A 72,089-nucleotide genomic window follows, 5' to 3' on the forward strand; every position below is an offset into this window, starting at 1 on the left:
TTCTAAATATCGATACACCCGATATGATGGTAGGAGCGTATTGGGCGATATTGATATTGTTTTTTTACTTTTTTTATTTTTTTAAAACCGGTTCAGGGGAGGTTGAAGGCTCCTCCACCCCCTAAACCGGTCAGAACCCTGATTACCCTCTATAGGGGCATATTGGGGAGCTTTCGAAATGATATGTATCGGCCGATACAGGCTGATATGTGTCGGTACTTTGAATCTTGGTATTTTGAGCTTGGCTGTAAGGTTAGGATAGAACTTGGAAGTCTATCTAGTAAAAGGTCTTGTTGGCACTCATAAGTCCAATTGTTGTAAAGGTCTTGCTAGCACTTGCATGTTCAATTGGTGTAAATGTTTTGCTAACACCCAAAAGTCTAGTTGGTATAATTCAAATTCTTAGGTGGTGTGCCTTTTGATTTTTGGTGTTTATTCTTGACATTTCTTGTTGATATTCTTGTTTAATCTTGATACTTTTGTTTACTTTGCATTCCACATATTTATTTTAGTTATACTCTATTGCATTTAAGTTAAAAAAACTCATTAGTTGGGAAGAACCTTGTAAAACCCAATTCACCCCCTCTTGGATTAGGTTATCTAATCCATATAGTATAGGACTACGGGGTGGGGGGTCTTTGTAATTTACCCTTTATTTTTTGTCATCCTTAAGGCTGTATTTGGTTTGAAAGAAAAAGGTAGTGAAAATTTTCTTCCAAAGCAAACACAACCTAACATGTCAAGTTTTTTTTTCCTTTTAAGTAACTTTCCCTTTTCTTCTCGTTGTCGAAAAGTGAGTTTTTTCCTTGCTCTCTAAGTTCTAGTTTGTATTGATTTGGGATGCAACTTGGGTGGGCCCAACTCAAGACTGGATCAACTCAACTTGTAATTTTACACATGTTGGGCTTAAATTTTCAGTCCTTGGTTAGGGCTTGGGCCCAAAAGTTTAGGCTTTTAATTTTTTTTTTGGGCTTTGTCCTAGCCCTTAGGAAGCCTGACTCCAATCTAAGGCGACCCAACCTTATCTTAGCCCAAGCTCGGCCCAATTATATACATGTATATGTGCATATATAAACACATATTTGTATGCATGCATTTATACATGCATATTTTTCTTTTAATAAACCATACAAATGTATACATGTAGATACACATGTACATCATTTTTTAGTGTGGATTAATTGACCAACTTGAATCCAGCCCAAACTTGGCCCTGGGCCTAGGGCCAAGCCCAACCCAAATGCATTAAATTTTAGTGCTTGCTAAGCTTAGGCTGAATAATTTGGTCTTAACCTTGGGCTTGGTCTTTTAAGTCCAATTCAGAGGGTTGGGCATGGTTTGAGCTAAAACTTGGCTCAACCCGCCAACTTCATCCCTAGTGTTGATTTTTCTACTATGTGTGCTCTCGTGGAAGTCAATTCACAAGTGTTTGTTTGTTGAAGTAAATAGGAAAAATTCTGGATTAATACCTTGTACTTTGGGCCTAGTGCCACTTTGGTCATTGAACTTTAAAATGTGACAATTCAATATTTGAACTTTCAAAACGTGCCAATCTAGTACCTGCCATTAACCAACCACCAATTATATGTATTACATGATGACATGTGCGATTTAAATTTTTTGAAAATGTCAAACTTACCCTTCAAAACATTGTCATCTTTCTTCTTAGGAATTAAGATTGAATCAATGCAATGGTGAACAACTCCAAACCTGCTGGGGTTTCATTAGCTAGGGATTTGATGGGAGTCATTTGGTTTTTATAGGAGTTAGATCATTACCATTCCCTTGCAAAATTGCACAAAAAATTTATATCTCTGTTTCATCTTCTTAAAGAAGAAGATGATGAACAATGTTTTAGTTTTAAGGACATTTGGATGGTTGATAAAGAAAATTAGATGATACCCAAATGACATTTGTTTATTTTCACATGTCATTGGCAGTTATTGGATTGAGACATTTTAAAATAAAATTAGAGGATAAAAGTGGCATTTGCCCAAAGTACAGGGTACTTTTTAAATTCCCAAGTAAATAAAAAGTAATATTTTTACTTTTATAAATATATAATAAATGGACAAAAAATTGTTGACTAACGTCTAACGGTCTCAAAAACTCCTGCTTGCTCCTCCCAAATATATTTTCTGCACTTCTGATTTTCAATATTTTTCTTTTTATTTATTTCTTTCACTCGTCTCTGTGCTAACTTACAGTTTAACTGACACCGCTCCGATCGGTTATGGTAAGCTAAATCCCATTCCCTACTTTTTTATCCTTTTTTTTTTTTCGTAAATATTCATTCAAAAATTAACATGAAGAAAGCCCTAATTGATCCCCTGCAACTGGAATGACGTGGAAATTGTCTGTACTGAGGAATCAAGAAATCCTGTCTCAATTCTCAAATGTTAAATCTTAGGCCTTGGGTTCTTGATCATTGCGTTGCTGGTTTCATTTGGATTTGACTCAAGAAAGTTGGAAAGTTTTCAGTATGGATTCGTAAGGGTCCAGTTTTCTGTTGCAGGATCGTAATCTGTGAACAGGGTTTTGGTTTTAGCTGTCGAAGATTTCATAATTCAAATCCTGAAGGTTTAGTAACAACGGGGTTGTAATATCTGCACATGCAACTTGATAGACGAGGGAATAATTGGTTATAGCTAATAGGGTTGATTTCGAGTGTGCCTCACAATGAAGACCAGTGATCGTCTTGCAAATTTGGCTCTAGCAGGTATTGCTTTTCTCTTCATCTGAAGAACAAGTATTTAGCTATGTTTCGGTTCAGTGTGGGAGATGAGAGTTTATTCATTTGTTCACCATTTACTTTCTGCTTCAAGTTATTTTTTTGATCAGTAAATAGTTTCTGCTTGAATCTAAGGTGACACTATATTGGATTCCGGGCTTAACTCTTGTGGTTCCAATCATTTGACAAATTTTCTGTCTTGCATTTTTTTTTCTTGTGCGATTAGATTTCCACTTCGTCAACAAATGCTTTTCTTGAAAGCAATACTGCTATCTGCAAATGACTTGCTGTACGGTTTTGGAATGTCAGTTTCCGCTGCAGTATTGACAGTTTTGGAATGCCCTTTTCCGCTGCTAAATATTGACAAGCATGTTTTTGATCGTTTAGATTTTTTGCAACCATTCCTGTGCAACTTACGATGCTTCCCCTAGGTTGCGTTCACTGTGTTGCATGTGTGGAAAATAGGAATCAGGGAAACTCTGTTCTTTATTGCCATTTAAGGAAGCGTTGATAAAAATTACCATGTAAGAAAATTGAGTAAAGCAATTTGGACGTCCTTTTCTCTTGGTTAATTTTAATTGAATTTCAAGTTCTTTTAATTGGTTAATCCATATGGTTACTAAGAAAAATTCTGGATAAATGAAGAGTTGGCTTGTTCTGGAGTCCACTTATTCTTTTCTGCAGCAAATGATCAACAATGTCAATCTGGCAGCAGGAGCAATAGGAATTTTGGAGGCTTTTGTTTGAGAGATGCCAGTAGAGTCACATTCTGGAAATGGTTCTTTGTTTTTTACAAAGAATTCTATTGGCAATTATCATGTGGGGTTTTCATGATTGTTATGTTTTGAGGCACTGCCTGGTCCATAGATTGATTGTTCCTTCAGAAAGACAGAAAGTAAGGTTTTTGTAGTGGTTGAAGTGGGTAACCTAAAATGCTTGGCTTGGATACAAGTTCTTCTAGTTTGAATCTAGATATGTAGGACAGATCTTTGGTGATTTGGAATCTGATGGTGGCGACATTTGAAAGAAAGCTTGCTACATGGAAAGCAGTTTACTTTCCCAAGGCTGGTAGACTTACTTTATGAAATTGCATATTTTCAATCCTTCTGAATTACATCCTATCTTTCTTCTATTTTATTGTTTGGAAACAGCCTCTCTCTATACAGGGTTAAGATTGCGTACATCTCTATCTATCCCTCCCCAGACCCTGCATTGGCGGGAGCCTCGTGCACTAGGCTCTGTTTGGAAAAATAGCAATACTCTTTACTAATAACATTAGGTTCTGTTTGGATAAGCTTTTGCTTTTGAACTTAAGTCTGTAGAAAACAAAAATGAGCCAAAAAGTATTTTGGACATTTGGTTAAGAATTGCTTTTAAAAACATAACAATAGAGCCAAAACACTTTTGAGCCCTGAAGCACAAAGTCTAAAATTGAGGCTTTGTGTTGTGAAGCCTATCCTAACACTATCTTAACTTTCCTCTCAAAACATGTTAGATCATCATCTAAAAGAATATATCATTTAAAATCTATTATTTTCAATATTTTAAACACAAAAGTTTAATAGAGCAATTGCATGTCAAACAATTATTAGCATCTAATGAATTGGGGGAGTCTTTAAGGGATGAATATGGAACAATTTTAGCTTTGTTTTCTGGCCCTATAGGTATTGGAACCTCTGTCAATGCTGAACTGACTGCATCCTTGCAAGGTTTGGAATTGGTAAGAACACTAAATTGGAGCAATGTGCTACTGGAAAGTGACTCAAGAGTGGTAATGAGCTGGATGAAGCAGTAGGACAAGAACAATGCCAGTCAATAGACATTTAGAGGAAATCAAGAGATTAAAAAGGGGAGAGGGCTTTAATTTCAATTGGGAACTAATGTGAGTGGGGTAAGGAATGGAGAGTTTTGAGTGTCATAAGGCTGAATGGAGGACTGTTTTTGTTCATGTTTCATGGTAGAAAGGAGGTGGAGTGGGTTCTGGAGTCTGAAGCCAAGTTAAATAGGGGTTGTGACTTACATTTAAGCTGGTTGTTTCCAGCAGCAGGACTTATTGAAGAAGGTAAGAGGAGAAAGACGAATCTTTCAGAGTGATTGGGGATGCCTGCGGTAAATTCTTGAACGCTGATGAAAGCAATGGGACATGGGAGAAAATTAACATTGTGAGAATCTTGGTGGAGGTTGAGGAGGTCTTTTCCATTTCAAACTATTTAGTTCTGGCTTTTACAGGTGAAGAGTATGGTCTAAGGATTTTTATTGAGGGAGAGGACCATTGTTTTTAGAGTGTTTGACGAGAGGAGAGAAGGAAGGATGAGAAGATGAAGTTGGAGTTTCAAGTTGAAGAGGGGACGATGAAGCATCGTTTGAATGAGGAAGACGATGGAAGGGAAGATTCAATAGGCAAAGTGGTAATTTTGGATGGGTATGAGGATTTAAATGAGAGGCATGTAGATGAAGTTGGTAAGGAGAGTATGAAAAGGTGCATCTTAGAGGGGTGGAAGTTTAAGTGAGTCACTTGAAGTGTGTAGGTGCAAAAATTAAAGGCTCACAAAGAAATAAGCGCCAAGGTTATGCTATTTAAGAGGAGGAGAAAGATTTTCACAAGCTTTAAACCGGCAAGGCAGAGGAATGGGTCTGGCTCATTGTAAATTTGACGGGTTTGGAAGAAAAAGTTTGAGCCTAAAGAATGAGGAGAGTCGAGTTGATGAGGAGCATCAACGTCTTGCGTGCAATGAGGCTAAGTTCGATAACGTTGGGAGTTTGGAGAGGGAGCAAACATAGCTTAACCAGCTAAAAGGTAAGTTTATTTGTTTTGGTTCTTTTGTGGTTGAGATCCCTGCTGATCCACCTCAAGTGGGGTGGCTGGTTTCATCTGACTGGAAAGCTGCTAGTTTTGAGGGAGATGGGGGAAGAAAGGAGGCTAGATCAGAGGAAGGTGAGGAAGGAGTAAGGGGGGAAGAAGGAAAGGAGGGAGGGAGCTTGGAGGAGGTGAAACTAAGAGGTTGGAAGCAAGTAGTCACTTTGAGGAAGCAAGAACAAAAGAAGAGAGTGGTGAACTAGAAGCTCAAGAAGAGTGTTTCTGATATGAAGTCCCAATTGGAAAATTTGGATTAGATTTAGGCCGAAGTAGGATCTTTGAGATCAAGGGATGAGTTAGCACTAGAGACAGTGAAGAAAGCAAAAGAATCAAGCAAATTCCATCTTGTTCATGTGTCAAAAGTGTTATCATCTTTGAAAGATGGATTAGTTGGTGCTGGTACTACTGATAAATTTAAGAAAGTCTATGAGAAAAGAGGTCCAAAGGGTAAAGGTTCGAAGATGAATAGTGCTGAGATCCGGGGAACCAAAGGTCAAGGGTCAGTAGGGGTTGAGTTATAGTGGATATTGGCTTCTGAAGAAGATTTGGAGCCGAGGTCAGAGTTTGAGGAAAAGGAGCAAGGGGGTGTTTAGGATAGTTAGAAGAACTTATTTGTGTCATCATGAACTGGTGCGAGTGAAAGAGGGGGGGGGGCAGGTGGAGATTGAATTTTTGGTTGATAGGGATGTAAAGGTGGGCAAGAGCTTAGGTCTGTTTTTTGGGGCAGAGAGTGGTTTGCTAGAAGGGCTTTTGAAGCACTTGAAACAAACAAGAAGGAAAAGAGCTTGAAGATACTTGAGAGGCCGTGTTTTAACTTTTAACCTATTTTTTGGATCAATAACTGAATTAATTTCATTAAAGAAAATTAGGGAAGTACAAAGAAAGGGAGATATAAACTCTCTTAACTCACCCAAGCAAAAAACAAAATTACAACATAGCCCAAAATACATGATTTCTTCCCACCCCTTGTTTGGCCAGTCTGTCAGCAAAGCAATTAGCATCTCTTTTTACTCAATTCAGATTAACTTCCATTCCTTGTGTCAGCCACTTAAAACTTTTTTTTTCTCATTAATGTAGTCCCACCACCCCATCTCCTCTTTCTGAAGCCAGCGTATAACCAACTTAGAATCCCCTTCAATTTTCAGTTTTGAGATGTTCAATTCCTTGGCTTTATGAACTCCTTCCATAACAGTTAAAATTTCAGCCCTCAAAGAATCTCCTGCACCTATAGGACTAGAATATAAAACAATTATTTTGCATTCCTCATTTCTGAAAACTCCTCCTATGCTTTGGGGACCTGGATTTCCTTCACTACTACCATTAACATTCAACTTAATAAATCCACTGACTGGGGGAGACCAAGAAGGCTTAATGACGGCCTTCAAAGGAGCAGAATCCGCCACTTCCAGATTCTCATCAGATCTGCAGTAGAAACACCCTCAAATAATTTTAAGGTTTTCATCTAGCCAGTGGACCACTCTAATGGTGATGGCTTCAATTCGGGCTTCTCAACTCCTCTCTTTTTCTGCAAATGTTCTCTGGTTCCTCTCTTCCCACATTGGCCAACAAACTGTTGCTCTCATACACCTCCATAAAATTCTTCCCCTCTTCTTCTGCCAACTAACGGAGGTAGGGCCAAATAGGCTTTGTACTTTTAGCCTGGAGGGGGGGGGGGTTCCACCTACACCCAAATTGAGGATACGAAGGAATAGGAGGTTAATAAGTGATGGGAAGACTCACCAATGCCTTGCAAAGGTGACACCAGTGAGGAGATAATCACCAATTAGGTCTTTTCCTTTGAAGCTGGTCATGTGTGTTAATTCTTTCAACCACTCAACAGAGCTGCACATTCCACTACTTCATTTTGTTGTAAATTAATACCCACAAACTGCACTTGGCCAGATTTATCTTCAACCCTGAAATCTGTTCCACTACCTCTAAGATTCTCCTAAGAACTCTCACATCCTATGGCCCTTTAAACTCCACCATGATAATCATGTTACAAACAGCATATACGAGACAATTTGTTGTTATCTTCCTACTCTGAAGCCTTTTAGAAATATTTCTCTTATCGGCCCTCTTTAGTGATTTGCTAAACACCACTATCAAAATGAACCACATAGAGGATAATGGATCTCCTTGTCTCAATCCACTTGTTGCCTAATATAATTTCTTTTGGGGTTTCATTTTTGAGAAATGAGATGTTAGTCGTCCTTAGGCACCCAATGATCCTCCTAATCCATCTATGTCATAGTGTTTTTAAAAGAGCAAGGGCCCTTTTGCGCTCAAGGCTCAAGGCAAGGTGCATGCCTTTTTGAAGTGAGGTGCATAAACATAATATTAATTAAAACATACTTAAATTTATAATACTAAATGTTTTAAAAAGCCTATTAGCTCAAATTAAAATGCATAAATATAACACATAAAACATATGCAAATTGAAGATGTAAAAATAAAATTATACATAACACATAAAACATATTCAAGCACTTGAAACTTTCAAGCTTTTTATTTCTTGTCCAATTGTATTACTCTAATTCTATGAGCTACTTTTTATTGAGCCCCTTAGGGCAAGCCCAAATAAGTCCATACTATGGTCATACTTTTAAATTCTTAATCCCTACTTAAAAAGTTTGGTTTTATAATTTAGTTTTAGTTCCTTATTTTTAAAAAATGAAGAATGAAATGAACAATATATTAGCAAAGTTGGGGTTCTTGATTGGGGGCCCAGGGGTAGAGCCCCCAGCCCAGCTACAGAAGTACAAAAAGCACCAAATGTAATGAAGGCACAATCTTGGATTAAGGCGCAGGTCGCACCAGGTGTATGCCTTTCTAAAGTGGCTGTCAGGCCTAGGTGAGGCACAGGCCTTGAAATGTAATTTGCCTATGAGCCTAGGCATGCCTTAGGTGCACTTTTTCAATCACTGCTATGACCAAGGCCCATCTTTCTCATTGCTCCTCTTAGATACTCCCAATCAACATGACTTTTACACCTTTTCTGTAAATAAAATTTGTACACAAAACCTTTCTTCCCCTAAAATCCCCAACTGCTTCATTTGCTATCAAAATTTCATCTAGAATCTAGCAATTTGGTGAGCTATAATGCATCAACCATCCATTATTTTTGTTTATTTATTTATTTATCTAATTTTGTTCCTTATGTCTTATTTCTTATAGTATGGCTCAAGGAGACTTGCTTTTATTTTATTTTTTGGTTACAGGTTTAACTTTGGCACCACTGGTTATGAAAGTAGATCCAAATCTAAATGTCATTTTAACAGCATGTTTGACTGTTTATGTTGGTTGCTATCGGTCAGTCAAGCCGACACCACCATCAGTAAGTATGACCATTAATAAGATTGAAGTGTCTTTTGAGAAAATAGTGTTATACATCAATAAAAAAAAGGAAAATAATGATATACCAAGACAACTAGATTGGCATGTTATGGTCTGTTTCAAACCCATGTTTGTTGAGTTTAGATCCCTTAAAAGCTTATACAACAGTACAATTTTGCATCTTATGAGGTTATCATAAAGTTGTCACCACATTGCCTCTCTTGAAGACTCTTCCATTGTGAGAGGGTCTGGGTCTGAGATTTTTTTTGATCAATAACTGAAATTCATTAATAAATCAGAAAAATGGAGGATACATATAAGGAGAAGATAAACTCTCTTTACTCCCCTGGATAGAAGCCATAAGATGGTTTATAGCCAAAAAATTAGTGTGTTTATTCCCACCCCTTGTTCAGCTAAAGAATCAACCATGGAGTTGACATCCCTCTTAACCCATTTCAGCTTGACATCCATTCCTTGTGTCAAGTGTCTAAATTTCTGTTTTGCATTCATCTAAGCCCACCATCCCCTCTCCTCTTTTTGAAGCCAGCCAATAACCTGCTTAGAATCCCCTTCAATTAACACCTTAGTAAGGCTAAGCTCTGTGGCTCTCTTAGCTCCTTCCACCACAGCAAGGATTTCCGTTCTTAATGAATCCCCAACACCAATGGGCATCTATAAAAGTTTGGGATCAGTTCTTGTTGGATAAGTGTAGATCGTTTATTTGTTTGTTTTTTTATATTGTTCTTTTCTTGTCTACAGTTAAACATGATTGCATTTTTATCTGACATCACTTATTCATGCAGGAGACAATGTGACATGAACATGCTAAGCGCTTTCCCTTAGTTGGTAGCGCAATGCTCTTATCACTGTTCTTACTGTTCAAGTTCCTATCAAAAGACTTGGTTAATGCTGTGTTGACATGCTACTTCTTTGTACTTGGGATCATTGCACTTTCGTATGTTCTTCCTACATGGGCATGCTAGTATATTTTTTTCTATTGATATGAGTTACATGTGACTAATAATTTGTTGTTGTCTTCATTTTCTAATTTGTGCTGTTTTTTCCTATCTTCAGTGCAACATTACTACCTGCTATTAGGCGTTTTCTTCCAAGAAATTGGAATGGGGATTCTATTAGGTTGCATCTTCCCTATTTTCGTTGTATGTGATCTCGTTCCTTTTCCCTTTGTTCTTGCAAATGCTTATTTTGACTTATTCCTATTAGTTATTAAATTATTTCTGGGTGTTTTTGTGTATGATTTGATGCACTAAGGTGCATCTGTTTGTGATCTCATGTGCTTATGCTGAACAAAAAAGTTCTTTTATTTTTTCTTTTTCATTTTTTTAAGATAGACATGGAAACAAGGTTTAAACATTGGTTTTAATGTAAATGATGAAACCTTTGTTTTCTTCCCCTCTCCCCCTCCCCTCCACTAAACTAGTAATAAGGAAAAGAAGCCACTTAACTAGTGATAAAAAAGAAGGGCTGTTTATCCTTTGATAGGTGGAAGAATACTTTAAGTACTGTATTTCGCAACATGTTAATGCACTCTGCGCAGAATTGTATTTTTTGTTCTTCTACTTATCCTTTGATAGGTGGACATCTGATTATATCTTTACTATGCAGAATGATGTTTATCTTTGTGCCTTTCTTACACAGCTGTGGAGGTTGAGTTCACGAGATCTCAGATTGTTGCTGCAATCCCAGGATCTTTTTTCTGTGCATGGTATGCTAAAGAGAAGCATTGGCTAGCCAACAATATATTGGGATTAGCATTCTCCATTCAGGTCTAGTTATGTTCTTAATAAAATAATTGTTCATAAATTCTGTTTTCATGCTGTTTTGTATTCTGAAGTAGATGGCCGAGGCTATCTATCATTCTAAAGTACTCTTGTACACATCATTTTTTTATCTTAATGAATATAGTGTTTATTACTGATCATAAAATGCTGTTAATGAATAATTGGGATTGCATTTTGAGTTATTGCTGAAGAGAGAAAAACCATTGTTGATTGATCACTTTGAATTGTTAATGAACCGAGGTTAGAAATTCAAACTTCTTGGGGTTTTAGGATAAATTTGATTTCATGGTTTCTTTTGGGTCTATACTTGTTTTGCATTATCATTATTCTGTTTGATGCATAAGTTAATAAGGTAACTTATCACTGGCAATGTTAATATACATGCTCTAGTAAGGAAGCCCAATTGGTGATGTTAGCCATGCTTTATAATAGTGTTAGACAATTCCATGGAATGAACTAGCTTTTTGTGTAGGAAAAGTGGCAGGTATGGGACAGATAAAGTTAGAAGTGCTCTTAGAGGAACATTTTAGTAGTTCTAATAGGTGTTTCTAGAAGAAAAAAAGTTGTCTACTTATTGTGGCATATCTGGAAAAATAGAATGAAAAAGTATTTGACAATAAGAAACTTGACCCACCGCAGATTATTGAATGGGCTAGAAAAGCTTTGATGGAGTACACAAACAGTTAGTAGAGCCACAACAATTGGCCAGAAGGAAAAGAAACGGGCCTGGACAAAGTCGACACAAAATATTGCTGCTGCTAAGATAAACATTGATGCATCTATGAAAGGGATGGGCCATACAAATTTGGCTATATTTTGAGGGGTTCTAAGGCAAAATCATAGAAGCAAGAACAGTGAGTTTTGGAATCACTTAAGTCAACATGGCTGAAATATGGGCTGCATGGAGGTCCAACACATGGCACCCCAGAAGGCATTTACTGAAGTCGAAGTTTGGATTGAGGGGGATTTGGAGATAACTATAGAGTGTCTTAGGAACAACTACCTACCACCATGGTGGTGTAAAATCTTAACTACAGATGGCCATAAAGTTGCAATACTGTTATCATTGGAAATTCACTACAACTCTACAAGCATAGTAAGAGAGAAGAAAATGAAGCTGTCGACTAGTTAGCCAACTAACCAGTCCGAATGTACTGGCTCACCATACTAATTGATGAGGCCAAGAAAAGAAAAAGAAAAAAAAGAAAAAAGTGGGTATTCTGTTTTGCGTGTTTTTGTAGTAGGACCCCAAATTTTTGTTTTTTGGGTAGCTTTGTTGACACTTTGGTACCAGGGGTATTTTTGTGATTTATAATTTAGATTTTGGTTAGGGGCAGTTGGGTGCACATCTGTTGGGTTTTGGTCTCTTGGGTCTTTTTGTAACAAAACTTTTCTTTTGGGGGGTTCATTGAAGTTTGTTTTGTTCTAAAGGAGTTGCTTGTGAGAGGGAAAAATTCCAGGGGCTTATGTGTAAATATTTTAATTGACTTCTCCAGCAAGCCATTGGGTCTTATAAAAGAGAAGGGGGCTTTTTCTGTAGGGGCCTTTTTGATTATTTCTCTCTTGTTTGAGTTGTAGCTCAGCCCCAACTAGGGTTTTCAAGTATTGGGAGCTTGGGTTGTAGCGGCACATTGCAGATACCTTCTTCTTCCCCCTCTAGCTTAGAGGCTACACAACCCATTCTTTTCTGTTGCTAAAGTAAAAATGGGTTTTGCTAAAATGGCAGTGCTGGGTGCTAGCTTTAGGATAAAGCAGCAGCTAGCATGGTTCTTTTAGAGAAACCCATCTGCTTGCTTAATAAAACAGAGTTGGGTTTCTACTGCCGTGGAGGTTGTATTGGTCTTAAGAGAGGTTTCAGACACAGAAAGAAACGCATGTACTTTGAGTAGAAAGAAAGACGGAGAAGGAAGAGAGGGGAAACATGTGAATCATGCAAAGAGAAAGAAAGAAACATGTCTCTCATGTAATAATACGTATCGCACATGCAGACATATTTCAATTTCTTAAAGGTTTAAAGTTGGCCGAATAATGCAATTGTAAAATTTCATACGTATGAAGTGTGAGCACGTGGAGATCTACAGTAAGATTCCATTTTGCGAAAGGGGAAAGCACCCCTTTCGCTTTGATATATATATATATATGTATATATATAAGATTTCTTTGTCTTCCTCTTCTCCCTTTTCATTTTCCCTCTGCCTTTTAGGAAAAAGCAGCAGAGTATTCAATAAGTCTTGAGCTTCCAGGGCACAACATCTCTTTGTTCTCTCCCTCCCCCCCCGAAAAGCAAATAAACCTTCCAATCTGCTTGTGCCATGTGTGCTCCACAAAACCCTACCTGCCTTGTCTTCAACCTCAGCTTCCGATGCCACCCAAAGTTTCCACCATCTCCCTTCTGTGAAGAAGTCGATCGTACGGGGAATCCTATCAGGTTTATTGCTTGCTACTGTAATCTTCACAGCATGAAGGTCAGCAGTGCAAACATCTTCCACTACTACATTACATGCACCTGCTAGCCTATCGAAGACCTGATCCATCCACAAGTTAAAAGGTGGACCAAAAATCTTCGAGATCACACTCCCTCCAGGTACTGAAATTTCATTGCAAGAAGGTGTTCAGTTTGCCACCGTCACCGAACCTTCCGAAGTTTCAAAAATCATGAGCTTTGCCTTTGAATTTCCAATATCCAGAACTGCTTTACTGTCATTGAAAGGATTAATCACACCCCAATCCGCATTTGGAATTCTAATCATAACATCGTTAAGAATCCTCTTCTTGCTGTTCACTGTCAACATTTTGCTCCAATCTTCCTTACCTCCTCTCATAGTGAACTTTGGGACGCTATCAGCTCCTTCAATTGTTGCCTCTTGAATCCCTTTATGTTCCTCTGACTCCTGAAACTTCTTCTCCACCCCCAAACCTTTTAACTTTTGTTTTTTCAGGCAGCATGTTTCCTCATACTCCTGCAGCACCTCAGCAAACTGCAACCCATCCCTGTCTATTTCTTCCTTCCGGCAAACAGATAGTTTGATCTATCCTCATAAAACATCCTTTATTATTGACTATTTTCTCAATTGAGAAGAACTTCCTTTCCTTTCTCAACTCACTCCTCTAGCCAGGTCTGGTCTCCATATGGCTTGCTCCCTCGACAAATCCTTTAATCCAACCTGTAATGAATTTGGACATGAAAACTGTGGACCTCCCTTCCTCTTCTAACATCAAAACCTATCCCTCCTTAGATTCCTCTACCAGAAAGCTCTTCTTCTTCACCGCAAATCTTTTCCTCCAAATCATCTTCCCCTCCAAATCAACTAGATAGAACTTTCAAGACTGATAAAATAATTGACCTGGGAAAAATACCTGAGAGGGAAGTCAGGTTAGGCATAAGAATTTGTATCTTTTTTCTTTTTTCACTCTCGTTTTCTTTTAGTTGGAGGTGATGGATTTTCTATAAGTTTCTTTGGTAGATTGGAGGCTGGTTGAAGAGGAGTTGTATAATGAAGAGGGGGTAAGAGGGGGAGAGGAGATCTGAACAAAGGGAAGGTGATAATAGGGCTAAGAACTTGGAGAAGGGGAGGATGAAGCAGGTAGAGCTTTCTAGATTGATAAAGTGGTTGACCTAGAAAAGTTAGTTAAGAGGGAAGGCAGAAGTGGAAAGGCATTAAGTCTTTCTTTTCTTCATTGGAGAGATAGCAAATTTTCTATAAAATTCTTCAGTGCATTGCAAGAGAAGGAAAAGCAGCAGAGTCCAGTAGGTCAAAGGGAAGTTTGAGACCATGGTATTGACTTTAGAAGGCATTATGGATGAGGCTGGGCATTGAAGTTGGGTTTGAAAGAGTAGGCCTGGTGCTGTAGTTACAGGATGCTTGAGTTTGGTGGAGAATGACAATCAGTCCAGCATAAGTCAGATTGAACAAAAGTATCAATCAGTGTAATAAATCTGTTTCAGGTGAGACTAGAAGAAAAAGTGAAGAAAAAGAGAGAACAGATTGTGAGGCTCAATGTGAGACCCTGTTATGTTTTATTACTGCTGAAAAAATAAGGCAAATTACATCTCTTCCTTTAGTAGTTAGGATGTATCACTAATAAGAGCCAATGAAGAATAAAATAGGCCCATGACTCATTTATTATCACCCAAAGACTGCTACCAAATAAAAAATAAGAAAGAATCAGCCGCAAATAAGAAAAGAAAAAGAAATCTAAACAAATTTATCAAAAAAAAAAAAAGAAATCTAAACAAACTAATTCATTCTTTTCTATAAGTCCAATCCAGGGTGGTGGTGGTGGAGCTTCTAAGGATGTTCTCAAACTTTTAAGTTGGGCCTGGTGGTTGTTCAAGGAAAGGGACCTTCAAGTAGTGGGAGAGGAGCTAATTTGTATTTGATTGGGGGATTCTAGGGTTTTTGTTATCATACTTTGAAGTGCCAGAAGATTTGTAGTGTCTTCGAGTTCTTAGTGGTTAACATGTGGAGATTGTTGAGCAAAAGAAGAAGTAGAAGAAGAGAGAAGTGGCTGCAGACTTAAGGCCTCAAAAGAACTGCTTCATGTGAGTGAAGCATTTGTATTTATACTATACTGGCTGTACAACACAAGAGGTTTACAAAATTACAAAAATACCCCTGTGGGCACTAAACCTGCGTACAATACATATAATACACCTGTCAACACTCCCCCTCAAGTTGGGGCATAGATATCAATCATGCCCAACTTGTCACACAGACCTTGGTGTCTGGAATGGTTTAGCCCTTTTGTAAAGATGTCTGCTAGTTGGTCTTCAGAGCTGATGTATGGAGTGCATTACTTCGCCTGTGATGATTTTCTCTCTGATAAAGTGCTTGTCAACTTCAATGTGCTGCCGGGTTGGCAGCGATACTTATAGCTGCCTTGTTGTCATAGAGTAGTCATGGGTTTATCTACTAGAAAACCCAACTCTCCCAATAGATTCTTTATCCACATACCTTCGGCTACTCCGTGTGCCATTGCACGGTACTCAGCTTCAGCACTGGATCTAGCTACCACGGTTTGCTTCTTACTCCTCCAAATAACAAGGTTCCCTCCTACAAAGGTGCAGTAACCACTAGTAGACCTTCAATCACTTTGAGATCCAGCCCAATCCGCATCTGTGTAAATTTCAACTCTCAAATGTCCATGTTTCTAGAATAATAAGCCAGCACCCAGGAACTTCTTAAGATACCGCAGTATTCTCTCTACTGCTTCAAGATGAGTGGACACCTAGGTGCATGCATGAACTGGCTAAGGACACCAACAACATATGCTATGTCTGGACGAGTCATAGAGAGGTACAACAATCTCCCTACAAGCCTCTGAAATTGCTTCACATCCTTAAGAGGTTCACCTTGGCTGTCACTTAACTTATGGTTGGGGTCAATGGGAGAGTCAGCTGGTTTAACCCCAATCTTTCCAGTGTCCTTAAGCAGGTCTAGGACATATTTCCTTTGGGAGATGAAGATACCCTTTTTTGATCGGGCAGCCTCAATTCCAAGGAAGTATTTGGCGGGTCCTAGATCTTTCACTTCGAACTGAGTGGCAAGGAAGCCCTTCAAACTTTGAATTTCATCCTTCCAGTCACTAGTAACAATTATGTCATCCACATATACTATTAGGGCAGCCATTTTACCTTCTACCCTTTTTACAAACAGTGTGTGATCTGACTGACATTGCTTGTATCCCCTCTGCTGAACTGCAGTATGAAATATGCTAAACCAAGCTCTTGGTGATTGCTTAAGCCCATATAAAGACTTCTTTAACTTGCACACTTTCTATTCACTTCCTTGAGCCAAAAAACCGGGGTTGAACCATGTAAACTTCCTCTTCAAGGTCACCATTCAAGAAGGCATTCTTGATGTCGAGCTGATGTAGATCCCAATTCAGATTGGTAGCAAGAGAGAAAAGTACTCTAATAGAGTTCATTTTGGCAACAAGGCAAAGGTTTCTGCATAATCAACTCCATATACTTGAGTAAAACCCTTTGCCACTAAACGAGCTTTATACCTCTCCATAGTTCCATCAGCCCCATGCTTAATAGTAAACACCCATTTACATCCAACTGGATCCTTTCCCTTAGGGAGATCAACAAGTTCCCATGTGTCAGTCTTATGAAGAACATCAATTTCTTCCTTCATGGCATTTGTCCATTCTGGTACTGAGAGAGCTTCTGCCACATTCTTGGAAATAGGGGTACTGCCAATGGAGGTAAGGAAGGCACGAAATGAAGGTGAGATGTTCTCATAGGAAACAAAGTTGGAAATGGGGTGTTTAGTGGTGCACGACCTAACACCTTTCCTGTGGGCAATAGGAAGGTCAAGATCATTAGCAACAGGGAGGTCAGGACCATCATTGGGAGTCAAGTTACCTGAGTGAGTATGATCTTCCCTCGAGGAGTTTGATGGCATTTGAGGTACAACTTCTGGATTCTCCACAGCTCTTGAACTCGGTTGGCCTTTACGACGACGAGAAAAAACACGGAAAGGTGGAGGATCAGGAAGAGAAGGGGGAGAAGGAGAAGGATTAGGAAGAGGAGGAAGCTGAACCAGTTTCTCCTCATGCCTAGACTCCCCCTGAGGAGAAACAGGAAAGAAGGGCTCATCTTCAAAGAAGGTAACATCCATGGAGACATAGAATCTCCGAGAAACAGGATTAAAGCAACGATACCCTTTCTGAGAGATGAGTAGGCAAGAAATATGCACGGGATAGCACGAGAGTCCTATTTCCCCCGGGTGGGAGATAGGTTTTGGACAAAGCACCGACAACCAAAAACACGAGGAGGGATAGAAAGAAGAGGGGCCTTAGGAAAGAGAAGCTGATGTGGGGCTTTGTACTCTGACCAACGAGAGGGCATTCGGTTAATGAGGTATGTAGAACAAATGACAACCTCAAGCCAAAATCGTTTGGGAACATTCATGTGGAGTAGTAAACCCCGTGCCACTTCAAGGAGGTGTTGGTTCTTCCGTTCAGCCACACCATTTTGTTGTGGCGTACGGGCACAAGAGCTCCGATGAAGAGAGCCATGTGAAGCAAAGAACTTTGTGAGGTCACTATGAAAAAACTCTTTTGCATTGTCTGACTGAAATATTTGAATCTCGGTCTGAAATTGGGTGAAGACCATCCGCTGAAAATCTTGGATAATTTTTGGTACTTCCTCACGGGTTTGCATTGGATATACCCAAGTGTATCTGGAATAATCGTCAATGAAGGTAATGAAGTACTTGTAGCCACTCTCAGAAGGTAAAGTAACAGGGCCCCACACATCAGAATGCACAATGTGAAAAGGCAACTCAGATTTACTATTTCTTTGAGGAAATTGAGTTCTACAATGCTTGCTTAACTGACACGTTTGACAAAAAAAAATTAGAAACAGACACTGACTTACACAGTTCTGGGAAAACAAATTTCAAGGTCTCAAAAGACAAATGACCCAGACGACAGTGCCACAAATACATTTTACTCTTTTTGAACTGACTCACAGACTCTGTAACATGACGGCCAGCCGTATTCTCCAGCATGTAGAGTCCATCAACCATACGTCCCCTATCAATCGTCCTCCCCGAGGCTAGATCCTGAATCACACAATAGGTAGGGAAAAAAGTCACAGAACAATTTAAGGAATTTGTAACACTACTGACTGAGAACAAATTCATAGGGAATTTTGGAACATGAAGAACATCAGAAAGAGTAAGGCCGAGGGGAAGAGAGAGAGTTCCTTGACCAGCTATGGAAGTGTATGATCCATCAACTAGTCTCACTTTATCTCTTCCGGAAAGAGGGTGATAAGTTTGAAAGTAAGAGGACATACCAGTCATGTGTTTTGATGCTCTAGAATCAATGATCCATGGAGAGTCAAGGTTGTGAGAAGCAACATGGAAAGCTATGGCTGGATTACCTGATGTGGATGCAAAAGAGGTGGTGGGACGAGCATCCATCTGGCGAATTGCTCTACCATAAAGCTTCAAATGGTCACGGAAGGAGTTTACAATATCCTCCCTTGGGTCAGATCCAGAGTAGCTATGTTGGCCATGTGGTGTTTGAGTCATAGTAGAAGTGGAGGGCTGATTTTCCCGAGTAACCATGTTGGCCATGTGGTGTTTCTTGGTACCTTGTTGCCCAAGCCTTCTAATAACATCTGAGCCTTGCTTCTTAGGTAGATCCTGAGCCCACTTTGGTTTCCCATGGAGATCCAACAAGTATCTTTGGTGTGCCGGGGCTTCTGACAATTAGTGCACCGCAATTTTTCCTTATTCATGATTCTAGGTTTAGAAGTACTCAAAACCAAAGGCACACTGCCTTACAGAGCTGCTACAGTCCACAATTAGGCACTTGCTGATTTTCGGTTTCACAGAGAACCAAACACAAACACTGCAACTGCAGTACTAGTTTGTATGACCTACCCTTTGTAGGAGTCCACAGAACAATATACGAACACTGCACTTGCAGTGTAACCAGGTCTAAATGACCTACAATTTTACAACTTTTATGCAGCTTCTCAGTAGGAACAGCAATACAAGTGGTGGTTCACCACACCTAATCGGCTGATATCCACTTTCTAGGGCAGCCGAACAGTCACTTAGGGTTTAGGGTTCAAAAACAGTCCCTTAGAGAGCTGAATAGAGCAACACACAATCGGAGGGGAAAAAAAATAGCTGAACAGTCCCTACTCAGATTTTAGGACATTAACAGTCCATCGAAAGAGTGCAAGAAGAGAACCATAAACAGAGAAACTTCAGTTCTGTACCCAGGTCACCCGAACTGTGAATAGGCAGTACACTCATGGACCCAGTCTTCTCTGCAGGACAGAACCCTTCTTCGTACATCTGGGATGGTTTTCTACAGTCTTCTTAGCCGAGCAACCCCAGAAAACATGTAGCAGAATCCTTTTCTGCGCTAGGAAGTTGAACAGTCAGCTTTCTTGTAGCAGAACCCTACACGGCAGTGGAGACAAACCGCAGCACTAGAGAATGCTTCCTCTTCCTTGTCTTCGAGCATCAGGACTATAGCTTCTACGCAGCAGTGAAGAGAGACCTCAGCTGGTTGTTTTCCAGGTCTAGTCGGTCCTGCTCTGATACCATGTTGAGCAAAAGAAGAAGAAGAAGTAGAAGAAGAGAGAAGAGGCTGCAGACTTAAGGCCTCAAAAGAACTGCTTCATGTGAGTGAAGCATTTGTATTTATACTATACTGGCTGTACAACACAAGAGGTCTACAAAATTACAAAAATACCCCTACGGGCACTAAACCTGCGTACAGTACATATAATACACCTGTCAACAGAGATGGTAGGTGTTTTTTTTTGCTAGTTTCTGCAGTTGCTCTGAGGGGATTGGTTCTCTGGGGTTGGGACTTGGGAGTTGGTTCTTACATCATCTTATCTGTTACCATACAGAGTAAACATCTTCAGATGGTTATCTGTATGGCCAACCGTTTTGCTCACAATCTAGCAAGAGGTGTCAGAGGGGTTGATTTTTATTGGCAAGCCTTCTTCCTTAGCTTTTGTAGTTTGCTATTGCTTTGTGTCCTGTTCTGGCCAGGTTCTGTAGTTCTCTTATTTGAAGGGAAAATTTTCTGCTTCTACATCTTTTTTTTTTTTTTTTTGCAAATAAAATTTCCACAACCTTTGCTATAGGGAAATGGTAAAGGAATGCAAGCTACTATTGCAAATCTTCCTACTATCTTTTTTGTCCTCCCTATGCTTGCTTGTGTGGTAGAAAGCTAGTTTTAGATACAATTGTGCCTCTCTTTTTGTAAAATTTGACTTAAACATTATGCTTATTTGACAGTTATGGTTGTATATTACATTCTACAGGAACATTTTGTTTTCTGTTACTTTGTATCTTTTGTTTTCTTTTTTGGTCATTGTTTTTACTTCTTTTTTTTGCATCTTGTTTTTTCACAATTATTATAGCAAGGTATTGATGATAGTGTGTTCTTTTCTTAATGCCATTATCTTTAGAAAAACTCCATGATCTTCCAGCTGAAAAAAAAAGAACTTAATGATCCTTTATTGTTTGTGCCACTAACTTCATCCGAAGGTTCATTCTAAGTTTGATACCTTGAATATAATGGATAGGCATGCAGGGGGGATGTTTGCTCCCATATTTTCTGATTCTTGGCTGTAAGTTTAATTTTGATGCCAGTACATTATCCGGTTAACCATGCTCTTACCAAATATCTTCTAAATCATTTAGGTCTTGCATGGTTATTTTGTGTTTGGATCTGCTTCATTATTTTCAGTTTACTGCATAGTATTTGATATCTAATAGACAATTGTAAAATTGTTCTTCAGGGAATTGAAATGCTTTCTCTTGGATCTTTTAAAACTGGTGCTATTCTTCTGGTAAGAACTGGGTGTATTTAATTACATATTTGCAAAGGAGTTTGTTTTCATGAACTGTATGTATGTATATATACATACGTATTCCTTGTTGAGGTTCTTTGTATATGCATTTTGTTGACTATATATTTTATGTTTTAAGAATCTGGACCATTGAATGTGCCAACTAAAACATTGGCTTTGTTAGAAGTGTTAAAAGCATGTTGGGTTTATTTATCTTGTTCAATAGTAGGTGTTTTGAGTTGACTGTTTACTATTTGTTAGAATTATAGTGGGTAGTTATTATAATGAAATAAGTGGGGAATTTTCTCCATTGTTTTTCTCCTTTCTTTCTCCTTTGTTCTCTTATTTCTTCTCTTCTCTCTGCTCTCATTTTTTCATTTGCAGGTTGAGCACCAAATATAAGCATAATCAGGAATGTTCTTAACTTTAAGTGGAACTCCTCCATTGTCCATTTAAAACTATTAAATCAGATATTTATAGTCCCTCTGTCCTTTTAGAGTCTATCATTCAATTTTTGAGTTCTTACCTTGCTTAAAAATTATGTTATGCACTTATGCTTGCATTATAATTTTCTTGGATCCTCTTTTCTTATTTTTACACTTTACAACTTGAATGCATCCTAATCTTTTTTTTTTTTTTTGAGAGAAAGTAATGTAATGATTTATACTAATGCTACACTATATGTATAGCATTTCTCTTTTTCTTTTTTTTTTGATCAATAACACTTTCATTAACTCATCAATAGAAAAATTACATTAGGAAGACAAACACATTTATCTTCCAAGAACAACAAAGAGCCTCAAGAAAAGGAAAAAAAGAAATAAAACACACTATAGTTACAGCTTAGCCCAAAATAGTGAATCCCTTTCTGCCCCTTGTTTAGCTAAACCGTCAGCTATGGAATTACCCGATCTTTTAACCCAACGTATCTTAACTTCCATCTCCTGCACCAGACACTTGAATTTCCTCCTCTCATTATTGTACTTTCATAAGCCATTGTGATCTTTAATCAGCCACCCTATCACCACTTCTGAATCCCCTTCAATTAAGAGTTTCCTGATGTTCAATTCCTTAGCTTTCTGGACTCCTTCCATAACTGCAAAGTTCTCAGCTCTAAGGGAGTCACACACTCCAATTGGGCCTAAGAACATGGCAGAAATGACCCCATTTTCATCCCTAAAAACACCCCCAATCCCCGATTGTCCCGGATTTCCCCTGCTACACCCATCAAAGTTTAGTTTCACGAATCCACCAGGTGGAGGGGTCCAAGCCACACACATTATTGACTTAGTCTGTGTGCAACTTGCAATTTCATCCCACTTTCTCAACATGTCATCCACAGTGTAATCTGTGAAAAGCTCCAAAGATTTCAGCCACTGTACCGCCATAATATGAATGATAGCCCTCAGATCTGCTGCTCCTCTCTGAGCTTCTAAGAATATCCTGGAGTTTCTTTCTTCCCAAAGTGTCCAACATACTGTAGCCCTTAGTCCTCTCCACATTGTCCTTCCCCTTTCTATCCGCCACCTGAACAGAGAAGGGGAAAAAGGCCCTGCAAGTCTGATGGGGGATTCCAACTACATCCAAATAGGGACAGAGCCCATTCCTACATTGACCTCGCAAAATGGCAAGACACCAGTAGGTGAAAACCAGTCTCCCCATCCGCTTTACAAAGAACACACCACTGAGGTGACAAGCAAGTATTGGGTCTCTTCTTTTGGAGTAGATCACCAGTGTTGATTCTTTCCAGATAGGCTTCCCAACAAAAACTGCCAACCCTAGGAGGTATTGCTCTGCACCAAACCTAATCAATAGGAAAAGGGGGGAAGGTAGGACTGGTGGACTGACATAAGACTTTGAAGAAAGAAGCACAAGAAAAAATGCCATTGGGAGAAGGTGTCCAAATTCTAGAATCCTCCCTAGTGGGGTCTAAGACAACGTTATCAAGAATTGCAATAAGGCTCAAAATATTGTCAAAGTCTGAGTCCCTCAAATCCCTTCTTAGACCCAAGTTCCACCCAATCCCAGAAGTGGAAGAGGACGGGGTGGTAAAAGACGAGATTGACTCATTTTTCAAAATAGAAAGCATACAAAGAAGGAAACGATCCTTTAGAGGGGCACTCCCCACCCAGGTTTGTTCCCAAAATTTTATGGAGTTACCGGAATTCAAATCATACCTGATGTTAGGGAAGAAAACTGATAGCAGGTCATGAATGGCTTTCGAAGGAGAATTGCTTGTGGTCCTAGCTCTGATTCCAGCGTCCCGTCCATTATGCTCCATCCCATGAATACTTGCCACTATTCTAGCCCATAGCTTCTCCTTCTCCAAAGGGAATCTCCACAACCACTTTCCCAACATAGTCATATTCCTTCTAATATTCCCAAGCCCCAAACCTCCACATGTCTTACTCCTACAAACTATCTCCCAGCTAACTCTATGATCCCTCTTTTCCTCTCCCGGTTCCCACTGGAAATCTCTCATTAACTTCTCCAATCTATTAGCAACCTTCACTGGGATTTTAAACACCAACAGGAAAAAGATAGGTAAATTAGCAAGCGTGGCCTTAATAAGAGTAATTCTCCCACCGAGAGAGAGGTAGTTCTTTTTCCATGAAACCAATCTTTTTTCAAACCTTTCCACCACTGGGTTCCAAAAGCTCTCTCTCATGGGATTATCACCTAAAGGCAACCCTAAGTAGTTCAAAGGCCACCCCGAGACTTCACACCCCAGCACTTCAGCACTCTCCCTGATCTCTCCCTCCTCCAAATTCACCCCCACAACACAACTTTTCCCAAGGTTAATCTTCAAGTTAGATATTTGCTCAAACAGTTGTATCACTGACTTCAAATTCCTTATAAAGCTCACATTATTGCCTTCACAAAACAGAATCGTGTCGTCAGCAAACTGCAAGTGAGTAAGGGGGGTTTCCACCCTCCCTACTCTCCAGCCTCTAATGATAATATAGCATTTCTCTACACTGATAATATAGTATTTTTGAGAGAAAGTAATAAACGCATCCTGATCTTCTTAACTGTTCTTTTCTCTCTATGATGGTAGGCATTTCTCTACACTTTCTAGTCATTGTTGACCATGTTTCTTATTTGAAGGATGTTGATTCTGATAGATACAAATTGCAAATGTCCTTGAACTTTTATCTATGCATCAGTTTTTCTTACATTTTGTCAGAGGGGGAGTTTTTAATCCCTTTTTCCCTCCTTTATATGCCTTTCTGGGATTTTCTCCCTTGTATATTTCTTTCTTTTTATACCTTAAAAATAATTTCTCCATTTGATAGTTACGTTTACCTTGCATATCTGTAATTACAGGCTGGCCTTTTTGTATATGATATATTTTGGGTCTTCTTTACTCCGGTGATGGTTAGTGTTGCAAAATCTTTTGATGCTCCAATAAAGGTCAGTTCATATTACTTGGCATTGTCATTTGCAATGATCGACAAGTGGGGGTGTTATTGGTTTGCTTTATCTAATTACACTTTCTTGTTCCTTCTTGGTAGCTTTTGTTCCCAACGGCAGATTCTGCACGACCATATTCCATGCTTGGACTTGGTGACATTGTAATTCCTGGTATGACATTCAAGTTTTGTGTTCATTGCTATGCTTTTCCTTTATGTTAGATGTAAATCCCACCTGTAATAATTTGAAATAAAATAGAAAATAGAACAGAAGAAGAGTGAAGATGGAAGAGAGAAACATTGGAGAAAGATGGAAGAAAAGGGAAGGAAGGAAGAGAGAATTCAAACCTCTCTCCAGTGCCCACATTTATGTTCTTCTTTGATTGTAAGAAGGGAACAATTAAATGAATACCCTTAGTATGGCGACTAGCACTAGAAAAAATAATAAAAGAAATAAAACAGGCCCCACCAACCACAGAAATAAAACATGAGCAGAAATCAACAAATAATAATGACTCATGGACCATTCGGCCCATTATCTCTACACTCCCCCTCAAGCTGAGCATAGATATCAATCATGCCCAACTTGCTTAGATAGTACTGTAACTTTGCCTTAGGGGCACCCTTGGTTAGAACATCTACTAACCGAGGCAATGAAAGGAAGACAAATTTCTTTGGAAGCCACTCTTTCTCTTATAAAATGTTGTTATACTTCAATGTGTTTTGTCCTATCATGCTGAATTGGATTGTTAGCTATGTTAATTGTAGCTTGGTTATCATAGTTCAACATCAAGGGCTTATCATATGCAATAGTCTTCTCCTCTAGAAGTGACCTGAGCCATCACAACTCTGAAACTCAATGTGTAATGGCCCTGTACTTTGCCTTAGCTGAAGATCTGGCTACTACTGATTGCTTCTTATTTCTCCGAGACAATGTTCCCCACTACCAAAGCACAATAACCAGATGTGGATCTTCTATCATCAATATTACTAGTCCAATTAGCATTTGTATAAGCCTATAGCTTCATGTGTCCATGCCTAGAGAAGAGACTACCCTTTCTTAGAGTTTCCTTCAAGTAACACAAAAACCATACTACAACAGCCATATGCATGTTAGTTGTAGCTTGGATATCATAGTTCAACATCAAGGGCTTATCATATGCAATAGTTTTCTCCTCTAGAAGTGACCTGAGCCATAACAACTCTGAAACTTAATGCGTCATGGCCATGTACTTTGCCTTAGCTGAAGATTTGGCTACTACTAATTGCTTCTTATTTCTCCGAGACAATGTGCCCCACTACCAAAGCACAATAACCAGATGTGGATCTTCTATCATCAATATTACTAGTCTAATTAGCATTTGTGTAAGCCTATAGCTTCATGTGTCCATGCCTAGAGAAGAGACTACCCTTTCTTAGAGTTTCCTTCAAGTAACACAAAAACCATGCTACCTCAGCCATATGCATGTCTTTGGGGCATGCATAGACTGACTACACTGACAACATATGAGATATCTGGCCATGTCATGCAAAGGTATAATAACTTCCCCTAAACTCTCTGGAACACTCCCTTGTCTATCAAGAGTTCACCATCATTAGCTGAGTGCTTATGGCTAGCATCAATAGGTGTAGAAGAAGGTTTGGCACCAAGTTTCCCAATTTCCGCAACAAGATCTAAGACATACTTTCATTGGGAGATTGTTGGGTTACTGCCCAATACAGGAACCACTTCGAGGGGGTTCACCTTCACAGAGAAGGAAAGAAGAAGAAGAATCATCAAAAGGAAATGTCTCTCGTATGCCTTTCTCCTTCCAAGACCACTATTTATACTATTTTATTACAATCATTATTTATTGATCGGTTCATAACCGATTCTGACTAACTATGTGTAGATTCCAATTGATTAAGCTGATGTGTCCTTCAGCCTCTGTGTGTACACAACACGAATTGGGTGGCGGGCCTGGGTCTCTCCTTCTGCCGTTGGGTGGTTGTCTGCATGAGCCTTCTCCTGGGCCTGAGTCTCAGCTGGGCATGATGGGCCCTACGGGCTCTCAACAATTGCCTCCCCCTAAAGAGCAAAGAGCAACCTTGTCCTCAAGGTTGAAAGCAGGGTACTGTTGTTTGATGTAAGAACAGGATTCCCAAGTTGCATCGTCTATAGGAAATCTAGACCAAGCGGTTAAAACCTCACGTATAGACTTCTTGCCACTTTTGACCCAACGATAATCTAGCACCTGGATGAGGATCAGTTGTGGAGTGCCATCTTCAGAGAACTCAGGAAGGGTGTTGCAGACCTGAGTGCTTTGGTTGAGGCAAGTCTTCAAGAGAGAAACATGAAATATTGGGCATAGTCTGGAGTTGGGGGGAAGGGCCAGTTGATAAGCTACCTCTTCTCGCCACAGTCAGCTGATGGTAGGGCTGCAGTTTCAGACAGACTTGGTCGCCCACTTGGAACTGCACTTCTCTATGCTTTTTGTCATAGTGGCATTTCATCTGAGACTGAGCTCTTCGTAAGTGTTCCTTCAACTACCTTATGATTGCATCCCATTTTGTTAGGTGGGCATCCATCTCCCCAACAACTGAGGACCCCACTTCGTAGGGTAGAATGGACAAAGGCTCCCTCCCATACAATGCTTGGAAGGGGGTCATACTAGCTGATGCATGGAAGGAGGTATTATACCAGATCTCTGCCCAGTGGAGCCATCTTGTCCACTATTTCGGTCTGTCACTGGCGAAACAATGGAGGTAATTGGAAGGGGGTCATACTAGCTGATGCATGGAAGGAGGTATTATACCAGATCTCTGCCCAGTGGAGCCATCTTGTCCACTATTTCGGTCTGTCACTGGCGAAACAATGGAGGTAAGTCTCCAGGGACCGGTTCACCACCTCAGTTTGGCCATCTGTCTGAGGGTGGTAGCTAGTTGAATAGTGTAGTTCAGTCCCTTGGGCCCTGAAATAGTCCCTCCAAAACCTGCTCATAAATGTAGGGTCCCAATCTGTTATAATGGACATCGGGGTGCCATGGAGTTTGGAATATCTTGGATGAAAATCCGAGCCACATGGGAAACTGTATAGGGGAGGAAAAGAGCAGAAAAATGGGCATATTTGGTAAGTCGATCAACAACCACTAAGACAACTCACTTACATTTGAAGTAGGAAGGCCCATAATAAAATCCATGGTGATCTCTTCCCAGACCTAATTGGGTATGGGTAGTGGCTGCAAGAGCCCTGCCGGAGTCTGGCTATTGTATTTTCTCTGTTGACAAACATGGCATGCAGCAATAAATTCTCACACATGTTTCTTCATGCCCAACCAGTAGTAGTGGTTAGAGAGGTGCTTGTAGGTATGTAGGGTTCCCTAGTGCCCTGCAATAGCTGATTGGTGGAATAACTGGAGAAGCTCTTGGCAGTATTCAGAATTTGGGGCGACTGCCAGTCGGCCCTTGTAGAAAAGATCCCCTTTTTAAACACTGTATCCTGGAACGTCAAAAGGGTTCTGGGCCCAAATACCCCTGATATGCCCTAAAGTTGGATCCTGCTGGGCTTCCTGCCTAATTTGGTCCAATAGAGGACAAATGGGCCTGGATACATCCATGGAGAGGAACTCAGTGGTTTGGGAAAGGGCATTGGTGGCCCCAGGCCTGTACTCAATCTGAAAATTGAAGCCCATTAATTTATAAGCCCATCTCTGCTGTTTAGGTGTTAGAACTGATTGATCCAAGAGGTGCTTGAGGCTCTGTTGCCCTCCACTTCATGACACGATGACCATCAATTCTTTTTCATAAGTAGACTTAGTTTGGGCCTGGGGTGAGAGGGCCTTGCTGTAGAATGTTATGGGCTGGCTGTCTTGCATCAAAACTACCCCTAGACCCGTCCCCGATACATTGGCTTCGACAATAAAGGTCTTGGTGAAGTTAGGCAATGACAAAATAGGGGGAGTAGACAACAGTCTTGAGGGCTTCAAAGGGGCCTGTTCGACTGAGTCGTCCCATTGAAATCCATTGGTTTTTGAGTAGTCGGATCAGTGGAGCAGCAATCTGGCCATACCCCTTTATAAAGCGACGATAGTATCCAGTTAACCCTAGGAAACCTCTAAGGTTTTTAACTGAATTGGGCCTGGCCCACCCATGTCACCATTACTGAGGTCTTTTTTGGGTCAGTCGTGACCCTTCCCTGTTCCACGATGTGGCCCAAATAATGCATTCGTGTTTGCCTAAAAGAGCACTTAGATTCTTTGGCAAACAGATGGTGTGCCTTCGTCACTTCAAATGTAAGCCAGAGATGATTCAAATGGGAATCCCAATCTGAACTATAAACCAAGATATCATCGAAGAAGACCAAAACAAATTGACGGAGATATGGTTTGAAGACTTCGTTCATTAGAGCTTGAAAGGTGGACGGTGCATTGGAGAGCCCAAAGGGCATGACCAGAAATTCGTAATTTCCCTTGTGGGTCCAGAAAGCAGTTTTATGGACGTCATTAAGGTGTACCCTTATGTCCTTATCTGGTGGTATCTTGACCTTAGGTCCAACTTAGAGAAGACATTGGCTAACCCTATCTCATCCAACAACTCATCAATCACAGGTATTGGGAATCAGTCCTTGATTGTGATTTTGTTCAAGCCCTATAATCTACAAAAAACTGCTGTGATCCTCCTTTTTCTTCATTAAGAGTACTGGAGCTTAGTATGGGTTGGTGATGGGCTGTATTTATTTCTTTTCAAGCATCTCCTTCACTATTTTCCTTTCTCGGTTTTCTGGAAATGGGGGTATCGGTAGGGGCCCCTGGCTGTTTTGGGATTTTGTGATTGGAGAGTCTGGTTGGTGGCGATTCAGAAGGTTCTTGAAAGATGAAGGCATAGGTCTGCAGTAACTAGGTTAAGGCATGTCAGTTTATATAGTTTTTCAAATCTGAAGTGGGGGAGGTTAACTCAGGTCCTGTTGGGCCGAGGCATAGGTACATAATGACAGGGTTCCCTTCAATTTGGCATGTCCTTAATATGGGCCCATACTCCTCAGCCTGGGTACCTTTTTCTAGTTCCAACTAGCTTATAATTTCGGGGGGCGATTGAAAACTCCATGGTCATTCGAGCCTAGTTACAAACGACCTGGCCCAACTGACTTAACCACTGGATGCCCAGGACAATGTAAGCCCTGCTGAAACCCAGTGGTTGTAGGGCCACTGTGAGTTCTTGCCCTTGAGCCTTCAGCTTAATGCGTTTGCACAGTCCTTCACAAACCACAGTGGAGATGACTGCCATTTGCCACATGCATCTTGAAAGGTTTTATGGGTTGCATCGCCAACCCTAGCTGTTTGGTGAGGGTTTTATGGGAGATGACTCCCATTGTCCACCAGTATGATCACATTTCAGCCCTCAATATGCCCTTTAAGCTTCATGGTTTGGGGGGAAGCTTGTCCGGTTAGGGCATGAAGTGAGATCTTGAGAGGGGTTGTAAGTTTTGGGTTCAGTGAGCTCAATCAAGTCAAGCTGCCCCTCTTCCTGGCCCAGCTTGGTCTCATCATTGTCCTCAGCCTGAAGCAGGAATACCTGTTGTATTTTACAGCGATGCCCCAGTGCGAACTTCTCATCGCACGTGTAGCAGAGTCCCTTCTCACATCTGGTTTGCATTTCAGCCTAGGTGTGTTTCTTATAAGGAAAACTGGGGTTGGGTCCTAGCCCTGTGTAAGTTTGGGCTGCAAGGGTCCATTAGGCTTGGGCTGGTTCATGTCACCCCTTTTTGTTGGGGTGGGTAGATGGGGAGCCGGGTTTCATGTAACCTTCTTCAAGCGGTCCAACCGCTCCTCATGAATGCAAGCGAGGCCAGCAGCAACTGCCATTGTCGCTGGGTGCCGTGTCTTAACTTCCGATCGGATTTCATCTCGCAGACCTGCAATGAAACATCCAACGAGAGCCCTCTCAGTCGAGTCGTGGACATGGGTGGCCAACTTTTCAAACTCGTTCTGGTATTCTAGAACAGTTCCCGTTTGCTTAATCTTAATAAGATTCTCCTCTAGGTTGTCGTAACTAGTGACACCAAATCTTTGGTACACTGCCTCTGAGATTTCCCGTTTGTATCTTATGTTTTATTAGACTGGGTGTCCCATCACTAATCAGGGGCATCCTGGTCCTTTCATGTAAATTATGTATTGCTCTTATATTAGTGAACAGGGCCGGCTGATGAACAGTGCCCATTCGAACACATCAGACTCTCCTCTCTTCTTCTTCCTCTTCTTCTTCTTCTCAGCTCTTTCAACAGGTTCAGTTCGGCAAACATGGTATTAGAGCTCTAGGTCTGGTCATAGAACACCTCTCTCGCCTGGTTACAGCAGCTGTCTCGCACTCCTCTCTCTATCTTGGTACTGCAAAGAAACCCTAGGTCTAGTCGTAGAACACAGCAGAACCTATACCTAGGGTTTCCCTTGGTTGTAGGGCCCAAGGGGAGTTAGTCCCAGTAGCTGATGCCCTAAGAGATACATAGAGCAAGGTGTAGCCATTCGGCTAAGTGAAATCTGTGTAAAACAGATCTAGAAGAGAGGACTGATTTCAGCAGTCCTAGAGCAGTTCGTGGGTGAAGGTTAACCTGCGATAGCAGTGATTGGTGTGTGGTAGAAGCCACAACAGCTAGGTCAGGGTTGCAGCAACAGTGGCCAAACACAGCAGAGTTTTTTTTTTTTTTTTGGTTCGGTACTTCAACTGTAAGTGGCAGCTTGCGACAGCAGTGAGTGGAGCAGTACAGCAGAGTGGGAAGGGTATTACAGCCTTAAAACAGACCCTCAGGTCTGAGATTACAGTGCTGCAAGGTCCGGAAATCTGAAGAGGTTTCACATAACCTGTGTGACAGCTTTGGTACTCTTGCAAATCGGAGAAGATGTCTTCCATATCTGGGGAAGTTTCTTCTAGAGATATTAGGACTAGTGGGAGGTCTCCTAATCTGGAGAACCCTAATTTGCACAGCCTACAGATAACAAGTGTGTTACTTGATGAATACAACTTTAGGGAATGGTCTGTTTTGGCCATGCTCTTTATCACATCCTGGGATCTTACAGGCTATTTGGACGGGCAGAAGAAAGAACTCGAAATAGGGAGTGCTGAATATGTTGTTTGGAGAAGAGAGAATGCTACAGTCATGTCATGGTTGCTTGCTTCAATGACTCCTAGGGTAGCTAGGACGGTTCAACACTTCTCCACAGCTGCCAAGATATGGGAGAAGGTGTCTAAGACCTATTGGCAGAAAAAGAATAATGCCCGAATCTATAGATTGAATCAAGATATTGCTGCCCTGAAGCAGGGAGACATGAGTGTTGCTACATACTTTGCTACATTAGAAGGATTTTGGGAAGAGCTGGATCACCACCTCATCATAGACTGGGAGAATGTCAGAGATAAGGAGAAACACGACAAACAAGTTGAAGAGGGTAGATCATTCAAATTTTTGGCTGGCCTAGATCCGGTATATGAGAACATAAGGTCCCAAATTCTGGGAAGAGATGAGATGCCTGATCTACATCATGTCTACTATCTTGTGAGAAATGAAGAGGTGAGAAGAAAGGAGATGCAAGTTGATGCCTAGACTAAACCAGTAGAGCAGTCTATAGAACATTCAGCTTTCATTTCTACAAGCCAAAGGGGGAACAAGTTCTCTGACAAGAGACACCTGAGGTGTACTCACTGTGGGGGAAAAAAACATGTGAAAGAGAACTGTTGGGTTCTCTACCCTCATTTGAAACCAACAGCATTGAGGAAAGAGAAGAAGCACCAGAAGGGCCATTTGGCAAGTGGGAACCTAGCAGCAAGTCACAGTGATGGAGGTTCCAAACACTCATCCACAGTTGCTTCGTCTTCTTCGGGACAGACTACCAGTTCCCAAGGACATGGGCCTATGGATTTCACAGCTGATGAGGTAGAGGTGCTTAGCCGGGCACTGGCCCGCCTAAGGACAAATTCTCTTGCTTCCACCTCCCTTGCCAGATCAGGTATTGTTTCAGCCTTTAGTGCAACTAGTTCCATTGATCTAGCCTCTTGGATTATTGATTCCGGTGCAATTGACCACATGACTCACATGTTTTCATTATTCTCTTCCTATCATTTAATGTCTGGTCAAGACAAGATGAAGGTTGCTGATGGTTCCCTCTCTACCATATCTGGGAAAGGAGTGGTTGACCTAAGCAAGGACATCTCCCTCAAATCTGTCTTACATGTTCCCAATCTCTCTTCAAATCTTTTATCTGTTTCAAAACTTACCAAGAACTTGAATTGTAGCGTAACCTTTTTTCCTACCCATTGTGTTTTTCAGGACAGTTTGACGAAGAGACGATTGGGAGCGGTCATGAGCGAGGAGGCCTCTACTACCTGGATGCAGACATCAGTTCAGCCCTTCAAACATCTACTACTAGTGGTCAATCTAATGTGGAGTCATTATCTAAGCTGCACCTGTGGCATGCTAGACCAGGTCATTTACAGTTCTGGTCATTGTAAATGTTGTTTCCAGAATTGTTTCAAGGTGTGTCAAGTCAAAAGTTAGTCTGTGAAGTTTGTCAATTATCAAAACTGTGTAGAACTGTGTACTCGACTTCTAGTAATGAAATTCAAGCACCTTTTGACTTAGTGCATTCTGATGTTTGGGGTCCTTCTCTCATTGTTTCTGTGGATGGCTATCGATACTTTGTTAGTTTTATTGACCACTATTCTTGATGCACATGGATCTACTTATTAAAGACACGAGATGAAGTGCCGCGGGTAACCATGGCATTTTGCAAAATGATTGAAACACAATTTGGCAAGAAAATCAAGCAATTCAGGTCATATAATGCTGCTGAATATTTCAAAAGATCCTTAAACTTGTTTATGGAGGATGCGGGAATGATTCACCAGTCATCTTGTGCTAGTACCCCCCAATAGAATGGGGTTGCTGAGCGCAAGAATAGACACTTATTGGAGACTGCACGAGCTTTATTATTTCAGCACAAGGTTCCAAAAGGCTATTGGTCTCAGACAATCCTCACTGCATCATATTTGATAAACCGAATGCCATCTAAGGTCTTGGGAATGAAGACTCCATTTTCGGTTCTTTGCCCTCATCTCCCTGCTTTTTTCTCTTCCACCGAGGGTCTTTGGGTGTGTATGTTTCATACATGTCAAGGATCCAAAGAAGACAAAACTGGATCCTCGAGCTACAAAGGGAATATTCTTGGGTTATTCTCCTACTTAGAAGGGATACAAGTTGTTGGAAAACGTGGGGTTACTGGTGCAGATCTATATTTGGTAGTTGTGTAAAAATAGAATTGTATATATTCCTAGGATCGTGGAAGGATTGATTTAGAAAGTTTTTCTTTCTATTCTTGTACTTTCTATTTTCTTTTCTTTCCATTTTTCTACTTTCTATTTTCTTTTCTTTTTATTTTTTTTCTCTTCTTTCTATTTATTGCAGCAGCTTACTGTATAAATATGCCGATTGGCAATAGAATGAAATACATCAGTATTCTATCATTCCAAAACATAGTATCAGAGCTCTAGGTTTGTCAACCTTGAGATTTTTTTCGGCCTTCATTGCCAGTTTTTCGTGTTTTTCTCTTATGGCCTTCAGTGTTGATCTGTAACCAGAAGTGTTCCTTTATTCTCCTTTGTTCCGGCCAGTTCTTCCCTCCTTTATTCTCCTTTCCTGCTGGCCTTATTTTTCCTCCATTAACAATGTCCGACATGACTGCAACAAGTGCTCCCGTCCAAACCGATGAAGGAGCAACAAATTCTCATCCTCACACTGGTGATTTGCTGAATATTCAGACAACATATAGACTGAATGGCCAGAACTACTTGAAGTGGTCACAACTAGTGCGTACCTATTTGAAGGGAAAAGGAAAAATTAGTGGTCACAACTAGTGCGTACCTATTTGAAGGGAAAAGGAAAAATTAGTCACCTTCTTGGAACAGGGCCAAAGTTGGGCGAGCCAAATTTTGATGCTTGGGACGAAGAGGACTCCATGATTATGTCATGGTTGTGGAGTTCAATGACACCCGAGATCAGTGATACTTGTATGTTTCTTCCCTCTGCAAAGGCTATTTGGGATGCTGTCCGACAAACCTATTCCAAAGCCCATGACGCTGCTCGTGTCTATGAGGTCAAAGTGAAGACAGTGGCGGCCAAACAAGGTAGCAGAAGTGTTACAGAGTATGCAAATCTGTTGCAAAATTTATGGCATGAGCTTGATCATTATCGGGTTCTTGAGACAAAGTGCCCTGATGATGTTGTGATCTTGAAGAATTTTATTGAAAGAGATAGGGTGTATGATTTTTTGGTCGAACTGAATGTTGAATTCGATCAGGTCCGAATACAAATTCTTGGCAAAGAAGAAGTGCCTCCATTGAATGAAGTCATAGCCCTTGTCAGAGCTGAGGAAAGCCGCCATGGAATCATGCTTGAGCCTAAAGATCCCGAAGGCTCAGCCATGGTGGCAAGGGGAGGAAGTTACAGTGGTTCAAAGGGTGAGAACAATCACAACTTGGCTCGTGACACAACTACCTGTGACTCTAACGATAACCTCTGGTGCACCTATTGCAAGAAGCCCAGGCACACAAAAGATCGGTGCTAGAAACTTCATGGGAAACCTCCCACATCCTTCAAGGAATGGGAAAATCGAGGAGTTTCAAAAGGAGTTCAACAGACCCATAATGTCTCCACAACCCCGCAGCAAAAACACTCAAGTCAGGGACCATTTAATGATGAAGAAATTGAAAGGCTAAGGAGCTTCCTGAAATCCATGAAACCAGGAAGTGGTTCTACCTCTCTTGCTCTCTCAGGTGAGTCTTTATCTCTAGGATTACATGCATTGGCTAGTGTTTTTCCATGGATTCTTGATTCTGGAGCTATTGACCACATGACACCCTCTTCACTACATTTTCTCACTTATACACCCTGTCCTAGTAATAGAAAAATTTCTATTGCTGATGGTTCTTTCACCACAATGGCAGGGATTGGGCATATTCAAATTACTCCATCCCTATTGCTTAAAAATGTGCTTCATGTTCCTAAGTTATCCACTAGCCTTATTTCTATACATAAACTCACCCAGGATGTGAACTGCAATGTTGTGTTCTTTCCTTCTTACTGTGTATTTCAGGACCGGGTTTCGGGGAAGAAGATTGGACTTGCTAAGGAAAGGGATGGACTCTACTACCTTGAAGCAACCAGCAAACCATCTCACACTGTTTTGCATGTCACACACGAGTCATTCTTATTTACCTCCAATAAAGATTTAATTCGGCGTCATCACTTCCGTTTTGGTCATCCTTCATTTCCTGTTTTAAAAGCAATGCTTCATTCCTTGTTTAAAGGAATTGATGTTGAAACCTTTCATTATGATGTTTGTGAACTTGCTAAGCACAAAAGGGTTTCTTTCCCAATCAGCAATAAAAGATCTTCAACTCCTTTTTATTTGATTCATTCGGATATATGGGGCCCTTCTCAAATTCCCAACATTACTGGTTCTAAATGGTTTGTCACCTTTATTGACGATTGCACTAGGGTCACATGGATCTTTCTTCTTAAGTCTAAATCTGATGTGGGTACGATTCTTCCCAACTTTCATAACATGGTCCAAACTCAGTTTGGTGTGAGAATTAAAAGGTTTCGATCTGATAATGCTACAGATTATTTTAATCAGAATTTGTCCCCATTTTTTCAGAAAGAAGGCATTGTGCATGAATCCTCCTGTGTTAACACTCCCCAACAGAATGGGATAGCTGAGAGGAAAAATGGCCATCTTTTGCAAACCACCCGAGCCTTTCTCTTTCAAAACCAGGTGCCAAAACAATATTGGGGGGAAGCTGTCCTTACTGCTGCATACACCATAAATAGACTACCTTCTAAAGTTCTTGACAACCGAAGCCCAATACAAGTCCTTTCTCAATTCTACCATGATATTCAAACCTCAAATAATCTCACACCAAGAATTTTTGGCTGCACTGCCTTTGTTCATGTCCATAATAAGGGAAAATTGGATCCACGAGCAATCAGGTGTGTCTTCTTAGGATATTCCCCAACTCAGAAAGGTTATAAATGTTATCATCCAGCCACCAGGAAATTCTACACCTCCATCGATGTCACATTTGAGGAGGGACAATCCTTTTTCACTCAACCTTATCTTCAGGGGGAGCTCTCATTAACGGAAGATAAGGCTTCGGATCTACTCTCCTTAGATGTATTACCCTCCTCACAGTCATCCAACCGTCAAGAATCACATCCCTCTGAGTCACAATCCTCTGAGCCCCACATTCCCGAGTCTCAACAAGAGTCAAACAACCCGACCATTGAACCAAATTTAGACACTGTTAACCCCACCAATGATGTGCAAGATGATGTGAGATATATGCAGGTTTACTCTAGGAGAAGAAATCCAGATCCTCAACTTGTGCAAGTCCAAGATTCAACTCCTAATTCTGGAACTGAGGGATATGCAGAACCTAAACCTACACCTTCACAGTCTGAGTATGACCTACTTATTGCACCTTCACAGTCTGAGTATGACCTACCTTTAGCCAAATATGTGTTGTTTCAAAGATTCTCTAAATCCCATAAAAGTTTGCTAGCCAGCCTTAACACCATTCCAATTCCTAATACTCTAGCCGAGGCACTTTCTAATAAGGAGTGGAGAAAAGCCATGAGAATGGAAATGGAGGCACCAGAAAAGAACAACACATGGGAAGTTGTGGATCTACCAAGAAACAAGAAGACTGTAGGTTGTAAATGGGTGTTCACAATTAAGTTCAAATCTGATGGGTCGTTAGAAAGGTACAAAGCACGACTGGTAGCCAAGGGATATACACAGACTTATGGGGTAGATTATCAGGAAACTTTTGCCCTAGTAGCTAAAATGAATACAGTAAGGGTGTTGCTGTCTTTGGCTGCTAACTATAATTGGGATTTGCAACAGTTTGATGTAAAGAATGCATTTCTCCATGGTGATCTAGAAGAGGAGATATACATGGACGTTCCACCGGGTTTTGGAGAAGGCATTAAGGGGAACGAAGTTTGTAGGTTGAAGAAAGCACTATACGGCCTCAAACAATCTCAAAGAGCATGGTTTGGAAGGTTTACAAAGGTGATGCTTAGTATAGGTTACAAGAAAAGTCAAGGTGACCACACATTGTTTATCAAACACAGCCTCAGGGGGAGTTACTGCACTATTAGTCTATGTGGACGATATAATCGTTACTGGGAATGATAAAAAGGAGAAGGAAGCATTGAAAAACTGCCTTTCTAGAGAATTTGGGATAAAAGACTTGGGGAGACTAAAGTATTTTCTCGGAATTGAAGTTGCACATTCTAAACAAGGCATCTTTATCTCTCAACAAAAGTATGTTGTTGATCTTTTGAGAGAAACAAGAAATATGGCATGTATACCAGCTTCCACACCTATAGATCCCAATCATAAACTTGGAGAAGCCAGCGAGAATGCAAGTGTAGACAAGGAGATGTTCCAAAGACTGGTTGGAAAACTCATTTATCTTGCACATACACGGCCAGATATTGCATACGCTATAAGTGTAATAAGTCAGTTTATGCATAATCCTATAGAAGTTCATCTGCAGGCTGCTCATCGAATTCTGCACTATTTGAAAGCCAATCCAGGAAAAGGAATTTTATTCCGAAGAAATGGGGGACTGGCTCTTGAAGCATATACAGATGCCGATTATGCAGGATCTCTAGTAGATAGATGGTCCACTTCTGGTTACTATACCTTCTTGGGAGGAAACTTAGTCACTTGGAGGAGTAAGAAGCAAAATGTAGTGGCTCGATCAAGTGCAGAGGCAGAATTCAGGGCTATGGCACAAGGAGTGTGTGAATTACTCTGGTTGAAGATAATTTTAGAAGACCTGAAGATTCCACGAGAAGAGCCTATGAAACTATATTGTGATAACAAGTCAGCCATCAATATTGCTCACAATCCTGTTCAACATGACAGAACGAAGCACGTTGAAATTGACCGACACTTTATAAAAGAGAAACTGGACAACAAGTTGATTTGCACTCCCTATGTGTCTACAAAAGGACAACTGGCCGATGTACTTACTAAAGGGCTCAATAGTACAGACTTTCGAAGAATTATAGCCATGCTGGGAATGGAGGATCTCTATTCATCATCTTGAGGGGGAGTGTTGGAAAACGTGGGGTTACTGGTGTAGATCTATATTTGGTAGTTGTGTAAAAATAGAATTGTATATATTCCTAGGATTGTGGAAGGATTGATTTAGAAAGTTTTTCTTTCTATTTCTTTCTTTCTATTCTTGTACTTTCTATTTTCTTTTCTTTCTATTTTTCTACCATTTCAAAACACAAGTGTTATGATCCAGTCACCAAGAAAAGATATGTCACAAAAGATGTGGTGTTCTTTGAGTCTCAATCCTACTTTCAATCTTCCTCGGATCCTCTTCAGGGGGAGACTAGTAGGATGGAAGAGGACCCTTTGGTTGATTCTTCTATTCCCCATTTCTTTGTGCCCCTCTCTGCTTCGGATCTTCCATCTTCTCCTCTTGACCCTCCTAGTTGTGGTATCCCAGGTGAATCTTGTGAGGCTCCCATTGGTCCAACTACTACTAGTGATGTGGAAAATGTTACTAAAGGCTCCAATAGACAACAGAAAGATATCAGAGTTACCTAAACTAGAAGGAAGAAGAGCTCTCCAACTCATGACAGCAACCAATTGGACTCGGATCAACCTGTCTCAGTAACTCAAGGTAATCCTATCAATTCCTCTGACTTGGATCTTCCAATTGCACTTCGTAAATCTACTCGTTCTTATACTATCAGATACCCTATTGCGGATTTTGTGTCTTACTCACACTTGTCCCCTAGTTATTGTTCTTTTGTGTCTGCTCTCTCTTCTGTGCATGTTCCTACTAGGTACTCTGAGGCTGTGTCTGACCCAAGGTGGAAAGAGGCTATGAATGAAGAAATGAAGGCCTTGATGAAAGCAGGGACTTGGGAACTAGTAGATCTACCAAAAGAGAAAGGTACTGTTGGATGCAAGTGGGTGTTCACCGTGAAGCATAGGGAGGACGGGTCCATTGAAAGATACAAGGCTAGACTCGTGGCAAAGGGGTTTACTCAAAAGGAAGGAGTTGACTTCAAAGAAACATTTGCTCCCGTAGCAAAACTTAACACTATCAGAGTCCTACTCTCATTAGCTGCAAACTTCTCGTGGGAGCTTCATTAGCTGGATGTGAAGAATGCTTTTTTAAATGGTGATCTACATGAGGAGGTATTCATGGATCCTCCACCAGGTTATGAATTTGGTAGAAAAGTGTGTAGACTGAGAAAGGGACCATATGGCCTTAAACAGTCCCCTCATGCCTAGTTTGAGAAGCTATGTGGAGCCATGAAGAAAGGTGGTTATACTCAAAGCGGGGCAGATCATACTCTATTTATAAAGAAGAGGAATGGGAAACTTACTGCTCTTATCGTCTATGTAGATGATATGGTAATTACTGGGGATGATAAGGAGGAGATCAACAGACTGAAGGAGGTCCTAGCTGCTGAATTTGAAATCAAAGACTAGGGTCAACTGAGGTACTTCCTAGGGATTGAAGTTGCTAGATCCAAAGAGGGCATCTATATATGTCAACGGAAATACATCCTTGACCTTCTACAAGAGACAGGCATGTTGGGGTGCAGGCCATCAGATACTCAGTAGAAATCTGCTGAATTAAAAAATATGAAAGAAAGTAGTTTCTTGAAGAGAGAAGGAAGAGATAGGGAGAAGAAGAGAGTTTGAAAGAGAAGAGAGCAATAATGCTGGCCGCCCCCCTCACTTATTATTTATACTAAAATAATAGAACAGTACAAAGACAACTATGCCCTCATAGGGCAGCAAAACATAAAACAGCATATGTAACCTTCAAAAAACATAATAAAATTTGGACTCACATAACTGCTGTGGTCCCTACCTCCTATCTAACAACTAACATAAACATCTACTTAGAAAAAACATCATAAAACTAATTAATCTTCAACACTCCCCCTCAAGTTGGGAGTAAATGTCACACATTCCCAACTTGTGTAGATCATGTTCAAGCTTGTTCCTTTCCACCCCTTTAGTGAGAACATCAGCCAACTGCAACTCTGAAGAGACATACGGCAAACAAACTTCTCCGGTTGTCACCCTTTCTCTTATAAAGTGTCCATCAACTTCAATGTGTTTTGTCCTATTATGTTGAATTGGATTGTGAGCAATATTGATTGCAGCCTGATTGTCACAGTATAACATCATAGGTTCTTCTGCTTTCACCCCAATCTCACTCAAAAGAGATCTAACCCAAAGAAGTTCTGAGACACCATGAGCCGTGGATCTATACTCAGCCTCTGCACTCGACCTTGCCACAACCGCCTGTTTCTTACTCTTCTAGGAGATCAAGTTTCCACCTACAAAGGTGCACACTCCTGATATAGACCTCCTGTCATCTAAGCATCTTGCCCAGTCTGCATCTGTATAGGATTCTAGCTTCAGATTCTCATGATTTGAGAAAAGAATACCTCTGCCAGGGTGTTTTTTCAGATATGCAAGTATTCTCTCAATAGCTTTCCAGTGCTGAACCCGAGGTGCATGCATGTACTGACTCACAACACTGACAGCATAAGAAATATCTGGTCGTGTCATACACAGATACAATAGTCAGCCCACCATTCTTTGATATCTCCCCACATCCTTTACCAACTCACCATCCACACCATTATTCTGTGATTTGGATCAATAGGAGTGTCTGCTGGTTTGGTCCCCAGCTTCCCAGTCTCTCGTAGTAGGTCAAGTACATACTTTCTCTATGAAATGAAGATCTCGTGCTTGAATCTTGCAACTTCAATCCCTAAGAAGTATTTGAGCTCACCAAGATCTTTGATCTCAAATTCTTGCTGCAATGATTTTTTGAGATCATTAATCTCTTCTAGATCATTTCCTGTCACCACTATTATCATCCACATACACAATCAGAACTAACACCAAAGCATCTCTCCTCTTCACAAAGAGGGTGTGATCAAACTGTGTTTGTGTGTATCCAAAACGGATGAGTGCCCCTCTGAACCTCTCAAACCAAGCCCTAGGTGACTGTTTCAGTCCATACAGAGATTTTTTGAGTCTGCACACCTTTCCTTTATCAACATTTTCATAAAAGCCCGCTGGAATGTCCATATATACCTCCTCCTGTAAGTCACCATTGAGAAAGACATTCTTGACATCAAGTTGGAATAAGGGCCATGAATAGGTGGCTGCTAGAGATAAAAGAATACGAACTGAACTCATCTTAGCTACTGGTGCAAAGGTTTCCAGATAATCAACACCATAGGTCTGAGTATACCCTTTTGCTACCAACCTTGCCTTGTACCTCTCTATCTTGCCATCAGCCTTATACTTCACTGTGAATACCCATCGACATCCAACTGTCTCCTTGTGTAGGGACAGATCAACTATTTCCCAAGTATGGTTTTTGACCAAAGCATCCATCTCATCTTGCATGGCTGTTTTCCACTCAAGTTTGGAGAGAGCCTCAGTAACATTCCTGGGTATAGACACAAAATCTAGGGAAGAAAGAAAAGCACAGTAGGAGGGTGATAAGGCACAGTAGGAAAGATGGTGTGAAATGCAGTGGGCTGTACACTTTCTCTTCCCCTTACGAAGTGCAATAGGAAGGTCAAGGCCAGTGGGATCAGCTACAACAGTGGTGTTAGGGACAAAAACACTATCATCAGAAAGCATAACAGGCTCAAGGGGAATACCTGGAACTATATCTGCCGAATCTGGAGTTTCAGAAGGACTGACAGAACTGATGGTGTGGAGTCAACCATCATCTGCCGACGCTGATATTGCTGTGAGGCTGCCCGTAGCGGCTCAAGTAATGAAACTAGAGGTGCAGGTGCTGGCTGAACTGATGGTGCAGGTGCTGGCTGAACTGATGGTGCAGGTGCTTGTTGAACTGATGGTGTAGGTGCTGGCTGAACTGATGAAGGCACCACAGGAACAGGAAGAGGAACAGATTGTGTGTTCTCCACCCCAAAACGCTCCCCCTGTGGAGAACCACTCGAGAAGAAGAATGTGGATTCAGAAAAGGTAACATCCATAGTGACAAATCTGCTCCTCGACACTGGATCATAACAGCAATACCCCTTTTGGTTTTGTGCATACCCAAGGTAAACACATTTCTTTGCCTTAGGATCAAATTTCTTGCGATGAGGGCCAAGAATGTGAACAAAAGAAACACAGCCAAAAACCCTCAGAGGTATATGAAATATCTCTCCATCTGGAAAAAGTAGGCAAAATGGCACCTTAAACCCCAAAGTCCGTGAAGGAACACGGTTAATCACATGTACGGCTGTAAGAACTGCATCTCCCCAGAACTGCATAGGGACTGAAGCGCGCACCATAAGACTCCTTCCCACCTCTACAATGTGTCTATTTTTCCTCTCAGCAACTCCATTCTGTTGCGGTGTATATGCACAACTGCTCTAATGAACTACACTATGTTCTAAGAGATACGTGGTTAGATCCTTCTCAAAATACTCTCTGGCATTATCTCATCTAAAAACCTTAGTTCTCACTCCAAATTGTGTGAGAACCATTTGGTGGAATTGTCGTACCAAATTAGGAACCTCATCATGTGATTTCATCAAATATAGCCAAGAATATCGTGTATAATCATCCACAAACAAAAGAAAGTAACGGAATCCTCCCATTGGACAGGATTTGATAAGGCCCCCATACATCAGTGTGAACAATATTAAAGGCAACAGTACTTCTTCTATTACTTGGTTTAAAAGACTGTCTACAATGCTTTCCTAACTGACAACTCTCACACTCCAAATTAGATAATTGAACAGACTCAAACAGCTTTGGGAAACGACATTTCAAAGAATTAAAAGAAAGATGTCCCAAGCGGTTGTGCCAAAGCATAATCTGGTTCACTGACTCTGACCAACTACTACTGCTATTGCTAACATGATGGCCCTGATGTCTCGGAATCTCATCCAGAAGGTAGATTCCATTCACCTCACGACCACTCCCAATCATCTTCTTTGACTCCAGATCCTGCAAAACACAATTACCAGGAAGAAAGGTCACAAAACAATTCAAATTTTTTGTCAAAGAACTAATAGACAGTAGGTTGGTATGAAGTCTAGGGACATGTAAAACAGAGGACAAAATTATATCATTGGTCACTCTAACTGTCCCCTTCCCAGCAATAGGTATATATGAACCATTTGCTACCAGAGCACAACTGATAGGAACTGAAAATGGTAGGGGCATTAGTCATATGCTCAGATGCTCCTGAGTTTATAATCCAGGGAGGTCCTTACCTGAAGTGGATGCAAGATTTGCAGTTGCATATGGACTACCTGTATGTGCAAAGGAAGTGGTGTAGTTGGCTCCTGCATTCTGCTGTCCATCTGGAAGGCTAGGGCTAGGTGAATCTTTCTTACTCATAAGCTGTCCAAACCTCTCCAATTTTGTTCTCACTGTTGCTACTGCAATAGATTCCTAATAAGTTTGGGAGAGTGGAGCTGAAGAGTCTCTTGTAGTGGCTACATTTGCATTTCCCTTCTTGTTTCTTATCCGAGCAGGCATAAGATTTGGATGAAGCTTCCAACAAGTGTCCCTGGTATGCTTAGGCTTCTTGCAATAATCACACACCAAGTCCTTATCTTCCCTTCTAGTCTCACTACTCCCCCTGTCTCCATTCGGCTTAGGTTTTGTTGTACCAACCCTGGCCGATTGGTCAGTCCCAGGCTGTCTCAACATTACATTCCTCCTACTCTCCTCTCCAGAGACAAAAGCATAGGCCTGAGAGAGTGTCACACCCTCCCTAGAAAGAATATGTTGCCTAGCAATGTCAAATTCAGGGTTCAATCCTACCAAGAACTCAAAAACCCTATTCCTCTCTACCAGTTTGTGATAAGTTGTTGCATCATTTACACTTTCCCATACCACATTTTCTAAGTGATCTATTTCTTGCCATAGGTTTTTCAGCATGGAGAAATACACAGCAAGAAATTTTTCCTCCTGTTTCAAACTTATAACCTGATTTCTTAACTAATAGGCTCTGGTTTCATTTTGCTTCTGAGAGTAGGTTTTAGTCACTCCATCCCAAATCTCCTTGGCAATTTTAGCCCATAGGAAATTTTTTGCAATATGAGGTAACATGGAATTACACAGCCAGGACATTACCATGTAATTCTCTTGCACCCATCGGGAAGAGTCTGTATTAGGTTTCTTCTCCCCGGTGAGAAACCCTAATTTTCCACGGGCACCAATAGCCATCTTAGCTGATTGTGCCCACTCCAAATAATTCGTGCCATCAAGTTTTACTGTAGTAATGATCCCAGACCCAAAAAAATCACTACTACCTCCAACACCTAGTTCCACAGTACCGGTAGATTTCATCTCGGTATTCCAACTCTCCATTTACTTCAAAAATAGATTGGAGGCCTTCAAAAAATAATTTAATACCACACACACAGAGACCAACCCTTTCGGAAGATCTTGGGTTGCATGAGAATGCTTCAAGAAACCCTAGCTACTGCTCTGATACCAAGTAGAAATCTGCTGAATTAAAAAATATGAAAGAAAGTAGTTTCTTGAAGAGAGAAGGAAGAGATAGGGAGAAGAAGAGAAGAAGAGAGTTTGAAAGAGAAGAGAGCAATCATGCTGGCCGCCCCCCTCACTTATTATTTATACTAAAATAATAGAACAGTACAAAGACCACTATGCCCTCATAGGGCGGCAAAACATAAAACAGCATATGTAACCTTCAAAAAACATAATAAAATTTGGACTCACATAACTGCTGTGGTCCCCACCTCCTATCTAACAACTAACATAAACATCTACTTAGAAAAAACATCATAAAACTAATTAATCTTCAACACAATAGAACCGAATCATGGTCTACAGGAGTCAGTGGGAGAGGACTACCCTGATAAGGAGAGAGACCAGAAGTTAGTGGGGAAGTTAATTTACTTGTTCCTCACTCGTCCCGACATTGCCTATGTCGTTCATGTTGTCAGCCAGTTTATGCACAATCCCAAAATTCCTCACATGAAGGCTGTAGAAAGAATTCTCAGATATTTGAAGTCTTGCCTTGGGAAAGGGATTCTGTTCAGAAAAAAAAATAGAATTGAAGTTGAAGGATATACTGATGCAGATTGGGCTGGTTCTGTGGGTGACAGAAAGTCGGCTTCCGGTTATTGCACTTTTGTTGGGGGAAATCTAGTTACATGGAGAAGTAAAAAACAGAATGTTGTTGCAAGGTCTAGTGCAGAGGCAGAATATCGAGCTATGACTCATGGTGTTGCGGAACTGTTGTGGCTTAAAATTCTTCTTGGTGAACTGGGAGTGAAGACTGAGTGTTCTCTCAAGTTGTACTACGACAACAAGGCTGCTATCAACATTGCAAATAACCCAATGCAACATGATAGAACAAAACATATTGAGATAGACCGCCATTTTGTTAGAGAAAGAATAGTCACAGGAGAACTCTGCATTCCTTACACTCCCTCAGAGATGCAAATTGCAGATGTTTTAACTAAAGGGCTAACCACAGTGAAATTTTTGGACTTACTGGGCAAGCTAAACATGATTGACATCCATGCTTAGCTTGAGGGGGAGTGTTGGTTCGTGTGATATGTTGTTATTCTCTTGTCTGGGCTGGGTATTAGAGTCTCTAGTTAATGGGCCTTAGTAACTGAGCCTAATTGTATCGTGTGTTTTATTAGACTGGGTGTCCCATCACTAATCAGGGGCATCTTGGTCCTTTCATGTAAATTATGTATTGCTCTTATATTAGTGAACAGGGCCGGCTGATGAACAGTGCCCATTCGAACACATCAGACTCTCCTCTCTTCTTCTTTTCAGCTCTCTCAACAGGTTCAGTTTGGCAAACAACACCCTCAGGAAGCATTAACCAATACACTCGTAGAGCAAGAAACCCTTTGCCTACCGAACCCCCTTTCCTCAATCTCCTAGGTTGGTTCAGGTCAATTCCTCTTCAAACAGCAGATTCACACTTCCACAACTGGATCATTACCCTAACGCGATTGAAGAATCACCTAGGAGAATTCCAGGCCAGTTGGCAAACTCACATCACCTCCACTTTGCTTGGAATAAGAAAATACAACTGCCTCACAGGTCTGTTCACACAGACAAATTAACTGTGATGATTCCTCGCCACGATAGAACCATTAGACCTTCAAGGGATACCCCTACAACATCCAAATTTCAGAACTGGAAGGTTTAGACTTTAGACCTTCTGTTACATAGTAGGGTCAGCAATTTACCATAACAGGCCCACCTACAACACCCAACAAATAATCACATCTGGTGAATAAATCCCTCGGTATTACAATTTACAGTCAAGGGAGAAGAAAAGAAAAAGAAGAGTGGAGCCCTTGATCAGATCAGTATAGTATCCTTTTGCAGTTCCACAAACAGAGGGGAGTCAAGAGAAAGAGAGGAAAAATTAAAAAAGGAAACTGAAACCTGGCCTGATCAGATCTCCTGCTCTGATACCATGAAGAAGACAGGTGGAAAACAGAGAACTGAGCCAAAAAGATCATGTGGGTGGCAGCCCCTCACATTATTATATTAGGGTGATCATAAAAGTGGGTAAAAGAACATATTTATCCCTGATTACAAAAGAAGAAAATAAGCAGTACAGATAAATGGCATAAACAACAATAACCATATTTGGTTTATACTATTCGGAATTTAATATTGCTCTTAAAATTTAAAAATGTTGAATCTGCATGATGGTTGCCCCTTGATTATTTGTCATACAGTTTGCGATTCGATTTTGGTTTTATATTCTTTAAGATGAAAATTTATCAAATGAAGAAAAATTCATTAATGTCAACTCATTGTCTTGTTCTTCACCTCCTTTGTGAAGGTATATTTGTTGCATTGGCATTACGTTTTGATGTGTCTAGAGGGAAAGAGAATCGGTATTTCAGAAGTGCATTTTTTGGATATACAGTTGGTTTGGTTCTGACAATTATTGTGATGAATTGGTTTCAAGCTGCACAGGTAATTTGTCTAGAGTCTTTTTTTCTGTTAAATGTTTAAATTAATTTCTTTTGAATAGTAACCTAAACTTTATTGATTTGATTGAAGAATGATCATGTTACATTGCAGTGCCTAAGCATCCTATATTTGGCCTAGCTCCTATTCTCCTCCCCTCTGCTTTTACAAGTTCTCATTTTGGAGAATCAAACCCCAAAAATCTTGAGATCTTCTTACTCCCAATTTCACTAATAAGTCATCTGCAGCCATCTTCCAAACTGGTGGCAGATCTAGGACTCCATTGGAAATTTGCATTCAGTTCTTCCAGGTGTTTGGTTTCTTTCATAAGATGTCTGTAAGTCCAAGAACCCATACATTTTCCTTTTAAGCACCTCAAACAACTGAGTCAAGTCTTTAGCCACTAGTAGTCCTTGCAAGACCGCCAATAATTCTGCCCTTGCTTAAATTATTATTTGATTGATTATGTTTAAACTATTTTAGATTATTTAGAGAAGAATGTTAAAATTCTTCAAGAGAAATGTGCCTCTAATTTGGATGAATTCCATAATCATGATTGGTCCACATCTCCATGAAAAAAAAAGCATGGTCTAGTATAAGCATGAATGTTCTTTCACTTTAGTCTTGAGCATTCTTTTACATCCCATAAGGAAAGAAGGCGATTGGGATGGACATTCATTATGTGTTTTCATTATCTTATTATTTTTTTTTTCCTTTTGCAATTTCAGCCTGCACTTCTATATATTGTACCAGCTGTAATTGGATCTGTGGCTGTTCATTGCATTTGGAATGGGGAAGTCAAACTGGTTTGTTCTATACACCTATATGGCTTCATCCGTTGCCTTTTGACCTTACTGATAGTCAACCTTTTTGGCTTTTTATTTTAACTCGAATCTCTACTGCATATCCTATCTACACAATAACATATGCTGATGATTATTACTTAATAGAAGCTCTAACTTACCAACTTGGGATTCCCAGGAATGCAATGTTAATAATGGTAGACTATTCTTTAAACTATTGCAAGTATGCTAGAGAAATTTTTTATCTTGTTTTTTCTTTTCCATTTGTCATTGCAAAAGATTAGAGAAGATCATGAGGGATTTTTTGTGGGAACTGGGGGAGGAGAAAAGGGGTCATCTAATTAGATGGGATATTGTGTTTAGAAGGAAGAAGAATGGTGACTTGGGTTTGGGAAGGATAAAAGATAAAAATGTGGCTTTGTCAGGAAAATCGGTGTGGAGATTCCCGTGGGAAATAAATAAACTTTGGTCCAAAGTGGTGCTTAGCATTCATGGGCTCTCTGAGAATGGTTGGGACACTGTGGTTTCTAGCAGAGCTTCTAGAGCTTCACCATGGAAAGCAATCCATAAGGTCATTCCGCTCTTCCTCAATCACATCAGGTATGACCTCAATGCAGGGAATAAAGTAAGGTTTTGGGAATATCTCTTGGTGGGTGAAAATCCCTTGAAGTTCTCTTTTCCCTTGTTGTTTGCTTTATCTTTTTTCAAAGATAACCAGTCTGTCTTTGATTTCTTACGTCCTCCCTCGCTTTTGGGATTCAGGTGGAATCTGGGATTTTGGATAAATGTCAGAGACATAGATTTGATTCATGTTTCCAATCTCCTTCACTTGTTTGATGGGGTGCACCCTGACTCTAGTAGAGGAGACACTCAGGTTTGGACTGGTCATTCTTCAGGGGTTTTCAGTCTCTTCCTTTTTTGATGCTTTGTCTGTCCCACATTCCCCTTCAGTTTCTTTCCTAGTTAAAGAAGTTTGGAGCTGTCCAATTCCCCCCAAAGTTGGTGCTTTTTGTTGGGAAGTATTCCATGGTGCAATTAACGCATGCAACATGCTGCAAAGACCTGGCTGGTGCCTCTCTCCAAACAGGTGTATCTTGCACAATTCAAATGGTGAAACTGCTTATCATCTTTTCATTTTTTGTTCCTTTGCAGGTTATATTTGGGATAGGATATTTGTGTTTTTTGGTTGCAGGTGGACTAGTCTGAGTAGTTTGGACAGACTCTTCAAGTCATCTACCTTTAGGTGGCCAAGAAAAAAGGGGAGGATGCTTTGGAGATGTACAAGGGCTGCAGTATTATGGATGATTTGGGAGGAAAGAAACCTAAGAATTTTCTAAGAAAAGAAAGAAGTGTAGAAGTTGTGTTTGAAGGCATTGTGGTGAATTTCTCAAAAAGTAAAAACAGTGAATTTGTTCTATGATTTTATTGTTGATGATTACTCAGAAAGTTGGGGGGGGGGGTGATTGCAGGTTCCTCTTCTTCCAAGAAAAAACTTATGAAGCAGTGGGAGTAATAAGAAATGCTAGGGGAGAAATTTTGGGGATGCTCTCAGGGCCAATTGGGGAAGGGAATTCCACTAGAGTTGAGTTGGAGGCAGTGTTATACAGCCTACAAAAAGCTGTGGAGTTAGGCATTAAAAAATTGATAATTGAAGGGGATTCTAAACTGATCCTGAGTTGGTTGAGAAAAGAGGAAAAAGAGTGCCTGGTGGTTCAGAAATGAGATCAAAAAGTTCAGAAGACTGTCAAAAGACATGCAAATATTAGTTCAGTGGATTCTAAGGTTGGCCAACAATCTAGCAGATCAATTAGAAAAACAAGGGTTGGAAGAGAACAGATTTTTTGGGCACGGTTGTAATTTTCTTAGCAAAATCCTGGGGTTTTATTTATTTATTGTTGTTACAAGGGTAGCCGAGACTGCTCGCTAATGTAAATTCATTTTTTTATCTCGATAAAAGTTTCTTCTGTTTTACTGATAAAAAAAGGCTTCATCAAAAGTTTTTTGTTGAACTGATCCGTTCTATCTATCCTTTCATTAGGCCCTGGATGAATTTTTATTCTGGGTAGTGGGTTAGCTGTTAGTGGTTAAGATGTTAAGATAGAGTGGTGATTGACATATTTCAGCTTTAATCAAATAGGCCTTTCATATGGATCGGAGCTGGGCAAGAAGTTGATTATATGGTTGATCCAATCCTACCCCAACTATTTGGTGGTGGGTACTCAATTCCTGTTTTGCCATACTTCTCTATTAAGATTCATAACCTTTGGTAGTTTTGCATCCATAGATCTTTTCTCAGTATTCTCTTTTGGTAATCAATATTTTCTCCTTGCTTCTTTCAAAATCCTTAACTCAAATCAGATATGTCCTATTGGTGCAGTAAATGTTCTTTTATGCACATGATCAAAACCATCTTAGTTTCTCACTAGATACAGGGAATCAAAAGCAAAATGAACTGGTATGGTCATATACAGAGAACCGAAAGGAAAGAAAAAGCCTTATATGGTACTTAATCTGAATTTTTGAGATGTAGCCATGAGCATGTTTCTTCCCTTAACTGTCTTGTGAAGTGGTATGGTTTTCAAAGATCCAAGTGTTTCTTCCCTTAACTGTCCAAAGAATCACTTAAAGGTGGATACCCATCCAAAGAATTACAAGATGGAAATATAGGCAAATCAAGGTTTCAAGTATCGGAAACGCAAAGTGTATCAGAAAGGCAATTTTAAGAAACGTATTGGGATATGCTTTGGATACGCATAGATACGGAAAAAAAAAACTAAGATACGCTAAGAAACTCAAGTAAATCCTAAAAAATATAGTAATAACAAGAAAGTACAAGGTATATATGACAATAAATAAGTTATTTAAACATTAAAAACTTACTTTAATGGTTCACATGAAGTATGAAAGATCGGGACATAATCGGTAATTGTTGAAAAATGATGGAAAAACTAAAATGTGTGCATATATACCTTGATTTTTAGAAAATCAAAATAAATTGTCTTAATATTTGTTAATATTATAAATTTTAATAATTAATTTTAGCATTTATTAAAAAACATCTAGGGGTGATCATCTCGGCCCAACCCAACTTGGAAATTCCAGGTTTGGAGTTGGGTTTCATGTTCAGGCTTGGCCCATATTACATTTTATATTATATAAATATATAATGCATCAAAAAAATTATATGCATATTATACGTTATTATACATAATAGACGTAGGCGTGACCTGACCTATAATCACCCGAAAAAAACACCCACTAAAAAGAAAAAGTTTATTTAAGGATGAAAATGGATAACAGTTGAACACCAAAATGGATTGGAGTGTGGTGGTAAACTCATGGGCATTGTAAAAGTGTGACCAAGGTTCGAATCTTCTTATGGCCTACTTTAGCTTTTACACCTGTGATTCTGTGCATTAGGTGTTAGAATGGCATGGGAATTTCAAAATTCAAATTCAAAGTTGTCTTAAAGTTAAAGAGAGAGGGAATAATTAATGTAATCATAGTAATTAATGAGAGAGGGAAAGAAATTAATTAGAAGGATTAGCAATAAAAGGAAGATTAGTGAGAGGGTAATTAATGAGAGGGAGAGTAATTAATTTGCAGTGTATTGACCGATACATTAGATTATCGGCTCATATCGGGTCTATATCGGCTGATACAGACCTGAAACAGCCCGATGTGGTCTCGTATCGGCCCAATACAGCTGAAAAGGAACGAGACAATTGGTTTCTTTATGTTCCATGTATCGGACATTTAACGGAACGATATATATTGGCCGATACAGGCTGATACATTGTGAAATTTTGAACCTTGAGCAAAATGTTCTACCTAGTACACCAGACAACTTAAGTAATGGGTCTGTGAAAGTTACAATGTTAAAAAAGAGGTTGGCTGATTCTTGGATACACTTGCATAGGCTGCAGGAAATATATGTAATGTATCTATGCAGGAAATATATGCATACACTTCACTCTGCTCCCCCTATGAATGTTCTAGCAGGTAGACTCCATTCATCTCACGGCCAATCCCAATCACTTTCTTCGTTTCCAAATCCTGAAAAATACACCGATTAGGGAAAAAGGTTACCGAACAGTTTTGAGTTTTAGTAATACTACTAACTGAAAGTAAGTTAGCACTAAGCTTGGGAACATGCAAAACTGAGGATAGGGTGATGGTATCTGATAATCTGATGTCTCCCTTTGCCAGAAATTGGTACAAGAGAGCCATTAGCAATAGAAACTTTGTCTCTCCCAGAGGATAAACATTAGGTGCTAAATAGAGTAGATATGTTGGTCATATAATCTAAAGCACCTGAATCTATTACCCAAGTAGGTCTAGTATTACCTGGGACAGAAGCATGGAAAGAAGTATCTCTTGTGCTTGTATGAGCAAGGGCTGAAGTAGGTTGTTGAGTTGATGTAGGCTGAGCTGAATTACTAAATTCATTTTCTAGCTGAGTCAGAGCAGCTTGGACTATAGCTAGGGTATCTAGAGGAGTGCCTCTTCTGCCTGATGAAGTTGTACTTTCAGTGTTGATAGCCATATTAGCATTCCCTTTCTTATTTCTGAGCTTTGTTGGAAGTAAATGAGGGTGCAACCTCCAATAGGTGTCCTTAGTATGTTTAGGTTTCTTGTAGTGTTTACATTACTAAGTCCTTCTTAGCTTCCTTCTTCTCTTTATCTCCCCCAGATTTAGGTTTAACTGCTGCCAAGGCTGATTCAGAGGGCTGTTGCTGCAACATAACCTTTCTCCTAGTTTCTTCACTATGCACCAGGGAATAGGCTTGTGATAAAGTCACATTATCTCTTGTCAACAACTACTATCTCACAATGTCATATTCAGAATTCAGACCAACTAGGAACTCAAAAACTCTATTAGTTTCAACCTGCTTTCTATATGTGTGTGCATCTTTCTGACTCTCCCACTAAATTGTTTCAAGATGGTCAATTTCATGCCACAGGGATTTTAAGGTTGAAAAGTAAACAGAGACCTGCTTCTCTCCTTGCCTCAGATTTTTAACCTCACATTTTAGCTCGTAAGCCCTAGCAACATTAAGGGGCTGAGAGTAGGTTTCCTTCATAGCATCCCATATTTCCTTAGCTGTTTTGGCCCACAAGTAGTTTCGGCTGATGTGTGGCTGCATAGAGTTGCACAGCCATGTCATCACCAAAAATTTCTCTTGGACCCACCTAGCATAAGTAGGGTCCTCCTTGGAGGGTTCCTTCACATACCCTAGCAAGAAGTTCAAATTTCCTCTACCACCAATAGTCATCATGGCTGATTGGGCCCATTCCAAGTAGTTTGATCCATCAAACTTAACAGTTGTAATCTGAAAGGTGTTTTCAGTCATGTTACCTGAGCCACCAGTCCCAAAAGCACCTTCCCCTTGGTTCTTGTACTCCATTCTAGGTTAAGAAGAGGCTTTAAACTACTGTGACAAGAAAAACTGTATTTCAAAGCTAATAATAGCCGACCTAGGACAATGATTTTGCAATTAGATAACAGCCAACTACTAGTTCTTAGGATTGATATCAGTCCTGGACTGATTGATATCAATCCTGAGATTTTCTATCCGTACCTCTCTGAATGAATAACAAAGTGCTTTTGAATATCAATCTCAAGTAAATGTACTTACTTTATGAAGAAAAATGCCCAGAAAACTGATTGCTACCTTCAATCTTCAAACTTGATCAATCGATTACTGTCAGCACCTTGAATCTAAGAAAAAGCTGATCGACACCTCCAATCTTGATCAAGAATCGATCTTGATCACTCAATTCCTGCCTGATTCTGCTTGATTACAAGAAGCTCTCTCCAATCTTAGGACAGCTGCTAAAGCCTTCTTGCAACCTCCAAGAATCAGCCGACGTAAGGATCTTTCTGAACTTTCAGCCCTAAACAATTCTCATGTGGTCGGCCGAATTAAATCCACATGAGAAACCCTAGATCTAAGGCTCTGATACCAACTTGAAAGAAGAAGAAGAAGAATAGTTTGCTGTATTAGAGAAGTAATACAGGTTCGAAGAGAAGAAAAGAGAGATAGAGATAGAGATAGAGAGAGAGAGAGAGAGTGAAGAGAGAAGAAAAGAAAGAAAGGGTTCAGTGGTTAATGATTTGCCGCCCCATACACTACTTTATTTGTAGCTTTAGGTTCCTTACAAGAATAGGAAATAAACAAAAATTAGAAACAAAAAGGCCAGCCAGCCCAACTTAAAGAAATTAGAAACTTCTAATAAAAGAAATTAGAAACTACTAATTAAAGAAATTAGAAACAACTAGGTGTGGGTATGAAACCACACACACTAGAGCCTGAGTGTGGGTATGGAACCCCACACTCGTGGCTAACCAACTATTTCTTCACCAATAAAATGAGAATTAATGGATTGGGTGGGTTGGGTCACGAGTATCCATAAAGAGATTAGGAATTTTTGTTTTTATGATTTTCTTCTTTCCTAATCCATGGTTGAAGATCTCAGCGAGTGATTTTCCAACCCTACATTCCTCTCTCTCTCTCTCTCTACCTCTCTCTTCCCAAATCCAAACCCTAACCGATACTAACTCAGCAGTGGCAATCCCTCCATACGTGAACCAAAGCTGCTACAACGATGACATAGAGCTCATTCATTTATTTCTGTTATACTCTGTTTCACATTTTATAGCTTCGTTTAGTTGCAACAATATGGACGAGGGAGTGCAGACTTTGCTGCAGTTTATCAAAAGAAAAAGGGGGTCCCCAAATAGAGTGTGATGTGCTTCAAACATACGGAAGCTGCTACTTTTTAACCTGCAAATTAATGTTTGGATTAATTTTACAAGGTAGTCATGAATCTGGAGTTATTTCTTCAAGTTCACCGGCAAAATCAAAGGTGTCACAGCATTAGTTGGCACTAGTAAAAGAAGATAGTCATTTTCAATGGTGCCAATAAAATTCAGACGACCAGAGCCCATTGTTTCTCTATGCATATCTCATAGTCCCTTTCTAAATCTAACAGAAGTTCTATCTTTCTATAATTTTGTGTTATATTTTAATAATGTTTATACTTTCTTATAATTTTGTTAATTTTTTGTAATTTTTATATTTTCTGAAATTTGTATACATATTTTTGTAATTTCCTTTTTTCTTTGTTTTTCTGTAATTTTTGTTATATTTTCTTTTGCAACTTCTGTTATCTGTTGTGTTGACATGTTTTGCAGTAAATTTTGTTATTTTCCACATTTTTGTGTATTCTCTATAACCTTTGTTTTTTTTTTTTGCAATTTATGTTATTTTAGTGGGTTTCTATATTTTCTGTAATTTTTATAATTTTCTTCGTTTTTCATGTTTCTACAATTTATGTTTTCTGGTTTTTCTTTGTTTTTTGGTAATTTATATTGATTTTCTTCATTTTTGTAATTCTGGCTATATTTTTGCAATTTTAACTATCTTCCATATTTATATTCTCCTGATTTTTTTGCATGTTCTATGTTTTCTAATTTCTGTATTTTCTACAATTTATGCTTGTGTTGTTTAATAATTAAAAGATTCATGGATAGGGGTGTTCATTATACGGTTTGAACCACAAAACCAAATCAAACCAAACCGAATTTGCGGTTTGGTTCGGTTTGAGAATTTTCTAAATTGCAGTTAGCGGTTTCGGTTTGTTTTATTGAATTTTATAAACCAAACCAAACCGTAAACCATAAACCAAAATTTTAATATATATATATATATATATATATATGAATATATGGTATGTAAACATTATATATAATATATCTAAATGGAATGTGTAAAATTATAAATATATAATGAACTCTTTATTTTATAATAAAATAATAAATAAAAGTTTTATGTTTTAATTTTTAGGGGAGCTATTTGAGCTTTCTAATTGGGTTAAGCCCAAAAGAACCATAGAATGGTCCAACGTCCCCAAACCGTATTAGAAACCGCCCCAAACCATAATAAAACGGTTTGGTTTGGTTTCCATACCAAAACGGTTTGGTTCAGTTTAGAAAATTTTCAAACGGGTAATTTACTAGTTTGGTCTGAGATCTTCTCCAAACTGCACCGAACCAGACTGTGAACACCCCTATGCATGGGTTGGGTTAAGGTGGGTTTGGGTTCAACCCAACCCATTTAGTTTTACAAAAATGGGTCATTAATGGATTGGTGGGTTAGATGGGTTGGATTGAAGCTTGACCCAAACCCAACCCACCTAAACCTGCCCGATTCCCACCCCTAGGAATTTGGTATGCGATATTAGGATGTTGCCTGGGTATAGGTATATTGATTTTGTCAGCACAGCCTTAAAAATGGTAGATTCACAATTTTAGGATTGAACAATCATAGAATTGCTTGAGGGAAAAATTGCTTTGGTGTTAGGTGATTGACTTCTTGCTGAGCTTGAGGCATCTTTCCTCTGTTGTAATTGATTTGCCTCAACAATTTGAGTATTCCAACCATTTGAACTTAGTTATGGTTGATTAAAATTTGGAAATAGTAAGCTTCTTAAGGAACACTGACATTGTGTTGTTTTGATAATCATCAAGACGTACTGCTTACTGAGTTTTATGTTGATGTCTATTTCTAATCCTGTAGCTGTTGGAATTTGATGAATCCAAGACTGATGCTTCTTCAACTCAAGATGGTGAATTAAGTAGAGTTGATGCCAAATCTTACACAAAAGTTGAGTAGGGTAAAGAGCCGGAGGTTGGAGATTTTATGATTAAGAAGATGATGATTTACCTCGAGGAATCTGATGCCTTGGATCTCAGCCACAAGCAAACTTGTGAATGTAGACAAGTTTCCATTGTAACAGATTTTGGTTTAAATGAATAAAACAATATGTAGTTGTTAATTAATAGAACCCTTTAATTTGTTCTTTCTTCCCCCATTTGTTGGGGGGAAGGGTGGCGTTTTCGTCGTTTATTTCTAGTCCTTTTATTAATGGACGATGCAACTCGCAATAGAGGTCGCTCAAGTTTTATTGTAAGACACGTAAGGTTTATCGTGGTACCATTCTTACATGAGGGATACACAGATGCACTAGAATTCCAATAAGTTTCGTTTCGCAAGTCTTCTTAGGAAAATCTTCTCATAGTCTAGATGCCCAAAAATATATAATGGGCTTTCGGGGTCTTGACTTTAAAGATCACTGTTTGGATGGTCTACTTAGATGTTAAATGAAAGATTTTACGTGTTGAAAGACAGGAAGTTTCATTTGTTGTCATTTTGGGCTTTTACGAACTTTTTAGGGTATAGGTCTTTCTGGCTTTTTGTCTTTTATTGTCAAACAGAAAAAGTGGTTTTCCGAGCTTTGAAAACACAAAAGACTACATGAAAAGACTTGCCAAATGCCTCATCTTATGACTCAAAACACTGAATAAGATATATACATGATATACACTAAGAAATATGTATTAGTAATTTATGTGATAACGTGAAGAAGTGCAATCTGATCTGAACCAAAAACATTATTAATTCAAATGATCAAATAGCTATTTTGTTTCTTTTTTATTTTTTTGTTAATAATATTATTTTCTTCAAGGTTCAAAGTATCAATACGTATCGGCCCATACCAGCTGATGCGTATCGTGTCGATGGCTTCCTGATATGCCCCTCCAGGGGTTGTATTGGGTCAGACTATTTCAGAGGGTAGCTGGGCCTTGAACTGACTCCTCTGAACCAGTTTCAAAAAAAAAAAATAAAACCTAAAAAGAAAGTATCGATACAGGCTGATACACCTTATCGGCGTATCGGCCTGTGTCAATACTTTGAACCTTGATTTTTTTGTTAGTAATCTAATATACACTAAAAGATGAGTTCAACGATAGCACATTAATTAATATTGGTTGCAAGTTAAATTCATATTTCTGTTTATTCTTCATTGTTTCACTTTTGTGATTTCACATTTAATAATATATACTTATTACCACATTCAATGGGTTAACCTAGAATGTGCTCAATGGCAAGAAATGATGTTCACATGTTCACATCTCTTCCTTGGATGCTCTGATATTTTAGAGTTCGGATCTACTACCCACAACAATGCTACCCACACCCACACCTATCAAGACATACACACCAGAATTGTCTCTTGCACTTGTATGTTGTCATTCGTGAAGAGATATTCTCAATGTATGGCTGTAATGTCTTATGGGTATCAGATCAGAACTGGTTGTTTTTATCATGTAGAGGGTTTCATAGAAAGTTCAGTGTTGAAAGTGTCCAATCCACAGGTAGTAAGTAGGTGAAACCACCAGGATGTCTATCTCACTGCCCTGGTCCATGTGAGCTGGAGGCATTAGTTTTAGGTATTGTTGGACTCTTCTGCTTTTTTGAAGTTCAAATTTCCAACTTGGCCTCCATTTGGGAGTGCTTGTAGGATAAGGTGCTTATCCTAATAAGTTCTTATGAGTGTTTGGTGAACGATCACATCTTTCAAATAGGGGCAGTATAGGTATTTTGAAAACTAAGGGGCGGGACAAAATGTGACAGAAACACAATAAACTAGCACTTTTTGAAAAAGCGATTAAAAATAAGCCAAAAATTTTGGCTTCTTCAAATCAACTTATTTTTGGGAATAAGTACTTATTCAACTTTTTTCCCAAATGCACATAAGTGCTTCTAGGTGTGGCCCTGGCCTAAAATAAATACTTATTTGAATAAGTGTTTAAAAATAAGTACTCACAAACAGGGCTTCTTGTTCTTCAAAAGCATCTAAAAAGGAGGGCTCATCATGTGAAGAGGACTTTGTTTTCTCATGTTTTCTTATATTGCTTTGGAAATTTCCTTGTTAGATGCCATTAAAAAGCAAATGTGTTTACATGATTGCAATGGTGCCCCTCTATTCAACTCAATTCTTTGAACTAGAATTCCAAAATTAGGCCCATTCATTTACTCAAATTGAGCCAGTGGTGGAGTTGTGAAATGAGTGAAAATTAGCAGGATAATGGTCACAAAGTTTTAAAAACTAACTTGGAAATGAAACCACTTTGTCCACCGGTTTTGAAGTTAATGGTTCAACCGTCTGAGTTGAACATTTCAAACCATTGATCAGTTAATGTAGCATCTATCTTACATGTTATCTTTAGATTGAAATACTAGGGTGATTGTGACCAAAAGTGGTGACGGTGATAGTAATGGCAGCCCTCTCAGATCTCTCTCTCTCTCTTTCTCAAGTGGGGTTCATTTGGATCAAGATTCAAGAATATTTGATTTGTTTGGCTATTTTAATTATTAAAAAGCTTACATTTTTTGTTAAACCACAAACACTCATTTGGGTCGAATGGTTTACCCGTTCAACTGTCTGGATCAGTAGTTTGTTGACCGGATAAATGACCGGTTCCTGAGTCGAACGGTTTAATCGCTTGGGTCAGGTTCATGCCCAACTACTGAGCTAATGGGTCATCGACTGGTCAATTGTGGATTGATATTCATTGATGCAGACCTAATAAATGATGGATATGATAGAATTTTCTCAATTTTCCTACTGTGCTATCAATATGCCCAAATATCTATAATGAGTTGCCCTCCCTTCAATCACCATGTCTCTCCATGTATGGAAGATCTGGACCCACCAGTTGGGTGAAAAAAGCTTGAAGATGGTCCTCTTACAACATGTCAAGTGTAGCAATGCATCCTTTCCTTCTTATTTCATTATTTGCTCTACATATACCATCTAAGTTCTAATATGCCCCTACATACAAGAAATTAGAAAGAAAAGAAAATCACCTTCAATTTCTCAAATATAAACCAAAATTCTTGATGACCTAGTGCAAGTTATAAAGACCCATGAAGGGCATGAGCACAGACCCAATCCACAGATTCCCATCCTTCTCCTCGACCTCACTAATTAACCTCAAAGTCCTCCCTTGACTATCTTCTAACACCTCAACAACTCGCCCTTCCTCATCTAGCTTTATAGCAGTAGCATGAACTTTCCATCCAATTAGCACTAAATGCAGCTTCCTAAAACTCAGAGGGAGCTTCAGCAAAGCCTTCCCAACCCAACAATTTGACACAGCCCAACCTGAAAGCAGTCCCTTCTTAGAGTGCAAAGCAACCCAGAACTCCCCCTTGGAATTCCTCCGAATGTTGTCCGGGAAGCCCGGTAGCTCGGCGAAGACATCATGGGTTCCTGCTTTAGGCCCTTGAAGCCAAAACCTGAGGACTCTACAGTTGGTCGTCTCAGCAACTAGCACAAAGGAACGATCCTTGCTCAGTGCCACACCATTTGCAAAGGCAAGGCCTCTTAGCAACACCTTCACCTCATTTCTTGACCTATCATACTTCATCAACCTCCCTGTCTTGTCCCCACTTAAAATCACTGATATAAACTGCCTGAGGAATGGATTTATTAGGTTTATCATTAATCCAGAAACTCTATTATAGAAATGGGTATTATATTGGAGAAGAGAAACTGGCCTGAGGAATGGATCTACTATATATATATATATATATATATAGAATTTGTGCTTGTGAAATTACCTTCTCTGAAACTTTGTGCTTGTATCAGTGAAATAAATCACATCTTCATGCTCGTCAATGTCCAAATCATTGGTGAAGGTTAAGGGCTCACCTTCAGCCTCTGTGATCAACCGAGTGGCTAACCCTCCAGCTGGTCCTACTCTGTGAAACCCAAGATAGGAATCTGCTATATAGAGGTCTCCAGTGGTCGGATGGAACCGTATTCCTAATGGCCTCCCACATACATGCTCCATGTGGGGTGCCTGTGGCTGGACACAGTCTTTCCTGTTCCATGGAAACTATATATATATGAGAGAGAGAGAGTAGTACTTAATCAATTAAGAGAATAGGAATTAGTAGTTCTCTGACCTTTGGGGAGAGGTGACTGCAAATTCAGTCCATCCTTGGCCTTCTCCTTGCCATTTGAGAATCCGGCCATCAGCCACGCCAGTGTATGGACCCTCTCCATTGGGATCAAAGGCGAGACTCTCCGGCCCAACTGCTCCGACCAGTGGAATTACCTGGGCATCTGGGAGCTTATCAAGGGATCCAGGAATAAGGGGTGGTGTAAATAGATGGATTGGGTCGAGAGCGAAGAAGATGGAGAGGATTGCGAGAGTGGTTGCAGTCAGAATGAGCCTTGAATTCATGGCGTCCGTGAAAGGCCGCTTGAACAATGGAACCAAAAGCAAACAGATAAGAAAGTTGAAGATAGAGCCAATCTTGAAGAGTCTAAGATAATAAAATAATTGCTTGATTAGTGGGAAATAAAAATTACTGTTGATTTGAGTGTGTGCAGTCCAGCTGAAATTCCCATCAACTCATACATATAGTAAAAACTCTGCACAATCCAACTGTACATTGGGAATATCTCCCATTGTAGATGTGTGGCTGGACCTTCATGGTGCCATGTAAAGAAGACACTGGTTCCTGACCTTCATGGTGCCATGTAAAGAAGACATGGGTGGACCAATTCATGTAGATCAAGATCTAAGGTTATAGATATTAAAAGTAGGGATGTCAGTAGATTGAGTTACGTGGTAAGTTCACATTGACTCGATCTTATTGGTCTGGGTCGGGAAACCTTTAATTGGGTTAGGGATTCAGGCAAATTTGACCCGATCTTATTGGCTACTCAGTCACTCACGAAATCGTACGAGTTTTTTATAACCTCTATAGCCTTAATAATTGAATATAGATTTACTATTTATGGGTCGGGTCGAATTGGGTTCGGTTGATCATTTTGTTTACTCAGATTAGGGTTTGTGTTTGAATTGACTTCGTGCCAGGTTCCGTAATAAACCCGACTCTTTGACATTGGAGTGATTAAAGCAATGTCCTGAAAACTATTCGGAATTGGAACCACTTTGGCCACCGATTTTCAGACCTGCCGTTCAGCCATCCGATCTGAATGGCTGAACAGTCAGTTGTAATTTAAAACAATTTAAAACAGAAAAGGGCCAAAAATCATTGTTCGTGTCAAATTAGTCGATGAATTGACAGCTCAGGTTAGTGGGTTGTCAAATAAATCGACAATTTTTGGCAAAAGACTGGATTAGGGGTGAAAAAAAATGATTTTTCAGGCCAAATGGTCTAATTGTCCAGATCAACAACAGCTTAAAAACCATGGATTAAAGCATAAGACGTTGGAATTTACTAGTACTTTGCGTTGGTTGAAAATTTGAGATTATCTTCCTGAAAAGGATTAGGTAACAAATCAACAAACTAACAGTTGAAAGATTAGGTAAGTCTCTACTATATTTTCAGATCCACCATTCAATGGGTTTACTTAAGAAGTTCTCCATGGCAAGAAATGCTGCTCACATGATCGTATCTCTCTTCCTTGGATGCTCTGTTGTTCACAGATGAGTCCAGAGTTGAGAATGTCTATTCCATCAGTAGTAGTAGGTGAAACTGTGAAACCATCAGGATAACCACAAGTTTGGAATTGGAATCTACTCTTTACACAGGGCGCCTCACAACAATCTCACAGGTACATCTAACGGCGCATTGAAAATATTTCCCCTAAATAATAATACATAAGTATTGTACGGTGGGATGTGCCCGTGAGATCGGTGTGAGGAGAAGTTTGAGGGCTCGTCTTGGTCCATATGAGCTGTAGGCTCTGACCATTACTTTTGGGCATTGGTGGACGCTTTTCCCATTGTTTGAAGATGCTAGTTCCAAGTTCCAACATCGTGACTCGTGAGGGCTAATGTGAAGAGGACTTCCTTCCTTTTCTCTTGTTTTTTCTAACTTTCACTTATCCCAACTTTTCGATACTTGAAAAGAAACCGCTGTCACATTTGCCACTAAAAAGTTAATGGTATTTTGCAATATATAATGAAAGTTCAGCTTTGATGTATTTAAAAAAATTAATGGTATCAAATACTAATAAAATAATAATAATAAAGTATAATAAAATAATAATTATATTTTCATAAAGTATTAATACAATAATAAATAGATTAATGCAAAATTGAAAATTTTTTTTATTTGATTAATTTTGACTCCAATTTTAAATGAATCAAACAATAATAATGGGAATCTGATTCTAATTTTTAATAGAATCAAGTTATAGGCGTTAGGAATAGATGATTCTGATTCCGGTTCTGATTCTTAATGATTCTAATTTCGATTTTGATCATATCTGTGAATCAAATAGACCCTAAAAAATTAGATGTGAGTTCTAAACTCAATTCGCCCTACCCTTGGGGAGGGTTTTGCATTTTTATGATCGGAGAAGGTTTGGATTCTCGAAACCCAACCTGCTATGGGTTTTGGGGTGAATACTGATTGGGAGGTTTAGGAAGATAAATTGGGTTTAGAATTTTCAAAACCCGCCCCATTACCATCCCTAAATTCAGATATAAGACAGTCTTACATTGGTTTATATTTCACAAAGTCTACATTGACATTTGACATTTAAGAAGACGTGAATCAAAGATATCATTAGATGGCTTTTTGCTGCACGGTGCAATGGATGCGCATTCTCCCTCTGTTCAACTCAATTCTTTGAATGAGAGAATTCAAAAATATCTTGGATCTCTTGTAAGCAAACTCTGCGTACAAGGCATCAAACCACAAATCAGAACTCACACATGTCTATTAAATTCATAGGGAAATGTTCCCACTATGTGATTTTATGTCTGAGATCTTGTTACCAAAAATAGGCCCATCCCTTCGGCTTGGGCTTGTGTCCAAAACAGCATACTTGACTTTATTTTGGCTTGAGCTCAGGCATTCTCAAAAATGCTTAACCTGAGCCCAAGCCCAACCTGATAATATACTATATAACAAAAAATATATTTTATATTAGAAGAAATGTATAATATGTTCTTTTCTTTGTCCATCTTCTCTTTTCTTAAGCCATTATGAGATCTTTCATTGTATTTTGGTTTTGAGTTCTTTTAATATAAATAAATCAGTTTTGTTATTGAGTAAGAAAAGAAAAAAAAATTCTTTTTCCTAATTTCCTATCTGGGCTTTAGTCTTTATGTGACAGTTGGATTTGAGCTCGAGCTCAAGATCCAGGCCCGATGGTCAGGCTGGGCCTAAGCTCATGCCTAAATGTGTTATGTTAAAATAGAGAAAAAAGCTCGACCTGAACCCGGTCCAGCTTGACCCCAAAACAGGTGTAATTCAAATTGAATTGTTGGTAGATTTTCTTTTAAGGCAAAAGCGATAAACAGTAAAAACCAAACATCAAAGTTAAACCGTTGGTGGGTTATGAGATGAATGATTTTCTTTTTAACATGTGAAAATTAGTTAATAGAGTAGACGGGTTGGTCAAGTGTAGTTTTGTCATCTATATCTATGTGTTAAATTTAGACTTGCCATGCCAACATGCATCTCCTTTCTCTCCTACTATTTATATATTTTGTGTTTTTTTTTGAATTTTTATTTTTAAAATTGAACAAAATAATTCAAGTAGCCATTCAACTTTAAGTCTTTAAGACTTTTATCTCTTTTTAGGGGTGAGCATTATTCAGTTAAAACTGAAATACCGAACCGAAAATTTTGTCTTCGGTTTTTTGGTTTTTATGTAATTTGGTTCAGTTAGTTCGGTTTTTAGGAATTTCAGTTTTCAGAATTAAAAATGTGGTTAACCGAAAAAGTTGAATTAATTGATATATATATATATATATATTAAATTTGATTTTTAACCAAAATAACCGAAAACTGAACTGAAAATTTCGGTTTTGGTTCAATTTTTCATCTTCTTATTTTGGTTTTAAACCGAATAAACCAAAGGCTTGCCCACCCCTATGACTATTCTCATTAATTCACCATTAACTCCCTTCCTTTTCTTATTAGTTCCTTTAATTATCTCTTCTCATTAATCATTCCATTAACTCTCTTTCCTCCAATAACTTATTCCACTAATTATTTCTTATCTCAAATATTCCATTAAATTGCTTAAAATTCATTTACTCTTTTTTCCTTTATCTTTTTCTTTTTCCTTTTTCTTTTTATTTTATCCTCTCTCCTCTCCTTATTAATCTAAGTGATGTTTAGAACCAATGTGGTTTACTAAGAGGTGTTTTTTGAGAAAACGACATTGCATTGGAATTCCGTTTTTTTATAAATGCTTTTTTTTTTCTATTTTCTATCATTGTTGTTGTTGCTAGATAGGCATTTTTTAATGCCATGTCAGTGTATAGTTGCTAGCAATAGTAAAAATGAGAAAACACCCAAAGGGGTGCTTTCTCATACCACACATTTCCGGATTTCCAATGCATGGTATGAGAAAATGCTTTAAAAAAATGCATAAACAAACATCAGGCATTATTTGAGAAAGAAATAGATTTCAGATGTGGCACTGTTTTCAAAGAAATGATATAAATAAATAACAATTTAAAAATTAGTTAATTCACACTCTCTATTCAGATGGATCCCGGGATTAAACCTTTTACAAACTTTTTTCATAAAATAGTAGTATATAACATATAAATATATTTTGCAAAGTCAGATTTCAAACAGAAGTAAAATAATAGTATATAACATATATATATATATATATATATATATATATATATATTTATATAATATATATGTATTTCATAAAATAGTAGTATATAACATATAAATATATGGAGGCCAATTTTGAAACTGATATTGAGCGTGAACTACCACTCTAGGAGCTGCATTTTAATGGTCTCCATATCAGGTATGATTAGTTTTAATTTGGATTTCAACTCTGGTTCGGCCAACCACTAAACCTGGTTTGACCATGTAAAATCTAATATCTAACCCTTCAAACAGTGGTATCAAAGCACTAGGTTTAGTTCTTGGGCTAAACCAAATCAGATTTGAAAGAAAGATCAAATGGGCATGAGCTTGTCTAGCCAATTTGACTTAGTGAGCATATTGTCTGAGAATTCAATTCTCAAATTGGGGCCAATGATTTGAAAATTTAATCTTTATATTTTCTGGTATTATCTAGAACTGTTCTGTGGTGAATTCTTGAATTCTTGGCCTGAAAGTGTGATGGAGATTGAATTCTTTATTGGTGGCAAGTTTAATGCACACCATGCGATATTGATCTATTGGTCTATAATTGGTTTTTTTATTTTTAGAAAAGATGTATTAGGGTTTTTCATGATGTAAGCATTAGAAAAATTAGGGTTTTTTCCTTTTGTTTACATTGGAGAGCTTGCTAGAGATCACGGAAAATGATGGAGAAAGAGATTGATGTGGAGAGAGCAAATTGATGGTTTCTTGCATTTTGTCCAGATTAAATTTGGACTATCACACTTTTAGCCCTAGTTGTTTTATTATCGTATATTATTGATTATTTGCTAATATGATTGTAAATCATACTTGGGAATTTCATATCATAATCTTTGTGAATTGATGCATGTTTTGGGCACTAAACCCTAGGCCGATTTGACATAGTTTTGGTCCACCTTACATAGGCCAAACCTAGGGTTTGTTGGAGACCGTTAACAGTCACTTAGATCATTGATTAATTGGTCAATTTTAGACCTAGGCAAGTGGTTTGATGGGACATTGCATGAACTAATTTGGCCCACACTTGTGAAACCTAGTTGGGTTTAGATTAAAGCAAGATAAGTGCATATCAACACGAATTGCTAGATGGGTCGAACTGCTTCTTGCAATTGGGCTCTTATACTAAGAAAAAATTTATTGGATGAATGGGTCTAATAATGGGTTAATAATGTGTTAATATAAATGCATCTGGGTTTTGCAAGATTTAAGTTGATTCTTGATCAATTATGTATAATGTGCTATGATGATGTGATTTGAATGTGGCCAATTAGTGCTTGTCCCTTGCAAAGACTTTACATGGATCTCTATGCCCATCATGGTTGAATGCACATCATTGCCATGGCTTCCATGGATCATTGAATGATCTCCCTCTTAATTGACCATTCTCTTGTTTCTTCTCCAAAGAGGGAACCTTGTGGGAACCTTAACCCATTTAGGGCCCACTTAAACCTGACTTTGTGAAAGTTATTGGGAGCCACTATGGTAAGACCTAAAACCAACATGGGGACTGATATAATTATCCCCCCATCAATGATATAAGTGTTAGATGATAGGGAATATCATAAGATTACATCTCTAAAGGCCTTCCGTCATTAGCATGAAAATAGGCTGAATTGGTGGGCAATGCACCATAAAATTGGTCTATCTATTCCATTGATGCAATCAGTTGAATTGCTTCATTGGATGAAAGGAGCGCCATAGACTTGTGGAAGGGGCCTATCCTAAAATTGAAAACTCTTTCATAGTACCTTGGGGCTTCCAATATGATAGGTCAACACTTACCGATTAGAAAGGTTTAAATTAAAATGGCTATGAACCTTGCCTAACAGAGGCCAAAAGGAAAGCTCATGAGACTTGGGTGGATTCATGATCCTTCATAGAAAGTGATGGGTTTATGTAGCTGAAACAATTGACCTATGCACTTATGTGATTTCTCACATTTCTAGAGATACGGATAATATCTCCATCCCTGATATAGAGGAAAATCTTAGAGATGAACAATAATTTCTCCATTCTACAGTACATAATGTCTTAGAGACATGAATAATGTTTCCATTCTACGGTACATAATATGAAATAATAATTAGGTCATTGACTAATTACTTATTCCATTTGTCAGAAATGGTACATAGATCATTCGCTAAACTACAAGATGATAACAAACTCAAGGGACCGAACTACATAGACTGGATCCAGAACCTTAACCTAGTGTTTACATCTAAAAAGTTGCACAAAATTGCCAACAATAAGGCACTGGAACGATATTCTAGATAGCTTGAAGAGAAGAACTCTTTTACCCATTGTTACATCATCGCCACACTTGGACAATTCTATCCTAAGACAATTTGATAAAGTAACTACTTGCAAAGATATTCCGGATAGCTTGAAGGCCATGTATGATGAGCAGAATCATTTTACACGATAAAAGGTTCTCAAATTTTTTATGACCACTTGGATGTCCGAGAACCAATCGATTTATGATCATGTCATGAAGATGATAGGGTTCATAAATGAATTGGAGGCTCTTGGCTATAAATTAGATAATGATACAAAAACTAATGCCATTTTGAACTTTCTACCCACATCCTTCAATCAGTTTGTCCTTTACTACAACATGAACAAGTTAAAAACTAGCTTATAAGAGCTCAGAAATATATTGCAAAGGGCTAGAAAACTGATTAAAAATGACAAGCCAGTAACCATGATTGTTAAAAGAGGCAAATTTGGTAAGTTGAAACGGTTAGAAGGGGCCTCAGAAGAAGGGTGATAAATCAAAGCAAAAAATAGATAAATCATCTGATGAGTATCACTATTACAAGTGGACTAGACACTGGAAAATGAATTGTCCTCAATATCTAGAGTACCCCAAGAAGAAGAAAGAATGCATTTTCGACACTCAGGTCATAGAGGTCGACATGTTGGTCACTTTCTGCCTCCTGGTGTATTGACTCTAGGCTTTTACTCATGCGTGCAACACTTTGCATGAGTTCAAGGAAAATAGAAGGCTAAGTGATGATGAGATCATGCTCTACGTGGGTACATCTTCAACCGTTGCACCTGCTGTTATAGGATTAGTAGATTTAGTTTTTTGAGAAGGGATAATTACCTTAGAATATTGTCTTTATCTTCCACAACTTAGGAGAAATTTGATTTCAGTTTCTAAGTTATGTAAGAATAGTTATCCTATTTTATTCAATAATAAGATTACATTTAAGTTTAATAAATTCCTTATTTATGGAGAACTTGAGAATGGTCTTATGTGCTCCACCATTCTTTAGAAAAAAATGTGACCGAAATAACCTTGGAACACATCCCTATGAAAAGAACACGAGAAACTATTAATTCCTCATGTGTGTGACATTATTGACTTGGCCATATAAACATAGAATGAATTACAAGATTAATAAAGGATTGTCCTCTAGATTTTTCCAAAGTAAAATATCTACCAACTTGTGAACCTTGCCTACAAGGTAAAATGACGAAGATGCCATTTACAAGTAAACTTCAAATAAGTACAGGCGCACTTAACCTTGTATACATGGATGTATTTAGTTCCTCGAATGTGAGGACACACAACCAACATTCTTACTTTATAAATTTTTCCGATGATTATTCTCGGTGTGGCTACTTCTACCTAATGAGACATAAGTAAAAATCATTTGAAAAGTTCAAGGAATTCAGATATGAAGTCGAGATTGTGATCTATGTTTTCCTCGTCCACTCAGAGTTACATATTTCCTTTTAGGGACACATATTCGAGATTGTGATCTATGTGCTGAATCAAGTTCTAACCAAGTCAGTTCTTAAGAATATGTATGAGTTATGGACTGGCAAGAAACTAAGTGTTGGACATGTTGAGGTATGGGGTTATTCAACACACATCAAAAAGACAAATGTAGACAAATTAGAATCCAAAATCAATCATTGCCTATTTGTAGACTACCCTAAGGGATCCATTGGATGTCTCTTTTATGACCAAAAAAAGAAACAAAAAGTGTTTGTTAGTTGAAATGCATACTTTTTAGAAGATGACTGCATGTTGAACAATCATTATCAAGAAATTATTCTCGATGAGGAGGGCTTAGAGGTATTGGGAGATAACTTACAAGTTTCAAATATCGATACTCAACCTAGAAGATTTACTTGGGTATCCAAACCTCTTGTATGTTTCGTCTACGATCAAGAAAGTTACTTGATGAAAGACATAGACAGTGAGGAAGATCCCTTGACTTATATAGAAGCAATGTTAGACATAGACTCCTTGAAGTTGGTACATGCTATGAAAGTCGAGATGGAATCAATGAATACCAATAGAGCCTAGACACTTGTAGACCCACCCTAGGGTAAAAGCAATTGGTTTCAAGTGAGTCTACAAGAGGAAGAATGGCCTTAATGGAAAGGTTGAGACCTATAAAGCTTAACTTGTGGCAAAAATGTTACTCTCAGAAAGGAATTAATTATGAAGAGACTTTCTCGCTTGTGGCAATGCTTAAATCCATTAGGATACTATTGGTTATAGTTGTAGACTTTGATTATAAAATTTGGAAAATGGATGTCAAAATTGTGTTCTTGAATGGAGATTTTACTGAAGATATCTATATGCAGCAGCCAGAAGGCTTTGTTGCCAAGGGTTAGAGTACATGGTGTGTAAGCTCAATAGATCCATATGCGGATTAAAATAAGTTTCTAAAAGCTGAAACACTTGTATTGACTCAATAGTTAAAAGCTGAAACACTTGTGGTGGAGACAATGTTGCATTTTTGGTCATATATCTAGATGACATTCTACTCATTAGGAATGATGTAGGAATGTTAACAACAATGAAGATATGGATTTCACTGTAATTCTACATGAAAGATCTTGGAATAGGTTCTTACATCTTGGGGCTTCGACTCTATAAAGATAGATCGAAGAGGTTAATTAGATTATGCTAATCCACTTACATCGACAAGATTGTTAAAAAATTTAACATACAAGATTTCAAGAAGGGATTCATTCCTTTCAAACATAGAGTCACTCTCTCCAAAGGAATGTCACCTAAGACCCTAGAGAAGATAGAGGGCATAAGAAATGTTCCATATGCCTTTGTTGTAGGGAGCATCATGTATGCTATGTTATGCACTCGACCTAACATTGCTCAGGCCATTAGTTTTGTGAGTAGATATCAATCTAACGCAGGACAAGAGCATTAGACAATTATGAAGAACATACTAAAATAATTACAGTAAACTAAAGACTATTGTCTTATCTTTAATGGTAGTTCACTACAGATGATCGGTTATACAGATGCTGACTTCCAATCTGACCCAGATGATAGAAAATCTATATCTTGATACATCTTTATATTGGGATCTTGTGTAGTCAATTGGAGAAATAACAAACAAGGGTCCACAACAAACTCCATGATCAGGTCGTGTACATTGCCGCAAGTGAGGTTACCAAGGAAGTAATATGGATGAAGAAACTCATCAAAAAATTAGGAGTCATATTATCCAACACATCACTCATTCCACTATTGTGCAATAACACTAAAACCATTGCTCAAGCCAATGAGCCAAAAGCCCACTCGAAGTCAAGCACATCGAGAGAATGTATCACATTCTACGGGAGATTGTTAGTAAATGAGACATCTAGATTCAGAAAGTAGCATCAACGAAAAATGTGGCAGACCCACTAATTAAGCCACTCACACAGAAAGTGTTGAAGGACACATGGATAGTAAGGGATTGAGGCTAATACCTAATTGGACCTAAGTGCAAGTGGGAGCTATTAGATAATATACGCACTTAGTTCCAATTAGATTGATGTACATAAACATCTATAAGAAAGTGAATAAAGTACATTATTGTTTCATGTTATTATTTTTATGTTTTTTGTGAATTACTCCTTAAACTGGACAGTTAAGAAACTCGTGTTAGTTTAGAATGTTTTTATCCAATGGATAAATTTGGGGAGTTTATCTTGACAAGCCTAACACTTGTGTGCTGCTAAACTGGTTAAGCAACATGTCTTATCTGCTAGGGTTAGATCCCAAGCATAGCCAGTGGGTGTTTAGAAGAAACACCGAACATTGACGAATTTCCAATTATGCCCTGGACCTTGAAGATAGATGGGAGAAATTGAAAACTTGCATTTAACCCCAAACTTGATTATGATACTGCACTAGGTATTAGACTGAGTTGTGTTTGATGTGTTAACCAATGAGATCCATCAATGGTCAAATATTTGGGCATGTTGGGGCAGTTTGAAAAATTACCTAAGTGGGTGATCATAGTGATAGAATTAA

At 39.1% G+C, this 72,089-nt stretch overlaps 2 protein-coding genes and 1 long non-coding RNA gene across 6 annotated transcripts; 2 read left to right on the forward strand and 1 right to left on the reverse strand.

The window, feature by feature from the left end:
• Positions 1 to 2,093: 2,093 nt before the first annotated feature.
• On the forward strand, positions 2,094 to 57,346 carry LOC104606046 (signal peptide peptidase-like). 4 transcript variants are annotated; one of them, XM_010271077.3, is made up of 12 exons: positions 2,094 to 2,236; positions 2,516 to 2,719; positions 8,810 to 8,925; positions 9,728 to 9,879; positions 9,999 to 10,084; positions 10,584 to 10,711; positions 21,018 to 21,068; positions 24,396 to 24,482; positions 24,584 to 24,653; positions 47,405 to 47,541; positions 48,264 to 48,341; positions 56,921 to 57,346. In XM_010271077.3, exons 4-12 carry the CDS (start codon positions 9,779 to 9,781, stop codon positions 57,014 to 57,016), a joined length of 834 nt encoding a protein of 277 aa, XP_010269379.2. In that variant the 5' UTR covers positions 2,094 to 2,236; positions 2,516 to 2,719; positions 8,810 to 8,925; positions 9,728 to 9,778; the 3' UTR covers positions 57,017 to 57,346. The 4 variants fall into 4 exon arrangements, with proteins under 4 accessions (XP_010269379.2, XP_019054777.2, XP_088753504.1 ...); XM_088897378.1 differs by lacking the exon at positions 2,094 to 2,236 and adding an exon at positions 50,476 to 50,549 and having other exon boundaries at positions 2,266 to 2,719; positions 56,921 to 57,036; XM_019199232.2 differs by lacking the exon at positions 2,094 to 2,236 and having other exon boundaries at positions 2,260 to 2,719.
• Positions 48,802 to 49,424, forward strand: LOC148802430 (uncharacterized). Its single transcript, XR_016082290.1, has 3 exons — positions 48,802 to 48,938; positions 49,101 to 49,212; positions 49,290 to 49,424. It is a non-coding gene; the product is annotated as an uncharacterized LOC148802430 (long non-coding RNA).
• Positions 57,347 to 59,949: 2,603 nt separating the features above from the next.
• Positions 59,950 to 61,771, reverse strand: LOC104606048 (protein STRICTOSIDINE SYNTHASE-LIKE 10-like). The gene is made up of 4 exons (XM_010271080.3): positions 61,569 to 61,771; positions 61,160 to 61,458; positions 60,812 to 61,075; positions 59,950 to 60,664 (listed from the first exon to the last, which is right to left on the reverse strand). The coding sequence occupies exons 1-4, from the start codon at positions 61,650 to 61,652 to the stop codon at positions 60,094 to 60,096; spliced, it is 1,218 nt and encodes a 405-aa protein (XP_010269382.2). The 5' UTR covers positions 61,653 to 61,771; the 3' UTR covers positions 59,950 to 60,093.
• Positions 61,772 to 72,089: the final 10,318 nt, after the last annotated feature.

The sequence above is a fragment of the Nelumbo nucifera genome, chromosome 2 (genome assembly GCF_055504915.1).
Source record: "Nelumbo nucifera cultivar China Antique chromosome 2, China Antique-T2T, whole genome shotgun sequence".
NCBI lineage: Eukaryota > Viridiplantae > Streptophyta > Magnoliopsida > Proteales > Nelumbonaceae > Nelumbo > Nelumbo nucifera.

Coding starts and splice junctions, on each gene's coding strand:
- LOC104606046 (XM_010271077.3), top strand. CDS start 9,779: ATGCTCTTATCACTGTTCTTACTGTTCAAGTTCCTATCAAAAGACTTG. Junction 9,880..9,998: donor CTTGGGATCATTGCACTTTC/GTATGTTCTTCC, acceptor TCCTATCTTCAG/TGCAACATTACTACCTGCTA. Junction 21,069..24,395: donor AAACTGGTGCTATTCTTCTG/GTAAGAACTGGG, acceptor CTGTAATTACAG/GCTGGCCTTTTTGTATATGA.
- LOC104606048 (XM_010271080.3), bottom strand. CDS start 61,652: ATGTACAGTTGGATTGTGCAGAGTTTTTACTATATGTATGAGTTGATG. Junction 61,076..61,159: donor GCAGTCACCTCTCCCCAAAG/GTCAGAGAACTA, acceptor TCCATGGAACAG/GAAAGACTGTGTCCAGCCAC. Junction 60,665..60,811: donor AGCACAAAGTTTCAGAGAAG/GTAATTTCACAA, acceptor TCCATTCCTCAG/GCAGTTTATATCAGTGATTT.